Consider the following 72,089-nt stretch of genomic DNA (forward strand, 5'->3'; position numbering starts at 1 on the left):
TGTACTGTATAATTTTTTTAAAAAACAAAAACCAAAGGATTTGGAATGTTATCACCTAGGGATGCAGAATCTTTTTCCGCCGAGGACCATGTGGATATCTCTAATGTCATTCACGGGCCACATAAAATTACTACCTTAAAAATTAGTCTGTTAAAGATCTGTTGCCTGCCTGCAGTTGCCATGGCAAGACCAGACCAAATGATTTCACAGGGCTTATATGGCCCCTGGGCTGATGTTGCCTACCCTGATATGTTTGAAGATCATATATATATATAATTTCTCTGAGTTGAATGTTATACAGTGTATAGCCCTATTGAATCATCACATGGTCTTCTATAAGTATGTATGGGTTTTGTATATCAGTTAAAAATGAAATTAAAAAACCAAAACATACATAAGATGACTATTTACAGTAGTAAACATATAGAATCAACTTAGATGTCCATCAATGGATGAGTGGATAAAGCAAATGTTGTATAAATATACATGATGGAATATTGCACAGCCATAAAAAATGAAATCCTGAGTTTAGATGGAATTGGAGATCATTATGCTGAATGAAATGAACCAGACACAGAAAGACAAATGTTTTCTCTCAAATATGGAAGAATGTGTGGATGCCATATTATTTGGTATGGAAGTATTTATAAATGTCTCCACGGAGTTGTATTGCTCACGTAATATACCTTTCTTCATTTTGTGGTCTTTGCCATGAATCCTGCATTATGTGATATTAATATACTCATCCCTGCTTTAAAAATAGCATGAATGTGTCTGCGACGCTTATATAGGGAATGTGGCAAAATGTTAAAAATTGTTAAATCTATGTGTTCATTGAACTTTTGTTTGTACTTTCTGTATTATTTGAAATAGTTTAAAAAGGAAACAAAAATACTAACACACAAACCAAAACAAGCACATTTAAAAAACTTAAAAAGGAGGGGGTGTGGGGGTAGAAAATGGATGGCTTGAAGCCAATCTTTGCAACTTGAGCAGGAGATGGATAAAAGTTCCTTGGCTTGGATAGCAATACCAGAGATATTCCCAGGTGTTCATGTGGTACAATTGCATCAATTTCTAGAAAACGTTATCCAAACCCTTCATTTTCCAGAAAAAGCTCAGGTATGTTCTATTTTGTGTTTTAGTAATATACTTTTTTGTCCTGCAAGCAGATACTTCTCAGTATTATTAGGCAATAAAATACCTGGCAGTTCTGGTTAAGTATTTTGGTAAGATTATATTAGCCTACTCCTTCACAAACAAATAAATGGAAAAGAAGACATAATCACATTGGAGGAAGTTGCCCACAAATTTTGACTTAATTATGATGAAGTAGTGAGTATTGTTGGAAAACCTTCTTGGCATGGCACCGAAGGCAGAATTGACAACTTAAATGTTCATGTAACTTTTAAACAAAATGGGAAACAAGAGTGGAAAGCCACTATAAAGTGAAAAGGCATCCTAGAACTGGATAACATTTTTATTACATAGAAATATTGTTAACATGCAAATTATGAGACACATTCTTATAAACAAATGAGGAAAATTGAAAATCTGGATACATAATGATAGGGACTGATGATATAAATTATAAACATCCATAAAACAAAAAAAGGCTAGCAGGCATTAAAAAATAACTTCTACATGGGACATGGGTACATAATATTTCTATATGAGAGAAGCAGTTACACAGTGGACAAAACAATTTCATAAATCCATTTTTGTTTTAATAAAAGTTCAATGATGGACAACATTCTGGAAGGCTAAATAATAAAGTATATATAATATCTCTGCTGGTAATATTTTAGGTGATTTTAAGATGTTCCAGTTAATTTAAAATGAACATAAATACCTTAAATGAAAGAATATAAAAGTATATTAAGTGGGTGTTAGGCTGCTGCTTTTTAATCCACTTTTATTTTTGATGAGTTATTATTGAAAATATTTTCAAGTAGATCCTTTGGGAAGCCACCTTAAATCTTCCAGATTCCTGGGGCATAAGTTGATATTTAAAGTTTCTGTGGCAGGTTCCATGACAGTCTAAAACATGGAGTTCTGCCACCCTGGAATTGAGAGATGGAGGGGAAAGGGTACAGCTGCCACTAGTGTGTGTGTGTGCATCACAAATGATCACAGAAATGATGCTGGCCATGCACCATATTGCTCACCCTGGTAATAAAAAGTCTCTGGCTATAAACTCCCAGCTCCTGCCATGGCTGTGCTGATAGAGTTCAATGCCAGAGCAGTCAGGGAGATGATTAGCAGAAACAACTATAGAAAAAATGTGCTGCTGCTGCAGTTTGACTACTGTCTCTCTGCACTTCTTTGGGGTCTGCCACTGATGTTTTAAATAGACATCAAAAGTGCCAAGTCTTGTATTTACTTGGTTTTCTTCTCATAGAGGAGTAGGGTGTTATGTCTATTTATAGTATTATTGTGGACTCTTGAAGCTGTGTTCAAATCCTAGCACTGGCACCAGCTAAAGTGTAGCCTTGAGCAACTCATTTTCAATTTTTTAGTTTGCATATCTGTAAAATGGAATTGATGATATTATCTACTTCATAGGGCTGAGAAGATTAAATGGAATGATATGATGGTACTTTAAAAAGGTTGTAGAGAAATAGTTAAAAGATAAATTTATTTCAGTGCAAAAATGTGAAACTGATTTGTTAAAATATATTTCCATGAACATTTTGAAGGTCCAGTGTATACATGGACTTAAGAACATTTTGCATCAAAATAAACTTTTAATTGTACTTTTTCATGAATTTTTTGAAGTTCTCTCAAATGCTCAAAGAAGTTAAGACAATGATTGGCCCATCAGAAATACTAAATGCGTTTTGTTAACTAATACCCCATGTTCATAATGTATGCAAAGCTCTCAAGTTTAGACAATGTCTTTGATCCTTGTGAGGTTTGCATATGTAGCTGAAAGGGGTGATTCACTCACATCTTTGCAATTATAACTATGTGCTAGCCACTTGATATTCAATCTTTTCAACACCCCACTATGTTGATACTGTTTTCTAGTTTTCAGATGTAGATAATGAAGACAATCAAGACCTGTTTTTCTCCCCAATCCCCATACTCCTTTGCTCTACACACCTCTTTTGCCTCTGTTAAAGCAGTTTTCAGACTTCATATTTTTACACCTAGCCACTTCTCTTCCACCAGACCTCATTCTTTTCAAGCGGGATTTGACAATCTGTCAGTATCAGTAAATAGCACATAATTGCTGTTGGGAACAGGTACTGTGACTCAGTGAGCTAAGCCACTTGTATTGTCCATATGCCTTTTGGAGGAGTATAAGTTGTAGTCTTGTATACTCCGCTTCTGCTCCAGCTCCTTGCTAATGTACCTGGGGAGCAGAAGGTAATGGTGCAACTACTTGGATCCCTGTCACACATGTGGTTGATGTGAGTCGAGTTCTTGGCTCCTGCCTTTAGTCTTGCCATTTGGGGTATGAACTAGCAGGTAGAAGATGATATCCCTCCCACCCCATTCTTTTACATTCGTCCTTTGAGACAAGTTTGTTTGTTTTAAAGAAATGCTGCTGGTTCTTTTCTGGCCTTCTACTAAAGTTGTAGTAAGTAGATTTTGCTCAGTTTAGGTGAAAAAGCTCAGTATAGAACATTACTTCCTTTTGAATTTGGTTAACGTAATCTGTTTTTTCCTTTTTTTTAAGATTTATTTGAAAGAGTTACACAGAGAAGGAGAGGCAGAGAGAGGGGTCTTCTATCCACTGGTTCACTCCCTGACTGGCCGCAATGGCTGGAGCTGTGCCCATCCAAAGCCAGGAGCTTCTTCTGGGTTTCCAACAAGAACTTGGGCTATCTTATACTGCTTCCCCAGGCCCTAACAGAGCTGGATCAGAAGTGGATCAGCCGGGACTTGAACCGTTCCCATATGGGATGCCCACACTGCAGGCCATGGCTTTACCTACTATGCCACAGTGCCCACCCCAGTGTATTGCGTTGAATCAGAACAGAAGTCTTTGTGAGCCCTGTGCTTCCTGCTGCTATTCAGCATCCCTGTGAGTACTTCTAAAAGTTTATGGGACAAAAATGAAATTAAATTGTGCAAAATAATTTGAAATCCATGCATAGTTTTTCTTTTTTTGATGATAATTCCCATAAACTCATGAAGTCCCCTCATGTGTATTTAACAATTTTTACCTCAAAAATAAATTCATCTTTAATTCTGTTTTCTCTAATTCTTGGTAAGCACTTCAAAGACAGCCTACCTAAACTCTTACCTATTGTGTACCTACTGGCACCTTTTCCATGTCCTTACTCTGCTTTGTCTACTAGTAGGCCATCAATTGACATAAACTCACCTGCTTATTTGAGTCCTGGCCTAATGGCTGTTGGCTCCTTCAGTGTGCCACTGGCCAAAGCAGATTTTTTCCCTGCTGGAATATCATTGGATTAACAGCATGCTCACTGTATTAGTTCTGTCAGACCTATGAGTCTTTCCAAATCTGTCCTTGCCAAAATTCAAAGATCCTTTTCTGGGATCAGTAATTGTTCATGTTAGAACCTTCTTAATTCCTTTATTGGCTATTAACACTAGCCAGGAAACATATTTCTCATCCCTGTTCTGTGATAGATGAGGGACCTGTGGCTTTCATCTTGACTTGGCTTAACATTACCAAAGGAAGGTTTTCACATTTGTCCATGTGGGGGCCTGCAGATTTATCTACATGGGAGATGCTTCTTGCTTCTAAATAGAGGAAGAGATTCAAATGATGATTCCAATGCATGGTCAAAAAGCCAAACTGAGCACATTTCATTTTCAAATGATAAAATTATATTAAAATTGTATTGACTTTTCAAAGCTTTGATGTTTCAATTTTTCATCAGCTGTCAATAGATAAAGATGCTCACAGGAAGCCAAATGAACCAAATAGAAAAGTCACTTCCCCGACAAGAGTGCAAAACTGCATTTTTTTTAAAAAAAAATTCTCTTGGCTGTTGCCTATAAAACTGAAAACATGCAAAAATAACCTCTTATTTGCATATAAAATAGCACATAAAATTGGACTACAGCTTATCTTATGCTGTAAACACAAGGAAAGGAGAAAATAACATTTGTATGTACAGCTTATGTTGAAAAGTCTTATTAAACTGAAATTATGCATTTCCATTCAGGAAAAACTTTTCGACTAATATAGAACTACAGCCATTTTGCTTGTGAAAACATTCCAAAAGTTCACTTGGTAGAAAGCATTTGCTATGTTTATACAAGCTGTTAGTTACATCGCAAAGCAAAGTGTTTGATTAAAATACCATCTCTTAGAATCTTGGGAAATGTGGCTACTCTACTGAGAAACTGTCCTCTTTTTTGAAGGTTGTAAATGGGAATCTGGGGCAAAGCCTTCAAAGCAGGAACTATATATGCTGAATGATAATTTTAAAGAGCAATTAAATGATATTTCTTGTTTACCAACACGTACTTGAATTTTATAAAAATTAGCATTCAACTATCATACATATGGAAGATGGCACAAACTTGAGGGTTCTAGTATGAAGAATTTCACAATGCAAACAAAAAATTAACATTGCCATCACTCTAGAAGTAGCCACTTTCTCACTTGTTTCCAGGAACATCTATCTTCTCAGTACCCATAATAATTTTGTCCTCTGTGAGTAAATTTTTCTTGCTTTTTATACAAATAGAAGGGTATATAAAACAATGTACACTTTGGTTTCTGATTAAGCTTTTTTCTCAAAATTGTAATTCATTCTTAAAAAATTATTTTGAAAGTCCGAGTTACAGAAAGGGAGACGGAAAGTGCGATCCTCCATCTCCAGGCTCCCTCTCCAGATGCCCCAGATGGCTGCTGTGGGCAGTGCTGGAGTAGGCTGAAGCCAGGAGCCTAATCCAGGTCTCCCACGTGGGTAGCAGAGGTCCAAGTATTTACATCATGTTCTGCTTTTCCCAGGCCATTAGCAGGAAGTTGGATTGGAAATGGAGCAGGGGGACACAAATCATTGCCCATATGGGTTGCTGGCATTGCAGGCATTGGCTTTACCTGCTATGCCACAAGGCTGGCTCTCTGTTATTTTTAGCAGTAACTCATTTTTTTTGTTTGCTTTGATTTGTATTATTCCATGTTATGAATTTACCAGAACTGATTTTTCATTCTATTGTTGATGATATTTGAGGTATTTCTAACTTTTGCTATTTTCTTTTGGAATACATCTTTATGCATTTATTTTAGGTATTACACCTAAAGTGGAATTGTTGCATATAAGATCCACTTGTAGGTATGGTGAACTTTAATAAAATGCACAGATAGTTTTTCAAAGTGTTGGACAAGTTTAGGCTATGACAAGCAGTGCTATATTGCTCCAGATTCTTGCTCATAAGTTGTATTGCTGCATAAAATTTTAGCTATGGTGGTGGATATTTTGTTACTATAACAAATACTCAAGCTATTTATGAAGGAAGATGGCTTATTGTGGCTCTTGGATTTGGAGGTTCACAGTGCACAATTGAATGTACCTTTATTGGTCGATCCATCTGGTGAGGATAGAGAATGACAGTGGTAGAGTGTGTGCAGAGCAGGATCACATGGTGTTGGGTCGGGAAGCAGAGAGAGTAGCTGTATTGACTCCAACTTTGGTAATCAAGTCTCTTGTAAACACTACCTGCCAAGAGCATGCCTTCAATGGGTGAAGGATCTCTTACGAGGCCCTCTCCTGAATACTGTAATTGAATTGGCCTGCCATTTGCTACTTTACTATTAATCCATTACTTTGGAACTTGTTTGTTTGCATGAGCTCAGGAGCCATATGCTATCCGAACCATAACAACAGTGGTATATCTTTACTGATGATTAATGTGCACATTTTTCATGTGTTCTTTGGTCTTTTATAGTTTTGTGATGTACCTAAGCCCTTGCCCATTTTTTTCCAAAGATGTATTTTATTTATTTGGAGGAGTTACAGAGAGATGTAGAGCCAGAGAGAGAGAGAGAGAGAGAGAGAGGGAGGGAGGGAGGGAGGGAGGGAGGGAGGTTGGTTTTCCATTTCGCTGGTTTACTCCCGAAATGACAACAGCCAGAGCTGAGCTGATTCAAAGCCAGGAGCCAGGAGCTTCTTCAAGGTTTCCCACGCAGGTGCAGGGGCCAAGCACTTGGGCCATCATCTATTGCTTTCTCAGGCCATAGCAGAGAGCTGGATCAGGAGAGGAGCAGCCAGGACTTGAACCAGCACCCATATGGGATGCTGGCACTGCAGGCTGGGGCTTTACCCACTGCCCTACAGCTCCAGCCCTGAGTCTCTTGCCCATTTTTGTTGCTTTTTCTTTTCTTTCTTACTGGTTTTCAGAACTTCTGACTGTATGTCCTTTGTTGGATAGATCCAGTGTAAGTAGAAGTCTGAATTTTGTGGGTTGTGTTTAATGTCTTAGTTTTAATGCTGCCTAATATAGCATTAACAACTTTTAATTTGTGATTAGTGTTTTTAGAACTCTGTTTAAGAAATATTTACCTCCCTAAGGCCACTAAAGTATTCTGTTTTATTTTGAAAAATTTTTAATATAGTAGTTACCTTTATTAACTACAATGCAAATATTTTAACAAGCACATGATATAAACTGTTCAAATTAGGCAGTCAACATCTCTGCCTATCCATTCTTCCTCTGTGTTTGGTGTCTACTAGTTGCTCATTTCCAGTTCTTTGTGTAGTATGTAATACATCATTGTGAACCATAGTCACCTTTCAGGACTATAGAACAAAAGAACTTATTACCTCTAACTATATTTTTGCTATCCTTTCTCTATTCTCCCTTTCTACCTCCTCCCTCCACCCTTACAAGTCTCTAGTAATTACTCTTCTGAGTTCATGTGGGTTACTCTTTAATTTTCACATCTGAGAGACAACATCTGATATTTATCTTTCTGTGTCTGGCTTATTTCACTTAACATGTAATTTCTAGTTCTATTAATTTGCTGCAAATATTAGGGGTTCATTCTTTTTTTATGATTGGATAGCAGTCCACTGTGTATGTATACCACATTTTCTTTATCCACAGATGCAAAAAAAAAAAAAAAAAAAAAAGATGGCTGATGCCATATCTTGACTGTCATGAGTAGTACTTCATTGAACATGAAACTGCTCGTATCTCTTTTGTAACCTGATTTCATTTCTTTTGGATTTATAGCCTGAAGTGGGATAACTGGATCATGATAGACTAATTTTTAGATATTTGAGGAATTTCCAAGCTATTCTTAATAATGGTTATGCTAGTTTGCATTCCCATCAACAATGTATGAGGGTTCAATTTAAGCAGAATTTGTTATTTTTCGTCCTTTTGATAACAGTCATTCCAACTGCATTCAGGTGGTATCTCGTGAATTTAATTTTCATTCCCTGATTGCTAGTGATATTTCACACTTCTCATATATTTGGTAGCCATTTTCTGTTTCATCTTTGGAGAGGTATATTTATATCTTTTGCCTATTTCTTTTTTTTTAAGATTTATTTATCTGAAAGTTATCCACAGAGATAAGGAGAGGCAGAGAGAGACAGACAGGCAGACAGACTTCCATCTGCTGGTTCACTTCCCAGTTGGCTGCAATGGCCAGAGCTTTGCCGATCTGAAGCCAGGAGCCTCCTCTGGATCTCCCATATGAGTGCAGGGGCCCAACAGCTTGGGACATCTTCCACGGTTTTTCCAGGCCTTAGCAGAGAGTTGGATCAGAAATGGATCAACCAGGACTCCAAACGGTGCCCATAAGGGATCCTGTACTGCAGGCTGTGGCTTACCCATTATACTACAGCGCTTGCCCCTGGCCCATTTCTTAATTGGATTTTGTTGGTTTTTGAGTTCGTGTTCTGTGCGTATTCTGGATATTGATCGTTTGTCAAATGAATAGTTTGCAAATATTTTCTCCCCTCCTGTGGTGTTAACTGTTTTGTTTGCAGAAATGTCGATTTGATTTTAGCCCATTTGCCTATTTTGTTTTTGTCATCATATCTAAAATATTGCAGATTTTTAACTCAGTTCCCTCGAAATATTAATGGCATTTTTTGAAGAACTAGAAAAAAACTGTGAAATTTATCTGGAAGCATGAATGAATAGTCAAAGCTACCTTGAGCAAAAAGAACAAAGTTGGAGGCATCACAAAACCTAATTCTGAGACATTTTCAGAACCGTAGTTACCAAAACAGCATTGTACTGGTATAAAAACAGACACATAGATCAATACAACATAAGAGTTCCAAAAGTTAATCTGCACGTGTACAGCCAATTTTATTTTCAATAAATGCGTCCAAAAATAGACACTGGAGTGGTGGGCACTTAACCTAATGGCTAAGGCACTGGTTAAGATGACTACGTCGGCTGGAGCCGTGGCTCAATAGGCTAATCCTCCGCCTTGTGGCGCTGGCACACAGGGTTCTAGTCCCGGTCAGGGCGCCGGCTTCTGTCCCGGTTGCCCCTCTTTCAGGCCAGCTCTCTGCTGTGGCCAGGAGTGCAGTGGAGGATGGCCCAAGTGCTTGGGCCCTGCACCCCATGGGAAACCAGGAGAAATACCTGGCTCCTGCCATTGGATCAGCGTGGTGTGCCGGCTGCAGCACGCTGGCCGCGGTGGCCATTGGAGGGTGAACCAATGGCAAAGGAAGACCTTTCTCTCTCTCTCTCTCTCTCTCCATTCTGCCTGTTAAAAAAATAAAAAAATAAATAAAAATAAAAAGAAATTCTTAAAAAAAAAGATGACTACATACTCTATCAGACTTTCTGGGTATGATACTTGACATTGGCACCTGGTTGCACAACTTTATTAAAGCTGATTTTGGCATGAAGGTTAAGTGGCTCATGTAACTGCTTCCTGCCTCGCGTGTGGGAGACTTGGTCCAGTCCAGCCATGCCAGGTATTTGGGGAGTGAAGCAGTGGATAAGAGCTCTCTGTCTCTGTCACTTTGCTTCTCAAATTAAAAAAAAAAAGTAAACCCCAAATGTGTGCTATAGAATGAACAGTGTCTTCAATAAGTGGTGCTAAGAAGCCTGGATATTTATTTATAGAATACTGAAACTTGACCTTATTCCCCTCATTTCTCATGCTATACACCAATCATTTTGACATGGATCAAAAACCTAAACATCAGACTTGAAAATATAAAACTCATAAAAGAAAACAGAGGATGTAGAAAATGTACTTTTAAAAAAATCCATATGAACAGATGTGTAAATGACCACACTCTACCTCATAAATATGTCCAACTAAAATAATTAAAAAGATAAAATACAGAAATTGGTAGAAAATAATCCAGATCACTGAAACCAACTATTACAGAAGACATGAACACAACCTCAATGCTTTGCTTAACAACTTTAGAATAGTCAAATTTAAATCTATTTTAATAACATAGCTAAAGATACAGTGAAGCTGGTTTATTGCCTAAAAAGCAAATCATAGATTTCAGAAGATCAAATACTTTGTTATATCTTTCCAATGGACTGAGTTGACAGCTTTCAGAATTTACAAAGGAAAAGGCTGAAGGACAGAAGTTAAGCGATTTATTCCATCATAAAGCTAGTAGTTGGAAGTAAGGACAGAAATAGAATCGGGAGATGACTTCTGCGAAAGCCAAAACCTTTTCCACTAGTCTGCCACCATACATGTACAGTTCTACCCAGTACAGGGCAGGCTGTGCTTAACTGTTACACGTTCACTGTACTGGACTTCCATCTTCTGTAGACCTTAGGTTCTAAAGACATCCCATAATGTGAAAATCACATGTAGTCAAAATCACCTGTGGAAAGTCTTTAGGTTGTTTAAAGGGTGGTATGCACGATCTTAGGTGTGCATCTCTTGTCAGTAACATGTAACTGTACAGTTTATGGTGACGTATGTGATAAAGAATACACATGGACACAAAAGCTATGTGAAGGAAGTAGAGTTAAGATTAATTTTCTCTCCATGAGGATATCTGACCCAGTACTACTTATTATCATAGAAATCATTATTTCTCTAGTTGACTGCGGCATTACCCTTGTTACACATCAGGTCATTTGTATATGTGTGAATCTATTTACTGGTTCTCATAATCTCTCCCTTTATCTCTGTCATCTTCTTAATTAAAAGTTGAAAAAAGCTAAAACATAGTGGAGAAAGGATAATTTCTTAAATGGTGCCGAGAAACCTGAGTATTTGTATACAGAATATTGAAATTTGACTAATGTCCTCCTGTATCTCTCAACAATCTTTTTTTTTTTTTTTCATGAAAGTTGTGTTTATTTGAAAGGTGGGGGTAGAGGAGTAGAAGTCTTGGATCTGCTGGTTCATTCCCCAGATAGCTGCAATGGCTGGAACTGTGCCAATCAGGAGCCAGGAGCTTCCTCTGGGTCTCCCACATGGGTTAAGTGGCCCAAGGACTCGAGCCATCTTCTTCTGCCCTCCAAGGTCATAGCAGAGAGCTGGATCAGAAGTGGAGCAGCTGAGACTTGAACCGGTGCCTGTATGGGACGTCGGTACTGCAGGTGGCGGCTTTACCTGCTATGCCACAGCACCAGCCCCAATAATCAAATAGATCAAAACCTCAGTGTGAGACCTTAGGTTGTTGTATGAATTGTTATAGTTGTATAAGTATAGGGTGTAGTACGTCTACAACTTAGATCTTTTTGAGGAATGCCTTCACTACATCTAGTGTTCTGTATTTCTGTACTAACTTTAGCATTTCAGCTTGGCTTTCTATGTGTCACCTCTTTCTCCCGATTTCTTTTTTTTTTTTAATTTGACAGAATTAGACAGAGAGAAAGTTCTTCTTCCTTCCATTGGTTCACTCCCCAAATGGCCGCTACAGCCGGAGCTATGCCAATCTGAAGCCAGGAGTCAGGTGCTTCATCCCGGTCTCCCATGCGGGTGCAGGGGCCCAAGCACTTGGGCCATCTTCCACCGCCCTTCCGGGTCACAGCATAGAGCTGGACTGGAAGAGGAGCAACCAGGACCAGAACTCGGCGTCCATATGGGATGCTGGTGCTGCAGGCTGAGGATTAACCAAGTGAGCCATGGCGCCAGCCCTCTGCTGATTTCTTAGAGCCACTGTATCAGAGAATTTGCCTCAGCTCCTGGGATTCTTGCTAGGGTGTTAATCCTCTATCCCAAGAAAGTGTCTACAACTTAAATAATTCTTTAACAGGTCTTATATTCTAGCCCCTTTGATAAAATACCTTCGCTGTCCAATCCAGGGATACCTGGATGGCTCCTGCCAGTACCTGCTATCTGATTTTTCCAGCTTCTTACCTAATTTATTCTCTTTTTCTCCATTATCAGGTGCACCATTATCTCATGCTAGGTGATGCAGGTATTTAATCCTAAATAGATATTGGATTCTGAAGGGCCTGTTTCTGCCTTGCGGACAAGAAGAAATCTCTAGTGTTTTTCCATATGGGGAGACTTTTTGGCACTTAAAGGTTAGTGGTTGACTAGCTCTACATTCTCTAAGGATTTTCCAGGTTTTCCCCAATAGTTTCTTAAACTTAGTGTATCAGACTTCTCTTGACTGAAACCATAAACCGGTGTGGAGTACCTAGACCCTAAATGCAGGATTCTGAGTTTTGTTCTCAGTTGTTTGTACTGTGACTCTAGCCAACATCGACTCTATAAGCTATGACAATGACCTTGTCTAGCCTCAAACTTAGTCCTGTTTGTTCACTGTTAAACACTCAGAGTTCTTTATTATTTCTCTTTAGGGTATTAATGCAGTTGAGTAAGAAGACAACTTCCCTTTTCCCCAGATGTCTCACATCTCTTAAATGCTGAAACCATTATCACTGGATCTTCTCTCTAGCTTCCCATGGGTGAATTCTTCAGCAGTTGGACTATCTTGTGTCTGAGGATCACATTTCACATAGGGTGGGCTCCTCCTGGCCATCTAGGTGGTGCATGTGAAGTCCCATAACTACATTATACAATGAAGTTTATGCATTTGGCATAGCACTATCAGTACACTGTGTCAGTTTCAGTCTTTAGGAAAAGTGACTGCTAGATAGAATTAGAACCACAAGCAATTCATCAACAAAATGCTTGTGAGAGATGGGGGGTGAGAGCAGGAATGGTTAGAGACTGGTATAGGTGTGATGGTTGTGGGAGAAGGGAAGGAAAGACAGGGTAGGATTGGGTAAGAGAAAGCTCAGACTGGTTAAACTCCAAGAGAGGTTCATTTAGGCTGATAAGGAGCTGCAGAGTAAAGAGCACCCATAAGAATTATTCCACACTGGACAGGAGCAAGTTGGTATATGGTCTCTGCATGAGCACTTTACTGCATTCTGAAGTACAGCATTTTGAGGCTAGTGGTTAATTGCAATCCTTGCAGATAGCACTCTTTTGACAGGAGATTGTCGAGCATATTTTCATGGCTATTCTTGCTGTCATGGTAGCTATATGCTTATCCTTAAGCAGATGTTTTTATATTTTATCCAGTTTTTCTAGTTGGTCCTGTTGGGAAGATTATTGCACTATAACCTACCATAGTCGTAAACAGACTCCTGAATTTTAGTTTAATAAAAATCTTAACAGTTTAGTATTAAAGATAAGTAGTCATGAACCAGTTCTGTTTGAAGTTCTTTGTAAGATGGCAAGAACTTGGCCAAAGAAAAGGAATGAAGACAGTTCTTTTTTTTTAATAATTTTTTTTCTTGTTGTGACAGATCTTCTTTGCAGTCTCCTGCTCCAAGATGTCCAAGCAGTCTGCCAGATAGGAAACTCCTCTACATGCTAGCTCATCAGGTCTTTGGTCTTCAAATATCTCTTCACTTAGTCTTTCCTAGTTCTGTTCTCTCCATCCCAGTTTCATTTCCTCATTTTTGAGGCCATAAATGCCTTTGTAATGACTTGTCAAGGAGGTGGGTTATAGGAGAACATGGGGCATGGAAGTAATTTCTACCTGTAGTAGATCAAGTCATTTGAGGTCGAGATTATTTTTTAAAAAGATATTTGCTTACAGGTTGAGATAAATAATATGTGCTCAATTTGTGAATGATTCAATGAAGAATGATGTGATTGATAGGAGCTGAGCACAGTTGACTTAAGATGAATCTGTACTGATCGAAGGAGCTTATAGTACTCCAGTAGTTCTCTGTCACTCATGAGCCTTCAAGCAAGCACATTTTATTACGGTAGATAGTTCCTATCTAAAATATGCAGGAAGCCTAATTTTAAATAATGGGGCAAGCTCTGAATATGGGAGAGCATAATTTTGAGGATTCAGTGGACATTGCGAAAGACAACAATACATTGAGTGATGAAGCAATGGTTAATGGGCAGGTTACATGGATCAATACTATATCAATAATATAGCAAGACTGGAACATTATGGTTGATTGAACAAATCTTATTAATTGCCTATTTATGTGAAAAAAAACAAAAACTTTCATCGGTACAGTCATATGTATTTGATGCTACATGGTGCATGATTGTTTTTATGCCCCAACAACAGAGAACAATAGTTGTGAAACATGAGAACACTTCCTGTCAGGCTCTTGAAAAAAGAGAATGCAGCATCCCATAATGGGTGCCAGTTCAAGTCCTGGCTGCTCCACTTATGATCCAGCTTCCTGCTAATGGCCTGGGTAAAGCACTAGAAGATGGCCCAAATGTATGGGCTCTTGTCATTCATGTGGGAGACCCAGATGAAGCTCCTGGCTTTGGCCTGGCCTAGTACTGGCCATTGTGACATCTGGAGAGTGAACCAGCAGATGAAAGATCTTTCTCCTCCTTCCCTCCCCTCCTTCCCTCCCCCCTTCCCTCCCCCCTTCCCTCTCCTCTTCGCTCTCCCCTCCCCTCTCCCCTTCCCTCTCCCCTTCCCTTTTTTCTCTCCCTCTTTCTCTCCCAGTAACTCTTTCAAGATAAATGAATAAGTAAATCATAAAAAAGTTGAGAATTTAAAAGACCCTAGTATCAGAAACTACAGTGGCCAATGACAGTGGAAAATGGATCTCGCCACTCGAGAGAGAGAGAGAGAGAGAGAGAGAGGGCGATCACCCTTTTTATACTTTTTTGTCTATTCAGGTGAGCTCTATACAGATTGTGTGATGGCTGCCCACCTTGGAGAAGGGAGATCTTTACTGGGTATACTGATTCAAATGCTAATCTCTATCAGAAACATTTTCAGACAGGAATTCTGAAATGTTTCACCAACTAGTTGGGTATCCATCAGCTGAGTCACGCTGAGACACATGTGAAATAAGCCATCCTGTAAATTAACTCATTGTGAGTGCAAGGTGGTCTGTGCTGAGGTCTGAAGGAGTCATAGCAACATTTAACTTAGCTCTAGAGTGAGCTCTTGGATGTGAGTAGTCAGGGATCTTCTCTGAGAGGATTTTCGGTATTTATACAGATGGTGGTCGTAACACTGTTATTCTGAAGTTATCATGTATATAAGGTGGGATAAAGCAAAGGATAACTATACTAATTCTGGGGTCCTTAAGAACCAAGGTTATTGGCAAGGCAGAAAGAGGTAAAGATGTTCTATAGATGAGATTAGGTAAAAACGTTACAGTCCTAAAATTGAATTGGAGGTGTAAGTATGAAATAATGAGACATCTATGCATGTATGTTCAGTTTTGCTAGAATATGACATGTATTCCTAAAAATTGCAGTACAAAATTGTACAATAATCACTAGACTTATGGTAAAAATAGGGGTAAGTCCATAACACCAACAAACTTCATCAGTGGCCAGTTCTGAAAAGCATGGGAGTCTAACAAAAATTGTAGTTCTCTACAAGTTAAATGGCTCTGAAATACATAAGCACTACAGCAGACATGTTACTTCACCTTGAAAGAGACAGGAAGTCAGCTTGTGGAAGTGGGCATGGCTTTTGTGTTGGTTATGGTGAAATGATGGTAGGAGGTGTGCCTGAAATTGGACACAGCATTGTCAAGGCAACTGTCGATGGTGTGGCTACTCATCCCCCTGGGCACTTATGCCAGAGTTCCTCAAACTTATGTAGCTGCCAGTTTGGATCATGTTTTCCTGCCCTGAGACGGAGGCCCTTTGAGGCAGGCATTTGTAACAGGTACTGGTCTCATTAAAATTGAAAACTCTGCCTCAAAAAAATTTCTAACTCCTGAGACACAAGACTTGGAGTGGACACAAAGAAGACAACTGTCACCAATGTCCAGTATCTCTTGGAGGCAGGACTTGTTTGGACTGGTTCTTTTGTCTTTTCCCCAAGTCCTAGATATCTTTCCTCTATGTAGTCTTTATTTTTTTCCTGCTACTTTTTTTCCTTTGTCATCTCCTCCTCCTATGTGCACTTTTTTCTTAGTGTCTTCTTTCTCTTTTGCTTGCCATCTTTTTCTTCTGTTTCTGAATTAAGAATCTGAATTACTGACATTTTCTGCTACATTGCTAATAACCGGAAACAGAGTTAGAATTACAGAACCAAACTACTTAACTTTTAATTTGTCTTCTTTCAAGGTTAAGATTTCCAGTGCCATGTGTCCCTAAGGCAGAACACACCTCTGCCTTTCCCTGCTTTCCCTGAAGCACAAAATGCCAGAGTGGGGTTCAAACTACATCGCCTCACATCACTTGCTTTGGCTGTGTCTTGCTACACTAGTTTATGTTAGTGTCAGATGCCACCTGCAGTTTAAATAATCACCAATTTCACTGGCTCAGCATAACTTCTGGCTTTCGTGTTGTATTTCTTCTTGGCCTCCTATAAGAAATGCCTATTTTTCCTCCCTCATGTTATTACAGATATAGTCACTATTAAAGAAGCACAATTTTATGGTTGCTTCAGTTGGTTTCTAGCTCTATTTTATTTACATTGCTTTATAAGTCATGTGTGGGCATTTTTGTTCATACAGGTGCCTGGGTGAAAGGACATTGTGCTCTTCATACTCAATGAGCATTTTCTGTTCTCATTTGAGATTCCTATTTTTAATTAAGTACTCAAGTACTTAAGTTTTTAATTAAGTACTTGGACTTAAGTATTAAGGGATTAATGTAAGACATTTTATTATTGCATGACCTCCACTATGATTACTATCCTTTGCTATGAGCAACCAAAATGAGGAGGATCTGATCTGTGGATAGTCAATTAAATGAATCTAGATTCAGTCATACACGACTCTATTCCCTTATACCTTGGATCTGTAATCTACTCAGTATTTATCTATTTTCTTTTTAGAAGATTGGAAAGAAGTCACACAGTATCACAAAGAAATTTTTCTTGAATCATTTTTGGAAAAATTATGAATAAAGGAAAAAAGATAACAAAAACCAATAACAATTTTAACAAATAACGTAGTTGTTATTTGTAGTATGCTCCTTTTGAAATTGCAAGATGGGCGCATTAAAATGCTACAGGGGATCTCAGCTACCTTGGTAACAGGTAAGATTTCTGAACGGTTCCGTTGGAATCTAATTTTGGAGATTTTCCTGGAAAGTTTTCACTGATTATGGCTCAAGGAAGTAAGAAGGAGGTATTAGTTTGAAGTTGCTGCTATTGGAAGATTGAGCATGTTGTAAATCTTTCAGAGAAAATTTTTTGGCAAAAAATTTGAAAAAAAAAAGTGATATTGCATCCACTTTTTGTAGTTCTTCCCCTATCATTCTTTTTTTTAAAAGATTTATTTATTTATTTATTTGAAAATCATAGTTACACAGAGAGAGGAGAGGCAGAGAGAGGAGAGAGAGATAGAAAGAGAGAAGTCTTCCATCCGATGGTACACTCCCCAATTGGCTGCAATGGCTGGAGCTGTGCTGAACTGAAGCCAGGAGCCAGGAGCCAGGAACTTCTTCTAGGTCTCCTATGTAGGTGCAGGGGCCCAAGGACTTGGGTCATCTTCCACTGCTTCCCCAGGCAACAGCAGAGAGCTTGATTGGAAGAGGAGCAACTGGGACTTGAACCGGTGCCCATATGGGATGTCAGGTCTTCAGGCCATGGCATTCACCTGCTGTGCCACAGCGCCGGCTACTCCCCTATCATTCTTATTTTCTTTGAGTTCATGTAGTATGCTGGCTTAGCAAGATGAATCATTTTATAAGCCAAGACAATAAAAAAGGGAAATAATGGATGAAATGTACACAAGGTGAAAACAAAAGCCTATCTTTACCTATCTATCTCATTATATATGAAGATACCTTCCGATTATATTTTTGTATTTTAAATGTATATTTTTGAAAGAGTTGCATGGAGGGAGAGGACAGATAAAGAGATCATCCATCCTTTGACTCACCAACTGAATGACTGCTGGGGGGGCTAGGCTAGGTCACACCAAAGCCTGGAGTCTGGAATTCCATCTGAGTCCCACAATGGTAGCGGGGGCCCTGCAGTTGGGTCATCTTCCACTTGCTTCCCAGGCATTAGCAGGGAGCTGGATCAAAGATGGAGCATCTGGGATTCTAATGGTCATTCACATGGGATGTTAGCATCACAGGTGCATCTTAACCTGCTGTACCTCAACACCAGCCCCACCAACTATATTAAAAAATTATTTGAGGCATGTTTTCAGTTGGCTCTTGTATAAACATCATCATCATCATCATCATCTTGCATCAATTTTGTCAAACCTCGTGTAAGTTCTTATTGGATAAAATATTTTAGCGTGATTGTATTTTGGAACTCACAGTTTGTTGCTGATTCCAGTGGTGGTAATAAATATTAGAAGTGTTAGGTTATACAATTTAATTCTTTAAACAATCCAATGAAGTTCAAACTGTTACTGATATATTTATTTTTAATAAATTTTAAATGTGGAAATGGAGGCTGTGATAAGTTGAATGATTTGGTCAAGGTTGTCTACCTAATAAGAAACAGAACTGGGATATGGTCTGAATTTTGAACATAGAGCCTATATATTACCTCACTACCAACTGTCCCAAAGAGAAGATTTTGAAAAATGACAGACATAAGTGTAACATGGAAAACTTAAACTGGGTATGCACTTACACAGTAGATGCCTGGTGTTTAGGCATCCAATATAGCTATGCTAGTGGGATCAAAGTACTGATGATCTGTTACATATAGTAAGAGTCACCACCAGCGTACTTCTAAGTGGATCTAGTTTCAGTTTGGAATTCTCTGATTTTTCCTATCAGTTCTTCTTGTTTTATTTTTTCTGTTTTTCTGCATTTCTTTCCTCAGTAATATGCCCACTAGAATCCATATTTTTTTAAATTTCTAAAATTTTTTAAAGTAAACAATTTTATCTATTTCATTTATAACAGATTTAGGAGCATAGTGATACATCCCACCCATTCTGCTTCCCACCCACACTCTAACCTTCCCTCCTCTTTCCTTTCTTGGTCTTTACTTTTTTATAATGATCTACCCTCAGTTTATTTTAACTCAAAAGATTTACCCTACCCTAAAGGAATCATTAAATTGTAAGAAGAAAAATACACTGTCTTAAAGTGGAGGCAAGAGCTATAAACAATCCAGTCTCAAAATGTGAGTTTCACTTATAAACATTAACCTTTTGTATTGTTACCACAGATCAGAAAAAGCATATGGTATTTATCCTTTTGGTACTGGCTTATTTCATTAAGTATAATGGCTTCCAGTTGCATCCATTTTGTTGCAAAAAGCAGGATTTAATTTTTAATAGCTGAATAGTATTCCATTCTTGTATGTATGTCTACCAAAATTTCTTTATCCAGCCATCAGTTGATATCTGGATTGATTGCTTATTTTAGCTATTGTAATTGAGCTGAAATAAACATGGGGGTACAAAGAACTCTGAGGTGCTGACTTCATTTTGTTTGGGTAATTTTCCAGAAGTGGGATGGCAGAGTTATACAATGAATCTATTTTCACATTTCTGAAGTTCTCTATATTGTCTTCCACAATAGCTGTACTAGTTTACATTCTCATCATCAATGGTTTAGGGTAACTTTTCCCCAACATCCTCACCAGCATTTGTTGATTTCTCTGTGAGAGTTACTCTAACTGGGGTGAGGTAAAACTTTATTTTGGTTAGTGTTTCCATTTCCCTGATGCCTAGGGATCATGAGCATTTTTTCATGTGTCATCCATTTGAATTTCTTCTTTTGAAAAATGCCTGTTCAAGTCCTTTCCCTGTTTCATAACTGGATTGTTTTGTTGTTGAGTTTGTTGAACTTGTTTTAGATTCTGGATATTAATCCTTTATCAGTTTCATAGTTGGAAAATAATTTATCCCATTGTATTGGTTGCCTCTTCACTTTGCTGAGTGGTTCCTTTATAGTGCAGAACCTTCTTAGCTTTATGGAATCCTGTTTGTCCTTTTTGGCTTTGATTGCCTGTGCTTCTGTGGTGTTTTCTCAAAAGTCTTTGCCTATGCCAATATCTTGCAGAATTTCCCCAGTATTCTGCTGAAGTAATTTGTTGATATCAGGTCATAGAATCAGATACTTGATCTATTTTGAGTGAATTTTTGTATAAGGTATAAGGTAGGGGTATAGTTTCCTACTTCTGCATGCAGAGATCCAGTTTTCACAGCAGTGTTTGTTGAAGAGACTATTGTTGCTCCAGATTGATTTTAGCTCCTTTGTCAAAGACAAATTGGTTGTAGATGCAGAGATTGATTTCTGGAGTTTATATTTTGTTCCATTGCTCTACATGTATATTTTTGTGCCAGTATCAAGCTGTTTTGATTATAACTTCCTTGTAGTATGTCTTGAAATATGGTATTATAATGCTTCTGTCTTTGTTTTTGTGGTATAAGATTGCTTTTGATTTTCAGGTTTTCTTGAGGATTTTAGCATTCTTTTGATAAGAATTCTTTGGATAGAATTTGTTTGATAAGAATTGGAATTAGTTCTTCTTTAAATGTCTCATAGAATTAAGCAGTGAATCCACCTAGTTCTGGGCTTTATTTGTTGGGAGGGTCTTCATTACTGATTGAATCACCACCTTGGTTATTGTCCTATTTAGATTTTCTATGTCTTTATGACTCCGTTTTGATAAACTGTATGTGTCTAGAAATCTATTAATTTCTTCTAAATATTCCAATTGTTGGCATATAGCTGTTTGTAGTAATTCCTAATGATTGTTTTTATTTCTGTGTTATCCATCATAACATCTCCTCTTTCATCTCTGATTTTATTTATTTGAGTCTTTTCCCTTTTATCTTTTTTGGTTAGTTTTAACAGTAGTATATCAATTTTGCTTTTAAAAAAAATCCAACTCTTCATTTCATTGATTTTTTGTCTCATTTTTAATCTTAATTTTTATACAATTTTAATTATTTCCTTCATCCTAATTTTGGGTTTGGTGTGTTCTTTTTCTAGATTTTTGAGATGCATTGCTATAGCTTATTTGATGCTTTTCCAATATTTGACATAAGAACTTACTGTTATAAGCTTTCCTTTTAACACTGGTTTTTTCTATACCCATAAGTTTTTATTTTCCAAAGAAACCTTTTATTTAATGAGTACAAATTTCATAAGTACAACTTTAGTAAAATAGTGGTTCTTCCCCATGTACCCGACCTCTCACCTCACCTCATCCCCCACCTCCTCCTTCCTCTGACATTCCCAGTCCCATTCTCCATTAAGATTCATTTTAATTAACTTTATGTACAGAAGACCAACTCTATACTGAGTAAAGATTTCAGAAACTTGTGCACACACACACACACAATATAAAAATCTCTTTGAGAACAAGTTTTAGAATTAATTCTCATAGTACAACTCATTAAAGACAGAGGTCCTGCATGAGGAATAAGTGCACAGTGACTCCTGTTCTCTGTAAGTTTTTATTTTTTTAAATATTTATTTATTTGAAAGAGTTACACAGAGGAACAGAGGCAGAGAGAGAGAGTGTTAGATGTTCCATCTGCTGGTTCACTCCCCAGTTGGCTGCAACGGCCATTGCCGTGCCAATCCTAAGCCAGGAGCCAGAAATTTCTTCCAGGTCTCCCACACAGATGCAGGGGCCCAAGGACTTGGGCCACCTTCTGTTGCTTTCCCAGGCCATAGCAGAGAGCTGGGTCAGAAGTGTGGAGCAGCAGGGACTCTAACTGGCGCTCATACAGGATGCTGGCACTGCAGGTGGCAGCTTTACCTGGTATTTCACAGCGCTATTCCCCCACCCCAGTTTTTATGTGTTGTGTTTTCATTTTTATTAATTTAAAGGAGTTTTTGATTTCCCCTTTTGATTTCTTCTAAGATCCACTGTTCTTTCAGGAGCATTTTGTTCAGTCTCCATGTGTTTGCAGCAATTATATGGGTCTTTTTTTTAAAATCCATTAGCCAGTATGTTTTTAACTGTAGAATTTAGGTTATTTATATTCAAGGTTATTGTTAATAATTAATGACTTGGTTCTGCCATATTTCCAGAAATATTCCTGTTGCTTGCTTTGGATCTACTTTGTACTTTTACTAGAAGATTTCCTGCCTTCACTTGTTTCATAATGGTGACTATCTTTGTTTCTGTGAGTAGTATATCCTTAAGTATCACCTGTAGGCTGGACTACTGGTGAGAAATTGTTTGTTTCTGTTTCTTATGAAAGGTCTTTATTTAACATTCATTGGTAAATGAGAGCTTTTCTGGGTATAGTATTCTAGATTGGCAGTCTTTTTCTTTTAGAACTTGGAATATCTCTTCATTATCTGCTAGCCTATAGGGTGTCTGATGAGAAGTCAACTGTCAGTCTAATTGGGCATTCTCCAGAGGCAATCTGGTGTTTGTCTTGTGCACATTTTAGAATGTTTTCTTAATGTTTTACTTTTTAAAGTTTAACTATAATGTGTTGTGGTGAAGGTCTTTTCTGATCATATCTATTCTATATGCTTCCTGTACTCAGATGTCCCTTTGTCCTAATTATAGAAGTTTGCTTCTGTTATTTCACTGAATAGCCCTTCTAATCCATTCTCTCTCTTTTCATGCCTTTGGTGGGGGAGGGTTGGGGAAGAGGAGAAGAAGAAAGAACAGAGTAGAGTGGAGAGAACAGAGAAAAAGGGGATAGGGAAAGGGTTTGGCCAAGGGCAGGAGGCAGGAACTCCATCATGATCTCCCATATAGTTGGTAGGAACAGAAGTGCTTAGTCTATGTTACTTCCCAAGCATTTTAGCAGGATGCTGGATCAGAAGTAGAATAGCTAAGACTTGAATAGGTACTCCAATATGAAATGCTAGCATCCCAAGTTGGGGTTTTACTTGCTGCACCACATTGTACTTTTAGGATAGCTTCTCAGAAATATTCTCCTTAAAACATTTTACAGTTATTTTAAAACTAAACCTGTGATTCAGTTAAGCTAATTTTTTAATCAGCTGTGAGGTTTGGGTTGAGGTTAATAATTGGCTTACGGATTTCTAATTGCATCAGCACTATTTGTTGGAGAGACTCTCCTTCCTCCATTGGATTGACTTTGCATGTGTGTTGAGTCAGTTAGACATATTTATATGAATTTATTTCATGAACTCTATAGGTTTCTCCATTTATTCAGTGCATTGACTTCATCAGTGTGTTGCAATTTTTAGCACAGGGCTTTGGTATATATTGTGCTTGAAATATCTGTGTGTTCTTTGTTTCTATTAAAGCAAGTCTGAAAAGGATGGTGATTTTAATTTTGGTTACTGAATGTTCATTGCTAATATGGAGAGATAGGGTTGGTTCAGGGGTTTTGATGAAATATGCTTCAACTTGCTGAACTCATTTGCTAGTTCTAGGATAATTTTTGTAGATTTTTTTGAATATTATATGTAGATAACCATGTTATTTGCTGATAGAGACAGTTTTATTTCTTTGTTTTCAACTTGTATGAGATTTATTTTTAAAAGATTTCTTGACTTGAAAGGCCACCTTGGTGAAGGAGGGAGAGGAAGAGTGACTAGGAATCTTCCATCTACTGGTGCTTCTTAAATGCCCACAGTACACTCCCTAAATACCCACAATATCCAAAGCTGGATCAGGGCAAATCCAGGAGCCAGAAATTCCATTTGGCTCTCCAATTGGATCACTAGAATTTAAGTACTTGAGCCATCATTTGCTGCTTCCCACTTGCTGTAGTAGAGAACTGGATTGAATGCAGAGTAGCCCCAGCACTCCAACTTGAGATAAGCACATTCCAAGCAATGACTTAACCAAATGTACCAAAGGCTAACCTAAACTTTAATTTATTCTTTGCATTATTACAGAGGCTGGAAGTTTGAGTACTATCTTGAATAAGAGTAGTGAGATAAGACATTGGACATCCTTACCTTGTTCCTGATATGACAGGTAAAGCATTTGGTCTTATACCACTAAGTAGGATGTTAGCTGTAGCTTTCTTTTGTTTTGTAGGTGCTTTTTTTTTCAAGTTGATATTACCACCTCTTTGTCCCTAGCTTGCTGAAAGTTTCTAATATGGACACTTCTGGATTTTGCGATGACCATATAATTTGAATAGATATTTTAATAAAATCTTTTAAACTTTTTTATTAATATAAAGAGGGTAGCTTTCATGCATTCCATAGTTACAGTTACAAAGTTTAGAATATTTTAATTAGGAGAGAAAGCGAGAACACATGAATACAAGTGAGTTCATACCTGCTCATTCACTTCAGAATGCTCACACTAGGTGGAGCACACTGCAGGTTTCTCACGTGGATGATGACTTCATTCACTGATCCTTCTAGGATCAGTATCCTCCCAGGTCTGTTCTTAGTAGGGAGGTGGAGCTGGAGGCTGGAACTCAGGTATGGGATGTGGGCATGTTAATCAAGAGACCACATATCTTCCATAGCATTTTTTTTGTTTTTGTCATAAGAGATTATTTGCAATTTTCAGGTCATAAGGATATTATGTTTTTCAAAAGTTAGAATTTTGACTTTTTTGTTTATTTATTCCATTGGGAATTGTTTTATCTATGGTGTGAGAAAGTATCTAGTGTAATTTTTAATAAGAATAGTTGTTCCAACTGTTTTTTGAATAGTTTATTTTTTGGCCTTGTCTCTTATATGCCTGGGTCTGTTTCTGTTCTATTGCACTGATTTCTTTCTGGCTTTAATTACCTTCATTCTAGAATGAGCCTTGAGATCATGTTGGGCAACTCTCTACTCTGTATTCTTTATCAGAAGTTTCTTGTCTCTTCTTGGATATTAATTTTTCCATATAAATTTTAGAATAAGTTATCAAGTTTTTCAACAAGCTTGTAAGAGTTTCAGTTGAACTTGTAATCCAGTTTTTAGAGAATTGACATCTTTTTGATATCTTCTATGAAAACAGTTTCCATTTTGTTATTAAATATCCCTCATAAAATAAAAAAAAAAACACTTTTCCATAAATGTCTTGTGTTTCTTGGTATCTTAAAGGTCTTTTAAATTTTTTAAATACCTTTAGAAAATCGTATCCCATTACATATTATATTTTTATTTGTTGTTGATGTATAAAATTGTAATTATTTTTTACATATTAAATGTGCATTCAAGCATTTTGGTAAACACTTTGTTAGTTCTAATAATTTCTGTGGATTATTTTGGGTCTTTTATGCGGAAATCATGTCAAATTTGACAACAGTTTTGTTACTTTGTTTCCAATCCTTTGCATCTCTTTTTGCTCTAATGTTTATTTCACTATCTAGAACCTCCTGTATAATGTTAAACAGAAGGCATGTTAATAGACAATCTTATTTTAATGGTTTGTTTTTAATGCTTCACCATTAAAGTTTATATTTACTATAAATTTTTGGTAGACAGATTTTTGTGAGGGTAAGATTTATTTAAAAACATAAATGGGTATTAAATTTATCAAAGTTTTTATATATTGGGAGATTAAAGTAACATTGCTTCTTTGATCTGGTGGTAGTTCACATTTATAGATTTGTTAATGTAAGCCAACTTTGCTTTCTTTGAATTAATTTACCATGGTCATGATACCACATCTTCCAAATGCAGTGCTCTGAGTGTTTACCAGCTACCTATTGGAATTCTCATGTAAGTGAGAAAGGATTTACAAAAAATTCTTTTTAAATTTTTATTTGTTATTTATTTGAAGGCAGAGAGAGAAAGGGAAAGAGCAAACACAGGCACAAGCTCTGTCAGCTGTTTTACTCCCCAAATGCTCACAACAACCGGGACAGTCAGGCCAAAACCAAAGCCAGCATCTCAATCCAGGTCTCCCCCATGGGTGACAGAAATTCAGTCACTTTAGCCATCACATACTGTCTCCAAGGGTACCATTATCAGGAAGCGAGAATCAGGAGTGGAGCTAGAACTTGAACTCAGGAACTCCTTCTGATATGGGATGTGAGTTTTCCAAGCAGCTCCTTAACTGCTGCACCAAACACCTGCCCTGTTAATAGATTTTCAAGTCCCCAAAAAGTTACACATCATGAAATATGTTCTATCTATTTAAACACAGGTAAAGAAGAGATTTGCAGAAGAGGCTGGTTTCACTGGATCTCTCTCAAATCATTCTGTGTAGGTAACAGAGTGTTTGTCTTCAGATCTGCTCAGAAACATTCAGTCTGGTTAAAAGTTGAAGGGAGCCTTCTGTTTGTGACTAAGAGGACAGGGAAAGAAAATGTCCATTAGAATAATACAATGGGTGGCTCTTTTAACACTACAAAGAGACCGGTAGACTGTTTGAGTTTCTAATGCGAGAGGATCTCATTCTTCTCTGTCTGGCATGGTGTAGAAAACTTTTTCTCTAATCCTGTCCTTGACTTACTGGGAGCAGGCTCTATCTTCTTGGCTTGCCCGATTCCCTGTCTCTGTGTTATTCTTCAAAAATCAGGGAAGGAAAGAGCAGTTGTAGGCTAAGGACCCAGGAGTCTTAAAGGTATACAACCAAACTCTAAGCCAGTGGTACCCTAGATCAATTAAATCAGAAACACTGAAGTTCACCCAATCCTTAATATTTTTAAAGCTCCCAAAATGCAGAAAAGGTTGTAAACCAGTTCTTTCAGCTACCAGAATCAACTGCCTATTACTACATATTCAAGAGTATAACAGAGCTCATAAATGTATACATTTGCTTAGTCTTGAGCATCTTTAAATGTGACTGGAAAGAGAATTGCTTTAATGGTCTGCTCTCTAATACTTTCACTGTCTGGTAACTTTTCCTTGTTCCCGGGTAGCAATAAGAAAGCCTTGGAGGTGGCAGGGACCAGACATAGTCATAAGATGTTAATAAACAGAGCCACAGACAAATGCCCTCTCAAATTTTGCAAGTAAAGGATGAGAGTTGGAGGATCCAAAATTGTCACTGAACTTTGGTGGAACATGGCCCACAAAAGCTTTTTTTCTACTGAATGATTCTACAGTATGATTTTCTTTATGGCTTGATTATGATACTCAAAGTTCATTAGTTGGAGGTTTGAACAGTTTCACTAACAGTAACACTCTATTCCCACTCAGATGGGTAATGCCCTTGACCTAAGTGGCTGACCCTATAGAACACACCAACTCTAACCCCCTGCACCTTCCCTGAAGGAGGAGACAGGAGGAGAAACAAGTTGCACATGCTGCTGGGATTTTCAGGTGACAATAGCAATAGTTTATTACAGTTTCTGAACACGTTAGAAAGTAAATCTCTATTGTAGATAGCCCTGGAAGTCTGAAACTGTAGGAGGTTTAGAAAAATATGGGTTTTAGCAGCAGGTGAAACAGTGATGACAGGACTATAAGTCTAATGTTGAATTTTTCTAAGTTTCTTAAACATGACATTGGCCATGGGTCAATCATATGTTTCAGTCTTCAAAGAGATGGAAAAAATTTTGCCCTCTGGTGTTATTCCATTCCTGTGTTGGTACCTTGGAATCACATAGTTGGTAGACTGAGTAGAAAATAATATAGACTTTTGTTGATATTATCCATCTATAATTTAAGTTCAAGTTCTTAGGATGAAACCATACAAAGTAAATGGTTAGCAAAAATTCTCTGCAGCCTGAAATAATAGATTGTTGGAGTCTCTCTCTGCTGGAACTAGACAGTGTACATCAAAGCAATGTCTTACACATCAACATCAAGCCATGAATAAGTTATACACAAAGAGATTTATTTACACTTTCTCTATGCTATTTATTACCAGGCATTCAGATGGTATTGCTGGTCTGTGTTCTTGCCAGGCTTTGGGCCGGGAAATGGAGAAAATACAAAGAGAAATGTTCAACTTTCCCTAATATTAAGTAGGAAATGAGATTCAAATAGCCCTGAGGTTGTAGTTACAGTGCAGCTAAGACAAGGATGAAAAGTGACAAAAGCATTCAAATGCTTCATTTCTATGACAACACAAACCCATATGTTTGAAATAATCGGCGTGACAATCAGAGTCCTTCAGTTCCCATCTGGATATTTGTTGTGTTGTCAGCACTGCCCATTTCTGAAGATAAAGTCTTCATTTGGTTTTGTAGCATGATAGGATCTTTCAAGTTCATTCAGTTCTTTCCTGTAACATGTGTTGTTAGAGTTCAAATAACACACTTTGGATGACATTACATAGGATTCATCCTAAAGCCTTGTATCACTCAGCACACTGGGCTACACTGGCACTGATTCTTCCTGCATTTATGCTACCTAATTTGAAAACCACTGTCAAATACTTCAAGAAGAAGAAAGAAACCCATGGAGAATTAGGTGATAATATTATTCAGTGATATCTATTGAGAGCATTTATCTAATCAAAATAAAAGATGTAACACCTGGTATGTATCTATCGCTCTCTCCAGCTGGTGCAGATGGAGGCAGCCTGTTTGAGCCCTGAAATATGTTCCATTGCTGTGTATTGTGCGGGGCGGTTTGAGCCAGGAGATGAGGGCAAAAGGAGGCCAGGCCAGCTCAGCTCAGCAAGATCTCAGGGCTTCCTGGCAGGCCACTTTGATGTACTGTGCCTTTGAAGTAAATCCTTTCCTGTTGGGCACTCTTCTTCACCAATCTCTCATCAGAGAGAGGCATCCTCTGATAATTACTTCTTTGGGGGAGTCTGAGGGAAGTGAGATCTGGAAGGAAGAAAACAAAGACGGGGAGAGAGTGAGAGAATGAAAACAGTAGAGTTGGGAACTGAATATTAAAGTCATCTGGCATTTTCAATCTACCTGCCCTATATTTTAGTTGAAATACATTCTGTTAAAACAATCAGGATTAGCTTCATAGAAGCTTATTTTTGGAGAGAAGAGGGCTTTCATACGCTTATCTCCAGGTTTTTGGGCCTGTTTGATACTGATAAGGATGTTGTGTGCTAGTTTGTGTTATAAATGTCATTTTCTAGAGAAATGTAGAATTGCTGAGTATCTTTATTTTGCTAATTTTAGGAACTCTTAGCTGTAGGCTCACCACTTCCAATATCTTCATCTCTAAAATGGGGTTTAATAATGATACCTATTTCATGAGGTGATTATGAGGAGAAAATGAACTAATCTTTATACAGTGTTTAAAAGTATGTCTTGGAAAATAAAGTCTCTGTGCTCATTAAATAGAACAATATAAGTGATAGAAAATGAAAATATAAAAACAAGAATAAAAAATACACCATAGCTGGGTGGTGTTGTGGTGTAGCAGGTACAGCTGCCCCCTGTGATACCTGCATCACTTATCTGCACTGGTTTGAGTCGCGTCTGCTCCACTTCCAATCTAGGTCGCTGCTAATGTACCTGGGAAGGCAGTGGAAGATGGCCCAAGTGCTTGGTTCCCTGCCACCGACTTGGGAGATCCAGGAGAGACTCACTCAGCCTGGCCCAGCCCCAGCCAATGTGGCCATTTGGGGAGTGAACTGTGCATGGAAGGTCTCTCCCTTTCTCTCTTCCTCTCTCTGAGTAACTCTGACTTTCAGACAATTTTTTAAAAAACTACATCATCGTAAATTAGATTGTATAGGATTGTTTAGTCTTGTTGTTTGTAGAATTGTTTCTAAAATTAGGTTGGGCATTTTACAGAAGTGTTTTTGCTCCTCCCTCTTGGCATAGTTGGGTAATGATTAAATTGTGTGAGTGCCATCTCTTATAAATAACTCAGGAAACACTACTTTTACTTCTAACCTACAGGCTTTTGACTTCGATGCTGCTAAGGAGGACACTTTTCCTTAGCCACTTAGTTTTGACAGTAAGATTATTGCATTGTTTCAATATCATCCAGCAGCCAGATAGTGACAGCCCTATATTTCATTAAGATTCTCTGGTTTGAAATCTGATAAGCAGCATCATTTGGACCCTTTTTCCAGAATAAAATTCAAAGCGTTTTCAGACTCCATGTATTTTTTTTCCATATTTCCTTTGAGTCTCCTGGCATGTATTTCGGAGGCAATGTCAGAACAAAACGCTTACCTTCTTTGACACACGTAAACGCACACACACACACACACACACAAAGTAATCTTTACTCTTTTGGCAGTACCTCTCTTAGAATGCCCAATGACAGATGTCTTGCTGCTGCATTTTGGAGCAGGCTCAGAATATTAAGGTGGGAATTCTATTGAGGGCTGGGGCTGTTGTTCACATCACTGTTGGTCGTAGGTTATTGACTCACATTTCAGTTTATTGCTTATCTTCAGGTATTTGGAATTGCTGTGCTAACTATTGGCTGTTGTAGATGTACATTGGCTGGAAACCTGGCCTAGAGTTTGAAAATAATTATCGTTTCCTGGTTATTGACCCAGGAAATTATTGAAGCTTCCAAATAAAATACGTGCAGAATAAATTAGGGCCTCAATACAGACAAATCATGTGTATGTGAATTCAAAATCCTAAGAGTACATTCACTATATTGGGTAAAATAACTGTGGCCATTTACATTCTTCAGACTGGTACCTTAGAAGCAAGGACAATACTTGTTCTTGTAATATTGGATGGTTAGCATAAAAGGTAAATGTAATTGACAGACTTACATGCTCTTCTATGTACACATCTGTGTACATGTTAATAACATTTGATATAAATTATATTACACCTTTATGGTCTAGCTACTATTTCAGTGTCTGGATATTTGAAAATTACCATAAAATGGGATTTTAGGTTTCAGATTTGGCTTGATGGCGGACTCTCTACTCATTATTCTGCCTTCTAGGAACATTTATCATAGCAACTACAGTGCTCATTAACCCTCTCACTAACTCCCTGTGGTAGCTATATTTATTTTAGTGATGAAGAAATTATAACTCTGGTGGATGTGTCTGTCACACAGATGAAGAGATAAACTGAGATTTGATCTGGGCCTATATTAACACTGAGAACACACTTTGAATCATTAAGGCTAGGGGTCAGCGCTGTGGTATAGTGGGTAAAGCCTGCAGTGCTGGCATCCTGAATGGGTGCCAGTTTGAGTCCCAGCTGCTCCACTTACGGCCTAGCTCTCTGCTATGGCCTGGGAAAGCACTAGAAGATGGCCCAAGTCCTTGGGCCCCTGCACCCTCATGGGAAACTCGGAAGAAGCTCCTGGCTTCGGGTTGGCACAGCTCTGGCCACTGCAGCCACTTCAGGAGTGAACCAGCGGATGGAAGACCTCTGCCACTCCTTCTCTCTTTGTATCTCTGACTTTCAAATATATAAATATTTTAAAAAATCATTAAGGCTAAATTTGCTTCCTCAATGACAAAAATGTTTTCTGTATAGGAAATGTATCTATTTCTGTAATGACAAGTAGTATCGGCCATAAAGGTGCAAAGGGATCTAAGTTCCATCAATCTCAAACTCTTTAATTTTATTTAAGGAATACAAACTTCATGCCTTCAGTATATACAAATTTGGGAACATGGTGATTCTTTCCCCCTACCTTCCTCCTACCTATACTACCACCTTCTTCCTTCACCCTCTCCCTTTCCCATGTTTATTTTTTAGAAAGGTCAGTTTTCAGTTAATTTTATACTATAAGATTAACCATACACTAAGCAGTTTACCAAATGGTATGAAGAAAAAAAGAACAGATAAAAAAAACAAGAAAAACACTGTTCCTCAACAGTTAAGCCATGAGCTGTTCAAAATCATCGCATCTCAAGGGGTCAGTTATGCTCTCATAGATTATGTTTTAGGTACTATAATAGTTACCACAGATCAGGGAGATCATATGGTATTTGTCTTTTGGTGACTGGCTTATTTCACCAAGTATAATTGTTTCTAGTCACATTCATTTTGTTGCAAATGACAGGACTTCATCTTTTTTACTGATGTGTAGTGTTCCATAGTGTATACAAATCATAATTTCTTTATCTAGTCTTCAGTTGATGAGCATCTGGGTTTATCCATATCTTAGCTATTGTAAATTGAGCTGAAATGAACATAGGGGTACAGATCACTCTTCCATATGCTGATTTTACTCCCGTTGGATAAATTCCTAGATGTGTGATGGCTGGATCATATAGTAGGTCTATATTCAGCTTTCTGAGATATCTCCATACTGTACTCCACGGTGGCTGTACCAGTTTACATTCTCACCAATACTGAGTTAGGATACCCTTCTCCTCACATCCATGCAAATGTTTGTTGTTTGTTGATTTCTGTAGGAGAGCCATTCTAATGGGAGTGAGGTTAAACCTCATTGTGGTTTTGATTTGCATTTTCCTGGTCGCTAGCGATCCTGAGCTGTTTTTCATGTATCTATTGGCCATTTTAATTTCCTCTCTTGAAAAATGTCTATTCAGGTCCTTTGCCCATTTCTTAACAAGGTTGTTTGTTTTGTAGCTGTTGAGTTTATTGTGCTCTTTTTAGTTTCTGAAAATTCTTTCTAAGTTGCATAGTTTGCAAATATTTTCTCCCATTCTGTCAGTTTCCTTTTCACTTTGCTGAATGTTTTTTTTAACAGTGCAAAAGCTTCTCAGATTAATGTAATCCCATTTGTTAATTTTGGCTTTGATTGCCTGTACTTCTGGGGTCTTTTCCAAGAAGTGTTTGCCTCTGCCAATGCCTTGCAGAGTTTCTCCAATGTTCTATAGTGATTGGATGGTATCATGTCATAGATTCAGGGCTCGGATCTATTTTGAGTGAATTTTTGTGTAAGGTATAAGGTAGGGATCTTGTTTCATATTTCTGCACATGAAGATACAGTTTTCCCAACACCATTTGTTGAAGAAACTGTCTTGGCTCCGGCGATTTATTTCTGCTCCTTTGTCAAAGATAAATTGGGTGTATAATTGTGGAATGATTTCTGGAGTTTCTATTCTGCTCCATTGGTCTTTGGGTCTGCTTTTGTGCCACTACCAGGCAGTTTTGATAATAACTGCCCTGTAATATATCTTAAGACTTGATACTGTGATGCCTCCAGCTTAGTTTTTGTTGTTTAATATGCTTTAGCTATTCGGGAGTCTCTTGTGTTTCTGTATGAATTTTCACATCATTTTCTCTGTATCTGATAATAATGTTAGTGATATTTTGATAGAGATCATGTTGAATCTATGAATTGCTTTCAGTAGTATGAACATTTTGATGATAATGATTCTTCTGATTCATGAACATGAAAGATTTTTCTACTTTTTTGTCTTCTGTTTCTTTCTTTAATGGTTGGTAATTCTTTGACATCCTTGGTTAAATTTATTCCAAATTATGTAATTTTTTTCTAGCTATTGTTCATGGGATTGATCTTAAAAGTTCTGTCTTAGCTATGGCATTGTCTGTGTATACAAAGTCTACTGGTTTTTGTGTGTTGATTTTATGTGTTACTTTACCAAACTCTTTCATGAGTTCCAATAGCCTCTTTGTGGAGTTTTTTGGGTCCCCTATATATAGAATCATGTTATCAGCAAATGGAGATATTTTGACTTTCTCTTTCACAATTTCTATCCCTTTAATTTCTCTTTTTTGCTTGATGTCTGTCTCAAACTTCCAGGACTATATTAAATAGCAAGGATGAGAATGGGTATCCTTGTCTAGTTCTGGATCTTAATAGGAATTCCTCCAGTTTTTCCCCATTCAGTAGGATGCTGGCTGTGGGTTTGTCATAAATTGCTTTGATTATGTTGAGGAAATTTCCTTCTATACCCAATTTGCTTAAGGTTTTCACCATAAAAGGATGTGGATTTTTTTAATTTGACTCATAGAGTTTGACAGTGAGAGAGAGAAACAGAGAGAAAGGTCTTCCTTTTCCGTTGGTTCACCCCCAATGGCCGCTGCAGCCGGCGCACTGTGGCCGGTGCACTGCGCTGATCCGAAGCCAGGAGCCAGGTGCTTATCCTGGTCTCCCATGTGGGTGCAGGGCCCAAGCACTTGGGCCATCCTACATGGCACTCCCAGGCAATAGCAGAGAGCTGGACTGGAAGGGGAGCAACCGGGACAGAATTCGGTGCCCTGACCAGGACTAGAACCCAGTGTGCTGGTGCCGCAGGCGGAGGATTAGCCTAGTGAGCCACGGCGCTGGCCGAAGCCAAAAATTTTCAATGTTTATGAGTAAGTTTCCAAGTGAAGAGAATTTATTCCAATGACATAATATGGATCCACAGCATTAAATTTAAACAAGATTGAGAACAAAGTCTATATGTGAACTCCTTGTGGTATTCTTCCATTAGCCAAGTCTTAGTCAAGCATCTTCTCCCACCTGCATTCTGCAAAGACCCTCGTATTCCCCATCTTCTGTTCTCTAGAAGAGCAGCAGATTACCAGTCGTGAATGCATCATTGTAATGGACAAGGTAAACTTCATTAGGGGAATGAAGAATTAAGGAAAGCTGAGAAATTTTCTCTGTATAGACTATTTATGAATGTGTATGGGAGAGTCAATGATCATTTAGAGCAAGCAGGTCTATTAGAAAACATGGGAGAGGCTGGCACTGTGGCATAGCAGGTAAAGCTGCCACCTGCAGTGCCGGCATCCCATATGGGCACTGGTTTGAGTCCCAGCTGCTCCACTTCTGATCCAGCTCTCTGCTGTGGTCTGGGAAAGCAGTGGAAGATGGCCCAAGTCCTTGGGCCCCTGAGCCCATGTGGGAGATCTGGAAGAAGCTCATGGCTTCAGATCAGCCCAGCTCCAGCTGTTGTGGCCATTTGGGGAGTGAACCAGTAGATGGAAAACCTCTGTCTTTCTCTGTCTCAGACTCTACCTCTGCATCTTTGTAACTCTGCCTTTCAAATAAATAAATAAATCTTTAAAAATGGGAAGAGATTAATAATACTAATGCAACTATTAAATCTGTTTTTGCAGTGGAAGAAAATAATAGTAACTTTTCCCCTAGAAACCATTTATTTATGGATTGCAAACTTCTTCATAAATACAACTTTAAGAACATAGTGATTCTTCCCGCCATAACCACCCTACCATTCACACTGCCACCCCTTTCTCCTCCCTCTCCTATTCCCATTCTTCTTTTTTACTGAGATATATTTTCAATTAATTTTATAGACATACAAGACACACTTAGAGTTCAACAAATAGTATGAAAAAGAAACTGTTCCTCAATAGTCAAAACAAGTGCTGTTCAAAGTCAATAGTAATTATTTTAAATTAAAACTTTACATATACGTTTTTCCCCTACTGATATTTCATTTAATCTTAAAGATAACAGCTGGAGTAGAGCATTACTTTGGTCATTTTTCCAGGAGAGGAAATGGAAATTGAGAATTAAAAAAAATGTTTTATTGAAGGATTACAAATGATGCATTTCATATATACAAATTTAGGAACATAGTGATTCCACCCACCCTACTCTTCCTCCTGCCCTTCTTCCTTCTTTCTCTCATATAGGCATTTTACCCAATGTTACAGAGCAGAGCCAGGAATCTGGCCCTGGCAATCTCAAGCTTAGATTATTTCAGCTAAACTCCACTCAGTCATGTTTACTTGAATCTATTACTGTTGTGTTATAGGGTAACTCTTGGTTTTATACAAATCATCATGGTCAATCAATATGCAAAAATTTTGAAGAAAGAGCTTTTATCTGAATTTTAAGAATGATTAAGGTATTTAAATTTTTTCTCCATGAGGAACAAACATTTTGCAAGAAAGAGATGAAGAATGCTGTTAACTTTGATAAGAAATGAATTCTAAAAAATACCTTGCCCAAAAATATTTTTCAGGATGAAAGAACACAAACAAAATTCAATACGCAAGAGGAGAATGCGGTAGAGAGTGGAATTTAATAATCAATGAAATTAAGCTATAAACCCTTCAGTATGAGCATAGATTATTGTGTTAATAAGTACTTTAATGGATATTTCTTTATTCTACATAACCACAGTATAATTACTAAAACAAGCCAAAACCGGTAGAATATATAATGCTCAGACCTCATCCGTGTTTCTTGTCAATTGTGCCAATGATGTATTTATTGAAAAAAAATCCTGTTAGGAATTATATCCTACATATCTGGTTTCCTTAGTTGTGTCTTTTGGACTCTTTTATTTGGAATAATTTTTTCCATAATTTTTCTCTTTGCCTTTTGTGACCTTGACACTTTAGAGAATTATAGACCAGTTATTTTGTCAAATACCATTTACTTTTGGATTCTTGGATATTTCGTTCTAAGCAGATTCTATGCAGGCATCTTTTGGCTGTGATAGCACAGGATGATCCTGTGTTCTGCATACCTTGGTTACTTTAGTGAGATGCTGTCTCCCAAGCTGCTTTTTTCTCAAGTTACTTCCCAACCCCCCCCCCCCCCCCCCGCCCCAACTTGTAATTAATCAGTATTTTGAAATAATGTAAGTATCCCATTGGTTAAACTTTCAGTTTTCTCATTTATGAATATATCTCTTTTCTCATGGATTCCTACTTTATTTAATGTTTACAATCCAGTACTACCATTATTTATTTTGATAATGAAGTATTTATAGATTATCCATTGGCTTCTGTATCCTTTAGACATATCTCCATCATTCTTTGGGCATTTACTTGCACTCTGGATCAGTTGTTGCTGATTCATCCTTAATATTTCTAGATCAGTTATCTGGTGGTATTCCGTGGATTCTCAGTTCCTTGCAGTGGAGAATAGTATTGAGAATAGTATTGAGAAGCCAAACTCTGGCTTCAGTTGGGCTCACTGATATTGGGTCTCACTGCTTCCAGGCCCTCTCAGTGGACATACACACTCACACATTTTCATTTCTAATTGTTTTAAAACTATATTGCAGACTAGCTAATTAATAAGCTATTGCAAACCATGACCTCACAGTGATACTACCAGGTTTGTGTGTGTGTGTGTGTGTGTGTGTGTTCAGGTGTGCACTTTTATTGAACTGGTCTCGTCAGTGTACAGGGAAGCCCTGCTGCCTCCACACCTCAACCCACTCCCAGGGAGACCAAAAGCCTTCATACATCTCAAGTTGGGGAACAAAAAATGGGGGCCATGATGGCTGACCATTCAAAATAAAAAGAAAATTAAAAAAAGTATTAAGGCGAAGATTTAAAAAATTTGCATTACATAACTTACACAAAAGCGATGCTGCCGCCTCCCCTGGGTGGCCCAGGGCGAGGACTGCACCGTTTCTCCTTGGCAGGAGTAGGGCGGGGGCTCCCTGTCACATGGCATCTCACGATATTTGGAATGACTATCAAAAGAAAAAAAAATGTACAATCAAAGTCCTCGGCCACATTGCAGAACTTTGGGGACTTTGGGGATGCTCGCTCCAATGACTGCTGTCACCTTCACCGTTCCAGTTTTATAATCCTGAGACAAAAGTGCCCAAACAAAAAACAAACAAACCAAAAAAAGAAAAAACAAAAACGAATAAAGCCATGCCAATTTTGTCTCTTTTTCTGCGCGTTAGGTTTCGTCGAGAGAGGGTGTCCCGCCACTGCGGCTAACAGTCCGCCTAGAAACACTTGCGGTGCACTATGGAGGGGCCCGACTCATCGTGCTCCTGCTTGCTGATCCACATCTGCTGGAACATGGACAGCGAGGCCAGGATGGAGCCGCCGATCCACACCGAGTACTTGCGCTGGGGGGGGAGCGATGATCTTTATCTTCATGGTGCTGGGCGCCAGGGCGGTGATCTCCTTCTGCATGCGGTCCGCGATGCCAGGGTACATGGTGGTGCCGCCCGACAGCACCGTGTTGGCGTACAGGTCCTTGCGGATGTCCACGTCGCACTTCATGATCGAATTGAAGGTGGTCTCGTGGATGCCGCACGACTCCATGCCCAGGAAGGAGGGCTGGAACAGCGCCTGGGGCAGCGGAAGCGCTCGTTGCAGATGGTGATTACCTGGCCGTTGGGCGGCTCGTAGCTCTTCTCCAGGGAGGAGGAGTTCGCGGCCGTGGCCATCTCTTGCTCGAAGTCCAGCGCCAAATAGCACAGCTTCTCCTTGATGTCCCGCACGATCTCGCGCTCGGCCATGGTGGTGAAGCTGTAGCCGCGCTCCGTGAGGATCTTCATGAGGTAGTCAGTCAGGTCCCGGCCGGCCAGGTCCAGACGCAGGATGGTGTGCGGCAGCGCGTAGCCCTCGTAGATGGGCACCGTGTGGGTGACCCTGTCGCCAGAGTCCATCACGATGCCCGTGGTGCGGCCAGAGGCGTACAGGGACAGCACAGCCTGGATGGCCACGTACATGGCCAGCGTGTTGAACGTCTCGAACATGATCTGGGTCATCTTCTCGCGGTTGGCCTTGGGGTTCAGGGGGGCCTCGGTCAGCAGCACCGGGTGCTCCTCGGGCGCCACGCGCAGCTCGTGGTAGAAGGTGTGGTGCCAGATCTTCTCCATGGCGTCCTAGTTGGTCACGATGCCGTGCTCGATGGGGTACTTGAGCGTCAGGATGCCACGCTTGCTCTGGGCCTCGTCGCCCACGTACGAGTCCTTATGGTCCATGCCCACCATCACGCCCTGGTGCCGCGGACGCCCCACTATGGAGAGGAAGACAGCCCGGGGGGCATCGTCGCCCGCGAAGCCGGCCTTGCACATGCCGGAGCCATTGTCGACCACAAGCGCGGTGATATCGTCATCCATGGTGAGCTGAGTGGGAGCGTGGAGCGGCGGCGGAGCGGCTGGGCGAGGTGCGGTGGTCGCGAGCTGGACGCGGTCTCGGCGATACTACCAGTTTTTAATTAGGCTCCCTGAGCTCGTTCTAGTTTTTCTCACATTTTGAATTTGTAACTCTTATCCAGTTGGTCCTTTGTGTCCACAGTTTCCATATTCATGGATTTAATCAGTGATGGATTAAAAATAATCAGAAAAATTTGTATAAGTACTGAGTACTTAGATTTTTTCTAACATTACTCTCTAGTGCTCCTATAACTATTCACACATCATTTGCATTGTTTTAGCTATTATAAATAATCTACAGATGATTTCAAGTATAAGTCACATATAATCAAGTATAATCAAGAATATACATATAGATTTTAAGGCATTTTACATAAGTGCCTTGAGCATCTGTAGATTCTGTGATTGGCCAAAGGTCCTGGAACTAGTTCCCCTTGGAGATGATTGGACATGGAGAGACAGCTGTACTCAAAAACTTGGCTCTTCTTATCTTAAATGTATTTATTTATTCTCTTGAATGTGTCATATTTCCAAATGAATGTGCCATGTCTCTCCTCTGTCTCCATGTCCTTTCTTTCCACCTGGGCTCTGACTCCATGTGCTTGGGTGTTGACTCCCGATGCCTGTCTGCCACTAACCCCATGTGGCTGCTGTCCTCTTGTCACCTGGACTCAGTCACAGTGTGCTGGACAGCCCTCCTGTCCCATGCTCTGCTCACTCAGCTCAGCGTCTGACTCGCCTCCCTGGGTCTCTCACTGGTGATCATCATTGTCTCTGCTCCCTGCTTGTGCCCTGCTGCCTGTTGATGGACATACTCTTCACCTTGCTTGGCTTCTGATGGTCCAGTCCTTCCCTTGGATAACATCCTGGTACCTGGACTCTGTGACCCCTTCCCTGGACGTAGAGGTCTGCTTTGACAAACCCCATTAAATGTCTTTGGGACTGATCTGTTCAGGAAGGCAAAAGGGAATGTAGAAGGGAAGAAGCAGATGAGAAAGGAAAACAAATGATACTTTTGAATGAATATCTCTAACTATGTGACCTTTTAGTTACGTTTTTCCCATGTGAGATATTTTACTAGAGTGATAGAAGGTTTTTTTTTTTTTTTTTTTTTTTTTTTTCTGAGTTGGGTTTACTACTTGTAATTCTAAAGGATCAGAGAGGAACTTCTTCTATAATAAACACAGGGAGAGTCACTCCAACTGTGAACTGTTAAAAGCCTTAGATTGACAGTAGAATTAAACAATGTATCATAGTTCTATTTCCTTATGTATATAATAATGTTGTTAAAGAGTTTAAGAGAAAGGGACCTTGTAATGAATATCATATCATTAAGCTGATTGGGGTTTTAACTGGAATCCTGTTAAATTCTAGGCAAGACCTACGGTGACAACTAAATTGGTTTTTAATTTTTGGATGCTTTTATTTGAAAAAAAAAAAATCTTCAGAGGCTTAGAAAAATTTATCTCCCAGCTGCAAATGAATGAACTTACTCACTTTAAACACAAGGTTCTTCTTGCCCATTATAGACAGTGATTTTGTCTGTTTGTGAGGGATGATAAAGGTTGTCTCAGGTCAAATCCAGCTTTGAAATTGTAGTGCTTTTCACTCAGATGAGCATGTCCTTGGCTTTTCATTTCCATTTTCTCTTTAACGTGTTTTATGATAACTGAGAAACCAAACATAGAAATGCTTATTTAATTTTCTTCAGAAAAAATGTAAAAGCATATTTCCAAATATAGGACAGGCACACATGATGTGCATTGAAAAGAGTAAGAAAACTGTCATTTCAGTTATAAAATTACTTTTTTTTCACCTGCTTAGGGAGTTGTTCATCTCTGGCTTGTTGAACACACTCTTGACTGTAAAATTGGAGACTGCTAGATCAAAAATGCTGCTTTAAGCATGTTATTTCTGAGCTCTTATTTCACACTTGGAAGAAAAACATTGGAATACATGCTTAAGCATAATGGAATCATGTTGAAAAGTAGAAATGATTTTATGAAGAGATAAGTTGTAGAAATACCTTTGTCAATAAAGATTAATTTATGTAATGCTATTTAATGTCCAGATTTAGTGGAATTGAACAGTCTAAAACAAATTAAAATATTGAATCTTTTAGAATGCAGGTCACTAGAACCCTGAAAATATTTTTATATTTGAAAAGAAAGTCCTTCATTCAAATATTGTAGGTTATGCCATTTAATTTACCACCTGTTTGGGAAAAAAATCTTTGCTAAAAGGCAATTTGCCTTTGTCTCTAGACTTCTGGTTTATTTATTGTTACACTAAATTAATTGATCAAATAGTTGTTTTTTAAATTGACAAATTGTGTTCCATATCTATATAAAAAAGTGATTCTAAATTTTTAGAGGCTAAAATATTTCAAGAAGTGAAAATGATTGTCAAGTAAAGCAAGCTGTTGGTCTGTGTGCCTATCTTGTGTGTGTTTTCTCAAGTGAATTATCACCTCCACCGTAAGATGAAGAAATTATATCATCCCTATCTTTCAGATAAGGAAAGTGATGCCTGCAGAGGCTCCAGGGTTTACCAAAGGTTACACCATTGGTAATGATATGGTAGGGACTTGAACTCCACAGTCTGGATTCTATGGTCACCACTCTTAGCTTTTAGGCAGCAGCGGAATATGGGAACAAAAGAAAGTAGAACCGAGATTTGATCATTATGCAATATATACATGTATTGAAATATCACATCATACTCCATGAATTTGTATATTTTTATGCCTCAAATTAATATGGAAGTTAAACTAAGAATCTTTAGTTTTATTGCTTCTATGAAATTGATTATACTCTATTAGAGTAAAATGGTAAGTAAAGAAGGAGCGTTTTTCCAAGTTTACTGTTCTCTGGGGTTCTAGAGAGCAATTGAAGTTAAGGTAGCTGAGATTCGAGTCTAACCATTCCTAGAAATAGGGGAGCATTCCAGAGTTCGGAAGCCCTTGCTCCAATCCTGGCTCCACTGCTGCATTTCTAACCTGCCCTTTGGAGGCGGGCAGACTTAGAAGAAAGGGCACATTCTGGAGCCGGACACATCTCAGTTCCAATCCCAGGTGAATCATGTATCATTAGATTGTGGACAAGCAACACCTCACCAAATCCCATTTTTTTTTTTCATTTGTGAAAAAATAGGTACATAGTGAAACAATGCCTTATGTTGTTGATGTTAGGGTAAATGAGCTAATATTGGCACATAATGCCATCAGTCTTTATTTTGGCCTTCCAACTTGTGTTCTCATTACCCTGTTGCTGACCACTAGCTATCCAGAGCCCTAGTAAACACTGAACAGTGAGGTCTTGCTTGTTTCAAGATCCAGCCGCTTAAGGAAAAAAGTGACAAATGAACCGCCTGGGAGTGTTGACATCTAAAAAGCCAGTGTTGCCCAAATAAATCTAACTTGTGGACTACCAAGATGTGTTACAGTATGAATGGAATTTCATACTGGGCAGAACAGACATTTTTGATTGACTTCCTCAAGCTAAAGTATATTAGCAATGTTGTGTTCTGTTAGAGGTTGGTCTGGCCTCCCCTTTTTATTCCTCTGACTCACTTGTGGACCCTCCTGAAAGCCTGAACATTGCTTCTCCAAAGCTAGAACATGAGGGCCTGAAGATTGGCCGGAATGGTAACTGTTAAAAGTTAGTGTCCTCCACACAGAGATAAGCTAGGGGATTTTATAGTTTGCTAGAATGCACAGATGACTTGATTGAAATCAAGTGCTTTGCTTGTTGATTTAAGTAGAATGAAACAGATATGTGTAGAATGATCTATGTATGATCTATGCATCTACTGTATGCATAGACTACACATCAATACAAACACATATATGTGTGGGTAATGATCTTTGTATTTAGAGGAATCTATTTATGTTGGTCTACATAGAATGAAACAAAAGGAGCCAAATAGACAATGAATGGAGAAATATTTTTATGAGAAGATAGGCAGAGATTCTTTTCTCAAGATAAGAAAGGTCAAGAGAGGATAAGAGTCCTTAAAAATAAGAATCACTTAGCTCAAGTTGTGGAATTGACATGAGATGGAATAGATGCGGTAGTGTGTGTTGTTAGACTCTGATTGGTAGCCACACTCTGAAGTATATGATACTCACCCTTCCTGACAACTCAACTCTGGAGCACCACTCAGAGACACACATTGTTTCCAGGGGCTGACATCATTAACAGGTGGAAAGTAGAAGGAAAGAGAGGATCTGTCAGTTTCCCGCCCCCACCATCATCCTTCATAAACAAAAGTTAGAGCTGAGGCAGGAACAAGGCAGGAACATCCTTGATCATGGGTTTTTTTGTTTGTTTGTTTGTTGTTGTTTTTTTTTTTTTTTTTTTTTTTTTTGGCTTGGACTTTTTCTGTACAGCTTGCTTCCTTATATTGTTTCTCTCTTGTTCTGTAAGAAGTAATTTAAATGATTCTTTTCTTAGTGTTCAGACCAAAGAGAACTTCCTAAAAGCATTGAGTGATCTTTGACACTGCCCGTCTCATAAATTCCACGTGAGCCCTTTCGCAGGGGAGATTTCCTTGAGGTTTGTAGTTGACTGGGGATGAGCAGCTCCTCCATAGGCCAGGGCTGTCAAGGCTGTGACTTGAACCAGAAGGAAGCAGCTGATTAGGTCCTGGAGGAGAAGGAGATTTTGGAAACCTAAATCCCTGGCAAGGAAAGTAGCGCTTCTTATCAGCATAACTGGTGTAGAATAGGGGAAGAAAAATGTATATACCAAAAAAAATTATGTGAAATTTTGCCCTTTTAAAAACATCTGAAGTCTGCAATTTTCTACTAATGGATGATGAAACTGAATCTAAGGCCATAGCTTCAGCAGCAAAAATAATCACTGAGAAGCAGAAATGAGGAAGAGCCTGTGCAGTGTTGATTGCCTTGAGAAAATATAGGTACCCATACCTGATGAGCTTGTCTGCTGGGAAAGACTGTTGTGAACATAAATTCTGAATTTCTTCCATCGGATCCTTCTTATTTTAAAGCCTTCATTACTTTACATGTGGTTTCAGATTCTGCTTCTCTTAATCCCAGTTTGGTCTCTGCATTCTGTGGTCAGCAATTTCATTGTTTAGGATAAGGTGTGTTGGTTGGTAGATTTATCTGTCTAATACCCACATCAATATACACTGCTTAGTATTCTTGGCCTTCCTTGCTGTGTTCTGTGAGTTGTTATCTGATTCTGTTTTTGACACCATCATCTGTACTTCGTGATTATATTTGTGACCTTGGTTATATCACTCTCTGTCTCAGTACTCTCTTTTGATAAAGAAGAATGACAGTTACTTTTAAGCTCTTTAGAGAAAGATGTATGCCTTAAGTTATTTGTGAAATATTTATCTGATTCCAAGGAACTGTATTACTGAGAAAGTACTTAAAAATATGGCATTGGAAATTCTACTTTTTTATTACTGTATATTTTTTCAAAGATGAGGCAATTAACCCATGTGTGACACAATGGAAACAGTTGCTATGTATTTTAACATGGTACTGTATATATTCTATATGCTGAAAATAGTTTCTAATTCTTTCCCAGCTGAACACATGAGAATCATGTACCCAGGATATTTGAGATATATATTCAATATGAACAAACCAGATAAGGTGTTGATCACATCCTAATTGGTCCAGTTCAGGGAAATTAAAATACCATTGAATAAAACATATAGTTATTCCCCAGGATCCAAGCAACATTCAGACATGTCCAACCAATACATATCAGGTTTTTGGGGTACCAGGCTCTTTGATGTCTACCTCAGCTGTAAGGTATAAGACAAATACCCTATTTTTTTTTATGAGCTTAGAATCTAAAGGGGGAAAGACAGACTTCATCCTGAAGGGAAAGTGGAACCATTGAATGTTTTAAAGCAGGGAATGCTGTTCATTAGTCTTGAATTTTGGAAATCTTACTTAGTTGCTTATGAAGAATATTTTGGGGGATGAGATCACAAGAAAAGATAATAGTTTGGACAGGCTATAGCAATATAAAATGCAATCCTCTGTTTAAGCACTGAAAGTTGTAGAATGATAAGTGAGGCAAGTTGACTCCAAGGTGATCAGAGATTCTTGCCGTACAACCACATGAGGGTGGATACCCTTAGAGGCATGAGGTATTTTTTATTTATGTTTGCATTTCCTATCTGGAACAGAATTGTTTCTCAGTAAATATTTAAAAGAATCTAGGGGCTTTCAAAGACTACATAATAAATAATATATAGATATGTTTAAAGGAATGATAGTTTCCCATAAGCAAATAATTGTGGCTTGCCATGACTTCAGAGACAAAATAGAGACAAGCAGCAAAGAAGAAATGATTTGCTCCCTTCATGTTAGAGTAGATGTCTCATCTGAAATAATGTTGGAGGCAAAATATTTGTTTTCCAGGTGGACACAAAGACTGATACTTTATAAACACTTGAGAAAATATTTGCAGTTCTTTCTGGCTGTCCTGTGTGTTAGCATAGTTAAGGTGTACATAGGTAGGGGTTAGGGCAAAAGGAGGAGTTAGGTAAAGAGAGACCCCATCACCTTGAGGATCTTAAGAAGTCATTCATGAAGAAATTGAGATCATACCAGGTATTGCTCTAAGAGATTTTGAGCAGGGAAAGGAAATGTTCAGTTGTGCTGTTAGTCTCTCCTCCACCCCCAAGCAGTAACATTGAAGGTACAACATAGGATGAGGCAAAACTAGGAAAGTAACTTAAATGGTTAGTGGAAAGTGGCTGTTGCAATGGAATTAAGATTATGCTTTTTCTTTCTCCTTCCAAAAGTTACCCAAAATAGCATATCACTGAGAATGTAGATTCCCTTATGGACAAAACCAAAATCCAATGAGAACTGCAACTGCCATTTTGAGGTTTTTGAGGGAGGATTGAAGAAGATAATAGGGAAGACATCAAGAATGGATCTGGTTGACTGAGTGTTTCAGAGGTCAGAGCAGAGTACTGGAAACACAGAGGAACATCCTGGGTCAAGGTTAGAAATCATTATGCTATAGAATGTAAGTGCCTAGGTAAGGAAGGGAGAGAGTGGAGGATTAGCCTATTGAGCTGCGGCACCGGCCCTCATTATGCTCTTAAATCTATGAAATGCATGAACTTTGTTCACCTTATATTAAAAAAACTTTAAGATTCCTGTTACAGAATTGTAAAAATCTCCATCATGAGGAACACTTACCACTTTTTAGTATGTTCACAAGCTTGTGCAATCATCACTGTCATTTAACTTCAAACCATTTTATTAACTCCAATAGAAATTCTGTACACAGTAGCAGTCATTCTTCATTCTCCTCCTTCTTCCAGCTCCTTGTTAACACTAGCCCAGTTTCTGTCTATATCGATTTGCCTTTTACAGATGTTTATAAAAATTGAATATATAACTCCAGGATTAGAACTACTACATCGTATGGTAACTCTATGTTTAATTTTTGAGAAACTTCAAAACTTTTTTCAAAGCAGCAATTACATTTTAAATATTTCATGAATGTATGATGAGGGTTCAATTTCACCAGATCCTCACAGATACTTGTTCTGTTTTTTTTCTTCATTATAGCTGTCATAGCGGGTATGAAGTGGTACCTCATTATGGTTTGGTTTTTATTTTCCTAATTGTTGAATATATGTTCATTATCTCATCGTCCGTTGTATGTCTTACTTGGAGAAATGTTTATTCAGATTCCTTGGCCATTGTGTAATTGTGGTATTTGTCTTAGATCTTTATATATTCTGGATATTAGTTCTTTATCTGATGCGTGATTTACAAATATTTTCTTCATTTCTGTGAATTGTCTTTTGATTTTCTTGACTTTATATTTTGGAGCATGAAAGTTTTTAGTTTTAGGAGTCTGTGTTGTTGCACAGCAAATTACATAGTCTCTGGTAATACAAACATCCTATGCTGAAGTGTGGTTTGAGTCCTTGCCACTCTGCTTCTGCTCCAGATTCCTGGTAATAGTTCCGGAAAGGCAGTAGGTGATGACCCAAGTGATGGGCCCTGCCATCCACAGGAAACCTGGGTGGAATTCATGATTCCTGCCTTTGGTCTGGCCCAACCCTGACTGTTGAGGGCATTTGAAAAGTGAACCAGTAGATAGAAGATCTCTCCATGCCTGTCTGTGTCTATCCCTCTCCCTCTAAAACAAAATTAGTAAATCTTTAAAAAAAAAAACAAATTTTATTTTTAACATACTGTAATTTGTTATTTTGGTCCTTATATTTAGCTATTTGATCTATTTTAAGTTAGTTTTTGTTTATAGTAATAGGTAGAGGTCCAAGCTCATTACTTTGCACATGGAAATCTGTTGCCCCAGCCTAATTGTTGAGATCACTGTTCTTTCTGTTGAAATGTCTTGTCATACATGCAAGGTTTAATTCTGGAATTTGTAGTGTATTCTGTCCATCCACATTTTTGTCTTTATCCCTAGTATTCCATTGTCTCATTATTTTGACTTATAGTAGTTTTGATGTTAGAATGTGCAAAACATTCAATTGTTCTAAAAAACATTTTGATTAGGTTGTGTCCTTTGCACTTTCATATAAATTTTAAAATCAGCTTGCAAATTTCTGCAAAGATTCTAGCTTTGAATTTGATAGTGATGCTGTTGATTCTGTAGATTTTGGGGGATATTGCTATCTTAACTCTATTATATCTTCATATCCATGAACATGGGATATATTTTATTTTTAAAATATTTATTTATTTGAAAGTCAAAATTACAGAGAGGAGGAGAGGTAGAAAGAGAGAGAGGTCTTCCTTCCTCTGGTTCACTGCCCAGTTGGCCACAATGGCCAGAGCTGCACCAATGCAAAGCAAGGAGCCAAGAGCTTCCTCCGGGTCTCCCACATGCGTGCAGGGGCCCAAGAACTTGGACCATCTTCCAACTGCCTTTCTAGGACACAGCAGAGAGCTGGATCAAAAGTGGAGCAGCCGGGACTCGAATCAGCACCCATTTGGGATGCTGTCACTGCATATGGCAGCCTTACCTACTATGCCACAGCACTGACCCCCAGGGGTTTATTTTAAATTTATTTTGATCTTTAATTTCTTTTAACAATTTTTTGTATATTTTGGAGTGCAAGTTTTGTACTTTTGTTAAATTCTTTTTGATGCTATGTGAATGTAACTGATTTCTTAATTTTTAGTTTTTTCATTGCCTTTATGTACAAATACCATCAACCATTTTAATTTGAGAGGCTTAGAGACAGATAGAGGGAGAGACAGGAAGACAGGGAGAGCTTCCCTCCACCATTTCACACCCCAGATGTCCACAATGGCTATGATTGGGCCTGTCAAGAGCTCGGAGCTGGGAACTCAATGCAGACCTCCTGGATGGGAGACAAGAACCAATTTACTTGAACCATCACCTCCTGCCTTCTAGGATCTGCATTAACAAGAAGCTGCAACTGAGAGCCAGAATTGCAACTCTAACCCAAGTACTCCAGTATGGAACACATACATCTTTATTGGCATCTTAACTGTTAGGCTAAGCATCTTCTCCTGCAATTGACTTTTTCTATTGTTCTTTTATCTTAAAACAACTCAGGACTTATTGATTAGCTAATTGGTTGTGTGCTTCTGTTTTCCTTAGGAATTTATGTATGCAAAACCATGTCACCTACAAATAAAATTTTACTCTTTTCGAATTTGCATATTGTTTATTTCCTTTCCTTAACTAATTGCCTTAGACAGAAATAACTGTGCAATGTTGAATAGAGGAGGCCAAAGCAGATACCTTGTCTGTTCCTGATTTTAGGGGAACAACTGTCAGTTTTCATCATGTTTGCTGTATTTTTGTGGATTCTTTTTATTGGCACAAAATTAATTTCTATTTATTAAAAAAGCTTTGCAGCACTGCATTTCTGTGGGAAATCTCAGGTCATGGACAGGATGATTATATGTATCTGGGTTTGGCTTGCTAATATTTTATCAAAGACTTTGAGTAATGATTCATAAGGAACATTGGTTTGTAGTTTTCTTGTGATATCTTGGAATGATTTTGGTATCAGAACAATACTGGCCTTGTAGAAGGAATTAATGTTCTTTTCCATTTTTGGGAGAAATACTTTGAGAGGTTAGTGTGTGTGTTTGAAATATTTGGAATATTACACCAATGAATCCTTGGTTCCCAGTGTTTTTCATTTTTGAGACATTATTGATTATATATTTAATCTCCTTGCTAGTTCCAAGGCTTTTCAGATTTTCTAGTTCTTTATGATTTAGCCATAGTGGCTTTTGTGATTCCAGGAATTTATCTGTTCAATTTGGCGGGGTATAGTTTTCATGGTATTCTTTTCTAATACTTTCTTACTTGTGGAAAATCATTGTAATGTTCCCATTTTCATGTCTGATTTTAGTTATTTGAGTCTTTCTTTCTTCTTGGTTTGTCTCACTTAAGATGTATTTTCTTGAGCTTCCCCAAACTAACTTTTGGTTTCATTGATGTTCCTTATCTACTTCCTTCTAGCCTTGATTAGTTAATTTCCACTTTAATCTCTATTATTTCCTGACTTTTCCCTGCTTTGGGTTTAGTTTGCTCTTTTTTTCTATTATCTGAAAATGGGAGCTAAGGTTGTTGATTTGCAAACTTTGTTTTTCAAAAAAATATATGTGGATATTTACAGCTATAAGTTGCAGTCAAAGCACTGATTTTCCTCATGCCATGTATTATTGAATGCTGTGTTTTTGGTTTTATCTGTCTCAGCATTTTACAATTTTCCATGTGACTTTTCTTAGACCCAGTCATCATTTTATCTAATTGTCATACATGTTGTGAATTTTCTTCTATTACTGACTTCTAGTTTTATTCCATTATGTAGAAATAAGGTATTTTGTTTGATTTTAATATTTTAAAATACACTGAGATTGTTTTAAGAGTGCCATTTGAGTCCTGGCTGCTCAGCTTCCAAAAATAATTTCCTGCTAATCAACCTGGGAAAGCAGCAATTGGTTGCAAATAACAGCAAAAATGACCTTAGTTTAGTGGGAATATACCTAATGGCTATAAACAATAATTGAGTGGAAAAATGAGCATTTAACCTAGGTAGTGTTTGTTTCAATCACTCATAATTCCTTTCCATGAAACAGAACCAATGACAATGTGTTTTCTGTGTTGTTACAAGGTAATCAGTTTGTTTAGAGATGAAGTAGTTTCTTAACTATGCTCAGGAATAATTTTATGCAGATTGCAATGCAAAATGCAAATTGCAAATACATTACATTTTTTGTACTCTATTAGTTACCATAGATCAGGGAAAACATGCTCTTGGTATTTTTGGGACTGGGTTATTTCACTAAGTATAGTGGTTTTCAGTTGCATTCATTTTGTTGCAGAAGAGAGGATTTCATTGTTTCTATGGCTGAGTAATATTCCATGTATAGATAATATATTTTCTTTATCCAGTCATTGGTTTATGGGCATCTGGGTTGATTCAATATCTAAGCTATTGTGAATTGAGCTGCAATGAACATGTGGTACAGATAACTCTTCTATAGCTGATTTCATTTTGTTTGGGTAAATTTCCAGGAGTTGGATAGCAGGGTTATGTGGTAGATCTATTTTCAGATTTCTGAGGAATCTCCATACTGTTTTCCACAATGGCTGTACTAGTTTACAGTCCCACCAACAGTGTCAATCTTTTTTTTTAAAGGATTTTTGAATGGCTGGACAAATGTAAGTTCAAGAAGAGATTTGGTTTTAGTTTGTTTCTTGGCTCAATATTAAACAACAGCTTGCATACCCATAATAAATTAAACACTGAAATGAAAATAACCAAAATTTGTGATATAACTATATAAGAAGACAGAGTGTAGAGAGCAATATAAAGTCTCACAATAGCTATTTAACAATAACTATCTGAAATTGATGAAGTGATAGTTATATTCACATTATTTAGAAGTAAATTCTGGAAGTGAAATATGAAGATGGTTTATAGAAGATGTAGGGGCAGAAGATACACATGTGTATAAAACATTTATAACACTATTTGAGTTTTCAATTATGTCTCTGTGTTACTGGATGAAAGTAAATATTGACCACAGTCAGCTGAGGTGTGGTGAACTGTTTTAAGTCTGAAGCCTTGTGTTACAGGGCTGGAAAATAAAGGAGAGTAAGTCAGTGTAGCCAGTTTTTCAAATAATTCAAAGGCTGATATTTTTACAAAGTTGCCTGGGAATAGGAGAAAGAGTGTGAGGGTAAAGGGTGGATTAATGATTGGATGAATTCATTTGTCCAATGTTTGTTTTACAGACTTTTAAAATGTGTGTAGACTGAGGAAAAATGGATGGTATGAAAATCTTAGAGATAAACTTGTAAATCTTTGAACAGATGCCTCTTTCTCTGAGACAGGGCGAGAAGACTGTAGAATAAATGTAGATAGATCTATTTGAAGAGAAATGAGAAGTTGAGGATATTTTTTTCTGGAAAACCTCTAGGCTAAAAATGAAACAGGGTCATTTACTATGAAGTGAGTTGATTGGCTCTTAAGGAGAAAGATGAGGATTTGAAATAGCTGCTTGGGGGACTTGAAATTACACTGACATGTATAAAATGAACAAGTGGTGCTGAGAAGCCAAATGATATTTAAGTCACTATGAATTCATTATCAATCAATATGCATGTAATTATGTCTACCACCCCTGTTTTGGAAAAACCCAGGATGCAAGATCTGACTTCCAAGGGAGAAAGGTACAGAGAGAATAAAGAAACAGAAAAATCCATGATTACACAAAGGATAATTGATTGGGTGGCCTCATGGACAGAAGAATGGTTTTGGGACGCCATAAGACGTGAATTTCTGTGCCTCAGTCATTTGTAAGAAGTTTTTATGTTAAGCTAGACAAAGATGGTCCCCAACCTAGCCTAAGTACCTGTGGACTTTAACAAATATTAACATGTTCCATGGTCTCCCTTTGTAAGGCAAGCCTGGCAGGTTATCTTTATGCATTTGTTTATGTCGTAAGTTTTGGATGATTGTTGGGGTTACATTATAGGCAGGATATTTGCTATGACAAAAATGGCTGCAGTCATGTCAAGCTAAATCCCCATAGCACGTCATTCATTATTAGGTGATCTGAACAAAACAGTGGAGCTCAAAGGTATGACTGTGAGAGTGCAGAAGAAGAACTTGTGCATCAGGGTCAGAACTGAGGTAGTTAAACCTGACTTTGATGAAAGTACTCTATTGAAGGTGTTAGGGAAAAAAAAAGTAGGATGTGTGGTTAGTGTGGCCATGGAAATGAAGAGTTTAATAGACTATTACCATCCGTGAGGTCAAAGAAAAGTTTTAATGGGGAAAATGGATTTTGAAAATTTAGAAAAAAATGAAGCATTACTTTTTAGTTAACCAAATATCTTGCCTTATTCAATGCCTTGAGGTTTTTGCTAAGCATATTTAAGTCCTATTTGCATGATGCTCTTGTCTATAAAGACAAGATATATGCATATTTAGGAGGGGAAGATGGATTAAAAGTAGACTATTGTGAAAAATGACTTTTATGATTCAAAGTTGAGAGAAAATTAAGGACATGTTATTCCACAAAATTATAAAGGATAATAAAAGAAGAGTTTCGCAAAGGTAGAGTGAAGAGGGGTGTTTGATTATTGTACAGGGGAAAGCTGATTTAAAATTAGATGAAGAGAATTGTGAGTTTCAATTCTTAGCATCTAGCAGTGTATTTCCTCAGAAAAACATACAGTTGGGTATTCACCAGTTAGCCAGTATGTTCCTAATTTCCCCTTGGGTTAAATCTCTTCCGTGTCACCTCCCCAGTCACATCTTTATGGTTCGAAGTTCCAGCTAACAAGCTCTCCTTGAATGAGGACAGATTGAAGCAGCTCATCAGCTTCATTTCACTCTACCCCTTCTGGCTCAGCTTGCTCAGCTGCAGCTGCAGCTTTCTCTGGCCTCCATTCCCAAAGCAGGAGCTAGAGGTTAGGTTGGGGCAGGAAGCAGGAAGCGTAACAAGAAGAGAAGAACAGAAATGGATGGAAGGAAAAACTTTAAAATAAAGAGCTCAAAATGGAATGAAGGGATTTAGATAGAAGTGGAGTTTGTGAGAAGATAAAATCAGGGTTTGTGAAAGGAATAAAAATGACACCAGGAGAAGAAAAAAGAATGAAGAAAACAATCTAGAAGGGATAAGAATGCCAGACAGTGTCACAGTTAAGGATGTGGAGATTGCATTTTTTTGCTGATTTATTACTAGAACTAGAAAATGTGGAGCTTTTATTAGACTCTCAACTCTTAACTTCATGTTGGAATAGATATCGCATGCAAGGCACACTCTTATGGTTGTATCTAGGGTTTATGGGCAATTTTCAGTCCACTCATTTCAATTTCTCTTTTAGTTAAAAACGCATATATCATAAGCAAATAGGTAAAAATGATCTTTTATAGAAATAGCTAATTTACATTAAAAATTATAAAACCTTTGCTGAGATAGTGGTTATTGTAAATTACTTTTCAGGGCCCTCACCACCAATTATAGCACATAAAGACAACTATGGTATGTTATTTGTGAAACTGTGAGTGCCAGTTTATTGTGCAATAGTTTCCATAAGTAAAAAGGGGAGTTGTAGCCAATTCACCAAATAATTTTTGAGCATCTCTAATATGCAAGGCATATTGATCTATATCATTTATCAGGAACTCTCTGAAAGTTATATCCATGTTGTCTCTGTCCACCCTTCTCTTCTGCTTTTTTGTATATCTGTTCTGATGTATACTGCATGTTCTACAAAGCAATGCATGGATAATGAGCATTTGGTGCTACAAGGAAGCAACTTAGGAAGAATATCTCTATAAGTAGCATTTTAAACCAAGGAGAAGAAAACATACACAGTTAATATTGCAATGGTTGTAATTTCTTGATATGTGAGTAGTACTACTTTCTCCCTTTCCTAGACTTGTATTATCCATGTCCATTTCCATCTAAAGAGAGTTCAACATTCTGTATGAGGAAGAAAAAGAGAAAGAGATAAACAAAACAAAAACATTAAAAAACAAAAACTGTTGCCCAACAGTCCAGACAAGGGCTGTTCAAAGTGAAAGCATCCTGAAGGTAATTTCCCTTTTTTCAAAGAACCCAAGAATGATACAGCTTTTATGGGCACTTAGAGACATAATTAAGAAACATAATACCCTCTACTTAATACACTAAAATGAAGTAATTCTTTGACAACAAGTTCTATTTTTTTAACTTTTATTTAATAAATATAAATTTCCAAGGTACAGCTTATGGATTACAATGGCTCCCCCTCCCCCAGAATAATTTCCCTCCCACCCACAACCCTCCCATCTCCTGCTCCCTCTCCCATTCCATTCGCATCAAGATTCATTTTCAATTATCCTTATATAAGGAATATCAATTTAGTATATGTTAAGTAAAGATTTCAACAGTTTGCACCCACACAGAAACATAAAATGTAAAATACTGTTGAGTACTAGTTATAGCATTAATTCACATTAAAGAACACATTAAGGGCAGAGATTCTACATGAGGAGTAAGTGCACAGTGATTCCTGTTGTTGACTTAACAAATTGACACTCTTGTTTATGGTGTCAGAAATCTCCCTAGGTTCTAGTCATGAGTTGCCAAGGCTATGGAAGCCTTTTGAGTTCGCTGATTCGATCTTATTTAGACAAGGTCATAGTCAAAGTGGAAGTTCTCTCCTCCCTTCAGAGAAAGGGATGGCCCATTCTTTCTACTGGGATCTCACTTGCAGAGATCTTTCATTTATTAATTCTCATAATACAACTCTTTGAGGACAGAGGTCCTGCATGGGAAGTTAGCACACAGTGACACTTGTTTATTTAACAATTAACACTCTTATGTATGACATTAGTGGATGACTTGATCATCCTTCTTTGGTGGCTGTTTCTTTCCACTGGAGTCTCACCCACAGAGGTCCTTTATGTAGAAATTTTTTGCCACAGTATCTTGGCTTTCCATGTATGAAAAGTTCCCCTGGGCTTTTCAGCCAGACCAGATTGCCTTAAGGGCTGATTGTGAGGTCAGAGTGCTACTTAAGGCGATTGTCATTCTATGAATCTGCTGTATAGACTGCTTCCATGTTGAAGCATTCACTCTTTTTTTTAATTCTATCTGTTGTTATTACCGAACACTTAGTCCTATTTATATGATCACTTTAACTCTTGATCCTATCTATAGGATCACTTTAACACTTAATCCTATGCATTTGATCTGTGTAACACTTGAAATGCTGTTTTTACCACTAGCTTGTGGGGATTTACAGTCCCATGGCAAGTTTTTGAGCTGTACCTTTAGAATAAAGTCCATAGGGATATATGCAGAACTATACTGCTTTACAGTTACAAACTTCATTTCACGGGCCAACGCCATGGCTCACTTGGCTAATCCTCTGCCTGCAACACTGGCACCCTGGGTTGTAGTCCTGGTTAGGGTGCTGGGTACTATTCCTGGTTGCTCCTCTTCCAGTCCAGCTCTCTGCTGTGGCCCGGGAAGCAGTGGAGGATGGCCCAAGTGCTTGTGCCCCTACACCTGCATGGGAGACCAGAAGGCAGCACCTGGCTCCTGGCTTTGGATGGGCACAACTATGGCCATAGCGGCCATTAGGGGAGTGATCCAATGGAAGGAAGACCTTTCTCTCTGTCTCTCTCTCTCTCTCTGTCTACAACTCTCTCCTTGTCTCTCTCTCTCTCACTGTAACTCTGCCTGGCAAAAAGTAAAAAAAAAAAAAAAACAAAACAAAACAAAAAAAAACAAAAAAACTTCATTTCACAATTACAACTTTAGGATCATGGTGATTCTTCCCTCCATGCCCACTCTCCCACCTAAACTCTCATCCCCATTCCTCTTCTCTCTCTTATCCTCTTATTTTTAACTAAGATCTATTTTCAATTAACTTAATACACATAAAGTTAATTCTATGTTAAGTAAAGAGTTCAATGATTAGTATGAAAGAAAAAAGATAAAGGTAAAAAAATAAAAAAAAAAACCTGTTTCTCAACAGTCAAGGCAAGGGCTGTGTAGAGTCATTGCTTCTCAGAGTGTCAATTTCATTTCTACAGGTTTCCTTTTAGGTGCTCTATCAGTTATCACAGGTCAGGGAGGACATATGGTATTTGTCCCTTTGGGACTGGCTTATTTCACTAAGTATGATTGTTTTCCAGTTTCATCCATATTGTTGCACATGACCAGATTTCTTTTCTTGCCTTCCTTCCTCCTTTCCTCCCTTCCTTCTTTCCTCTCCTCCTCCTCTTTCCCTTCCCTTCCTTTCCCTTCCCTCTTCTTTCATTTTGTTTTCCCTTCCCTTCCTTTCCCTTCCCTTTTTCTTTTTCCCCTCTCCTCCCCTCCCCTCCCTTCCCCTCCCCTCTCCTCCCTTCCCTTTCCCCCCCTTCTCCTCTCTCCTCTCCTCTCCTTTCTACTATGTAGTATTTATAGTGTACCTATCCCACAATTACTTTTTTTAAAAAGATTTATTTATGTGAAAGGCCAAGTTACAGCGAAGAAGAGGCAGAGAGACGTCTTCCATCTGCTGATTCACTCCCCAGATGGCTATAACAACTGGAGCTGTGCCAAAACAAAGCCAGGAACTTCTTCCGGGTCTGCCATGTAGGTGCAGGGGAGCAAGGACTTGGGCTATCTTCTACTGCTTTCCCAGGCCATAGAAGAGAACTGTATTGGAAGTGGAGCAGCTGGGGCTCAAACCAGCAGCAATATGGGATGCCAGCACTGCATCTCAGGAGTGGGATGACTGGGTCAATTATAGATCTAAAGTCAGGTTTCTGAGGTAACTTTATACTTTCTTGCATATTGGCTTCATCAGTATACATTCTAAGCAAAAGTGGATAAAGGGTATCTTTTTCCTCACATCCGCACCAGCATTTGTTATTTGTTGATTTCTGTATGAAAACCATTTTAACAGGGGTGAGGTGAAATCTCATTGTGGATTTGATTTCTATTTTTCTGATGGCTAGTGATCCTGAACATTTTTTCATGTGTCTGTTGGCCATTTGGATTTCCTCTTTTGAAAAATGTCTGTTTAAGTCCTTTGCCCATTCCTTAACTGGGTTGGTTGTTTTGCTGTTGAGTTTCTTGATCTCTTTATAGATTCTGGTTATTAATCTTTTATCAGTTGTATAGTTTGCAAATATTTTCTCCCATTCTGTCCGTTTGTCTCTTCACTTTGTTGATTGTTTCTTTTGCAGTGTAGAAGCTTCTCAGGTTGATGTAATCCCATTTGTGAATTTCAGCTTTGATTGTCTGTGCCTTTGGGGTCCTTTCCAAGATCTCTTCTTGTATGCTGAAGTCTTGTAGGGTTTCCCCAATGTTTAATAATGTGATTGTATCAGGTCATAGATTCAGGTCTTTAGTCCATTTTGAGTGGATTTTAGTGAAAGGTGTAAGATGGGTTTCCTACCTCTGCATTTGGTGATCCAGTTTTCCCAGCACCATTTGTTGAAGGACTGCCCTTGCTCCAGGGATTGATTTTAGCTCATTTGTCAAAAATAAGTTCCTTAGTTTGATTTCTGGCGTTTTTATTTCTCTTCCATCAATCTGTTTTGATTATAACTTTGCTGTAGTATGCTTGAAATTGGTATTGGGATGCCTACGGCTTTGTTTTTGTGGTATAATTTTTGCTTTATCTATTCAGGGTCTTCTGTGTTTCCATATGAATTTCAGCATAATTTTTTCTATATCTGAGAAGAGTGTCTTTGGTATTTTGATTGGTATCACATTGAATCAGTAAATTGCTTTTTGTAGTATGGACCTTTTAATGATACTGATCCTACAAATTCATGAACATAGAAGTTTTTTCCATTTGTAATTCTCATTGTAGAGATTTTGACTCCTTTGGTTAAATTTGTTCCAAGGTATTTGATTTTTTTTGGTAGCTATCATGAATTGGATTGATCTTAGAAACTCTTTCTCAGCTGTGGCATTGTCTGTGTATACAAAGGCTGTCGATATTTGTGTTGATTTTATATCCTGCTGCTTTTCCAAATTCTTCCATGAGTTCCAATAGTCTCTTAGTGGAGTCTTTTGGATACCCTGCATATGTAATCATGCCATCTGAAAATAAGGGTAACTTGACTTCTTCCTTCCCAGATTGTATCCCATTGATTTTTTTTTTTCTTGCCTAATGGCTATGGCTAAAACTTTCAGGGCAATATTGATTAGCAATGGTGAGAGTGGGCATTCTTGTCTGGTTCTGGATCTCAGTGGGAATGCTTCCAACTATTCCCCATTCAATAGGACACTGGCTGTGGGTTTGTCATAGACTGCTTTGACTCTGTTGAGAATTATTCTTTCTGTTTCCAAGTTGCTTACAGTTTTTAATCATGAAAGGGTATTGTATTTTGTCAAATGATTTTTCTGCATCTATTGAGATCATCATATAGTTTTTGTTCTTCAGTTTGTTAATTTGATATGTCATTGTTTGATTTTTGATTGTTGAACCATCCTTGCATACCAGGGATTAATACCACTTGGTCTGAGTTAATGACCTTTCTGATGTGTTGTTGGATTTGATTGGCTGGCATTTTGTTGAGGATTTTTTGTGTCTATTTCATCAGAGAAATTGGTCTGTAGTTCTCTTTCTCTCATGTAAATTTTTCATGTACAGGAATTAAGGTGATGCTGGCTTCATAGAAGTGATTTGGGAGGATTCCCACCCTTTCAATTTCAATCTTTCCATTTCTTCTAGGTGTCCTAGTTTTTTGCCATATAGCTCTTGGTAGTAATTCCTGATGATGCATTTTGTTTCTGTTGTATCTGTTACATTTCCTTTTTCATTTCTAATTTTATTAATTGAGGTCTTCTCCCTCCTTTTTTGTTTAGTTGACCCAATGGTATGTCAATTTTGTTTATTTTTTCAAAAAAAGCTTCATCTGGCTGAGCTTTTGTATCATCTTACTGGTTTAAATTTTGTATATTCTCTAATTTTAATGATTTCTTTTCTCCTAATTGTTTTGGGTTTGGTTTGCTGTTTTTCTAGGTCCTTGAGATGCATTGAACATGTTTATTTGGTGCCTTTCTAATTTCTTGATGGAGATGCTAGTAGCTATAAACTTTCCACTTAACACTGCTTTTGCTGTATCTCATACATTTTGATATGTGGTATTGTTGTCTTCATTTGTTTCCAGACATGTTTTTGATTTCTCTTTTGTTTTCTTCAATGATCCACTGTTCATTCAAGAGCATGTTGTTCAGTCCTAATGCATTTGCATATGTTCTGGATATTCCTGAGTTGTTGATTACCAACTTCATTCCATTGTGGTTCAACAACATGCGTGGTATAATTTTGATTTTTTGAATTTGCTGAGACTTGCTTGGCCTATCAAGTGGTCAATCCTAGAGGAAGTACTATGCAATGGTGAGAACGGTATGTATTCTGTATTCTGTATGGTAGATGGCTATATAGATATCTGTTGGGTCCATTTGGTCTATAGTGCTGATTACTTCTGTTGTTTCCTTACTGATTTTCTGTCTGGTTGATCTGTCCATTGCTGAAAGTGGGGTATTGAAGTTCTCCATTACTACTGTATTTGTGTATGTCTTCTTTTAAAGCATTAACATTTCTTTTAAATAACTGGTGCCTTGTAATTTGGTGCATATATGTTTAAAATAGTCACTTCTTCCTGTTGAATTGTTCCCTTAATCATTACATAGTACCCTTATTTGTCTCTTTTGATAGCTTTTTTTTTGTTGTTGTTGACAGGCAGAGTGGACAGTGAGAGAGAGAGACAGAGAGAAAGGTCTTCCTTTGCCATTGGTTCACCCTCCAATGGCTGCTGCGGCCGGTGCACTGCAGCCGGCGCACCACTCTGATCCGAAGGCAGGAGCCAGGTGCTTCTCCTGGTCTCCCAAGGGGTGCAGGGCCCAAGCACTTGGGCCATCCTCCACTGCACTCCCTGGCCACGGCCACAGCAGAGAGCTGGCCTGGAAGAGGGGCAACCGGGACAGAATCCAGTGCCCTGACCGGGACTAGAAGCCGGTGTGCCGGTGCCACAAGGCGGAGGATTAGCCTAGTGAGCTGTGGCGCCGGCAATAGCTATTGTTTTAAAGTCTATTTTGTCTGATATTAGCATGACTACGGTCTCTCTTTTTTGGTTTCTGTTAACATGGATTATCTTTTTCCATCCTTTCCCTTTCAGTCTGAGAGTACCCTTGTTAGTGGGGTGTGTTTCTTGTAGGCAGCAAATAGATGGGTTTTCTTTTTTAATCCATTTAGCCAGTTTTGTTTCTTTCAACTAGAGAGATGAGGCCATTTACATTTAAGGTGATTATTGATAAATAATAACTTGGCCTTCCCATTTTTCATTTAATATTCCTAGTTTTTACTTTGGATTTCCTTTTTACTTGGAGTTTTTCTGCCTTCACCTTCTTTTGTAGTGATGACCCTGTTTCTTTGTGTAGCACATTTGTAAGCATCTTTTTAAAGGCTGGGTGGATGGTGATAAATTCAATTTCTATTTGTTATGGAATGTCTTTATTTCACATTAATTTATAAATGAGAGCTTTGCAGGGTACAGTATTCTGGGTTGACAGTTTTTTTCTCTTAAGACTTGGAATGTATTTCGCCAATTCTCTCCTAGTTTGTGGGGTTTCTTATGAGAAGTCCTATATGAGACTATTTGGAATTCTTAAAGTAATCTGGCATTTCTCTTGTGCACATTTTAGAATCTTTATGTTATACTGTGGAGAATTTTACTACAATTTGATGTGGTGAAGATGTTTTCTGGTCATGTCTGTTGGAAATTCTATGTGCTTCCTATACTTGGATATTAGTTTTTTTCTCTAGATTAGGAAAGTTTTCTATTCTTATCTCACTGGAAAGGACTTCTAATCCTTTCTCTATTTCCACATCTTCAGGGATTCCTAAGACCTGCATATGTTGGGTCATTTGATAGTATCATGTAGATATCCAATAGTGTGTTTTAGTTTTCTAATTTCTTCTTCTTGTTTTTGGTCTGACTATAAAATTTCCAGAGATTTGCCTTTTAGATTGGATATTCTTTCTTCTGCCTTGTCAATTTCTACCATTTTTAAATATTAATTTTGCCCTCTGTAAGTTGGACTGTCTTGTTGCTATTCTGCCATCTTGGAACTCCCCAATGGCTACCCAAAAGATAGTATTTTTATACATTTTGAAAGCTATGTCAATTCCGTCTTAGGAGAGAGTGCAAGACATTCCTTCAAGACAGTGTTTGAATCATCCAAGTTGTTTGAAAGCATAAAAGCTGTGTATTGGAACATGAATTTTATGACTATGTATTATAGGAAATGAAGTTGAAAAGATTTATAAAAATTTCTGCTTAATTAATGCCTGGTGAATGCTAGGCATTATACAAACATCTAAACTGTAGCAGTGAAATTGTAACTAAACTTATCCTTATAGTCAAAGATGAATAATTAGAGAACTGAGAAGAATCTGGTTGGATACTGAATCTAAAAGACTATGCATAGAAACAGAAGTAAAATACACATTCTCATGGGTGTTGGAGAGTCACCAACAATCAGTATTTCAAAGCAAAGGAGAAACACTTCAGGAAATTAGGTGTCGGCAATATTGCCAGATTGCAATGGTGCAAGAGCTGAGAAGGGGGTATAAAAGCTGACCTGTAGGAGGTCATTGTTGGCAGCTTGGGAAGAATATTTTCAGATGAATATTGGAAATAGAAATGCTAGCTTGGGAGTCTGCAGTGAATGTATGAGGTGGAGGCAGAATAAGCAGAGAGCCAGCTGCTCTTTGTGATTAATGGCCCCTAAAGGAAGGAAATGGGGGACTGACGCAAAGTGTCAACAAGAGCTGGGAATTTTACAGATGAAGGGGGAGGAAGAATAAAGACAACAGGACTGATCCAAGAACAATAACAGATGACTGATGCAGACAGGTGGGTGGGGAGGGTTGGGATCTGTAAGCCAGGTAAAACACTTGGGGTTTGCAGAGAAGGAAACCACAAGGCGGAACTAGAGGGAGGTCTTAAATATTGATGTGTCTCTGATGTGGTTTTTAAAAACTGTTTCATAATCACAGCTCCTTTTGTCTGTAGGCCAAACCTGAGAACTGCATCATTGTTAGAATTTTAATGCACACCTGTAAGGTCCTGGGTGTGCTCCCTGTGTTTTGCTAGGATCAATAGATGACAGAGCTGCCAGACTTCTCCATAAAGTAGTGGTGACTTCCCTGCTTTCCCTGCCATCATCACCAAAATGTGGCCTGTGGATCGGGTCAGTTTATTTGTGTCTAGGCCTTGCATGGACAAGATAGCGCATCAAACAAAACTCATGCTGTGTTAGGCCTTACATGTGTCTTAATACTCTGACCTACTCTCAGAGCAAAACTTCCACAGTGAGTCCCACAATTTTATCAGCAACCACCTCCAATAAGATATTTAGACATGGGCTGGTGCTGTGACACAGCGGGTAAAGCCACCGCCTGCAGTGCCGGCATCCCATTTGGGCACCAGTTCGAGTCCTGGCTGCTCCACTTCCTATCCAGCTCTCTTCTATGGCCTGGGAAAGCAGTAGAGATGGTCCAAGCCCTTGGGCCCCTGCACCCGCATAGGAGACCCAGAAGAAGCTCCCGGATTCAGATAAGATTGGTGCAGCTCAGGTCATTTGCGACCAATTGAGGATTGAACCAGCAGATGGAAGACCTCTCTCTCTTTCTCTCTACCTCTCCTTCTCTCTCTGCATAACTCTGACTTTGAAGTAAATTAAATAAATCTTTAAAAAAAGATACTTAGACATTTGACTATCCCATATTATTCCTGGGGTGTGAGGTGTTCAAAAGCATAGAGTTTTGTCAAATGTACTCATGTTGTAGTCAGTGATGACTTCATACAAGTTTTTTTTTAAAAGATTTGTTGGGGCTGGTGCGGTGGCTTACTTGGCTAATCCTTCACCTGCAGTGCCAGCATCCCATATGGGGACCGGGTTCTAGTCCCGGTTGCTGCTCTTCTAGTCCAGCTCTCTGCTGTGGCCCTGCAAGGCAGTGGAGGATGGCCCAGGTGTTTGGGCCCTGCACCTGCATGGGAGACCAGGAGGAAGCACCTGGCTCCTGGCTTCGGATGGGTGCAGCTCCAGCTGTAGCGGCCATTAGGGGAGTGAACCAGCAGAAGGAAGACCTTTCTCTCTGTTTCTCTCTCTCACTGTCTAACTCTATCCGTCAAAAAAAAAAAAAAAAAAAAAAAAAAAAAAAAAAAAAAAAGATTTGTTGATTTATTTGAAAGGCAGAGTTACACAGAGGCAGAGGGTTGGTGGGGGTTGGGGGAGTCTTCGTTCTGCTCATTAATTCCCCAGATGGCTGCAACAGCCAGAGCTGTGCCAATCCAAAGCTAGGAGCCAGGAGCTTCTTCCGAGTCTCGCCATGTGGGTGCAGATGCAGGGATCCAAGGCCTTGGGCTGCTTTCCACTGATTTCCCAGGCTGAAGCAGAGAGCTGGATTGGAAGTGGAGAAACTAGGACTAGAGCTGGTGCCATATGGGATGCCTGCACTGCAGGTGATGGCTTTACCTGCTGTGCCACAGCACAGGCCTCAACTTTATACAATTTTTGTTGGACCTCATTTTTTGGCGTGCTGTAGTTAATATTGTTTCATAGGGGGGCAGGTTTCTTTTTTTTTTTTTTCCTTTTGGAATTGAAACCTAAGGCATAGAGAAATACCCACTAATTTTAGGAACACAGGAGCAGATGTTCAGTTAAGGCTGGCTTTGTGAATTGGAAAGCAAATATAAATTACATGATGTTATTTGAATGCCTTGCCAAACAGTAAACTATCTTATCTCACCTGTGTGTAGTTCTGGAAGTAATTAAAAGAAAAAAAAAGTGAGATTGTCTTGGTGAAGGAGCCCTAATCAGTTGACACTAAAAAGGGATTTCTTTTACATGCAGCATTTATCAAAATGTTCTATTTTACTTAAACCCTCAGAAACTCCAAGGAGTTAGGAAAGCAGGATCACTCCTTTACATTTTGTGAATGAAGAAGCCGATTCAGAGGTTAAGTGACAAGCCTGTATTAGGAAAATGGCTATGATAAAAGAAGCCAGGTTTTTTGCAGTTTATGGAGTCGTCTTGTTCAAACTACCCCCCACCCCCCCGACATGCTTTAATTAGGTAAGGCATCAGGAGCCTAAGAACGTGTGCTTTGTGACCTGGCTTGAACCCTTTTGTCGCTGCTATATGTTAAGAGTTGCCATTTATTGAGCACGTGCTATGTGTCACTATGCTGTTTGCTCTGCAAATGTTTTCACTTATCTAACATACACACTGATTCACTGACAGTGATGTCTACCTTTTAATAAATGCAAAGTTGTGGCTCAAAATGATTTTTTTGTGGAGATGGGCCAGCTAACAAGTGTTAGATTCAGGATCTCAATCCTAGCCTGCCTGGTTTGTTACACGAGGGGCCACAGCTCACACGCCAGGTGACTCTTGGAAATTCACTTCAGTTTCAGCTGCTTCCTCTCTTCAATGCATTTGTTAGTACAGATCTTTGCAGATTTTTATGACAACTGAATCAGAATGTGGAAGAAGCATCTATTTTGTCTCTGGCTGTTTCCATAGCAGGGAAAGATCTGTTTGTAGCTCTGAGTGACTTGATTACTGTTGGTGCTGGAGCTATTCCCTAGGTTTTCTGATTCCCAGTCCCCCTTCTCGCTCCCATGTGAGGCTGAGAGAAGGGTCTTGGGAAGCAGACAAAGAAACACAAGGAAGAAGCACAAACAGAACAGAGTACGCTGTGGAGTTGGCAGTGACAGTCACAAATGGAATGATGGACGCGTGGCTAACCAAGAAGGCACCCTCGGGGAGGATTCAGTCATGTGTGCAGGGCAATGGCTGTGAAGCAGAAATAGCCCCAGTGGGAAGGGAGGCACTGATGGATGTGAAAACATGTAGAGCCATCTTTTGGCTTAATTTACCCTATATTTGCCTTGAGGTAAACTAGAAGAAAAGATCTACTGAAAATGGATTTCAAATTATGATATTAAAAAAGTTACAAATTACAGATGAGCTGACCATATCCAACAACAGAAAGATCAAGCAAATATGATTAAAGTGCGGTCGGAATTTAACGTGGGAATAGTGGTTGTAAGAAAGGATGGGGCCATTCTGGATGAGCTCTCATCCAATTACTGTTCATTAAGTACTACTCAGCCCTGGCCATGTGGGAGACACCATGATAGCAGTTAGCCATACAAAGCTGGGTAAAGAATGGCCCTTTCCGGGGCCGGCACTGTGGCTCACTTGGTTAATCCTCTGCCTGCAGCACCAGCATCCCATATGGGCGTCAGGTTCTAGTCCAGCTCCCTGCTGTGGCATCGGAAAGCAGTAGAAGAAGGCCCAAGTCCTTGGGCCCCTGCACCCGCATGGGAGACCAGGATTCTCCTGGCTCCTGGCTTCTGATCGACATAGTGCCAGTCGTGGCAGCCATTTGGGGAGTGAACCAATGAAAGGAAGAGAGCCCTTCTAGAAAGAAGAAACAAATGCAGACACAGGAAAGCACTGTACTCCAGAATATGAGGGTGTTACGGTCTGGGTGTTGAGTCTACAGGGAGAAGCAATAGAAGGTAGCATTGAGAGTGTGCGTCAGGAAGTTTGGAATCCTACCAGTGGACCACAAACAATCATAGGAGGACTGGAAGCATTGCCAAGGGTTTTCTTGGGACGATGGGTAGATTCACAGTTCTCTGTACTCAGTGAGCTGAGGGATGAAGGCCTGAAATGAGGAGGCAGAGAGGAGAAAGAAGGCCAGCATGACAACATCTTCAGCTACTTCAACATTTTATTTCTTTTTTTTTTCAAAAGTTACTGAAAAGCCCATGAGAGTATTTCAGGCATGGAAAGCCAAGACACTCTGGCAAAAGATCTCTGCGAGTGAGATCCCAGTGGAAAAAACAGGTCTTCAAAGAAGGAGGTACCTTTCTCTGAAGGGAGGAGAGAACCTCCACTTTGACTATGACCTTGTCTAAACAAGATAAGAATCGGAGAACTCAGAGGGCTTCCATAGCCTTGGAAACTCATGACTGGAGCATAGAGAGATTACTGATGCCATAGACAGGAGTGTCAATTGGTAAAGTCAACAACAGGAGTCACTGTGCACTTACTCCTCATGTAGGATCTCTGTCCTTAATGTGCTGTGTATTGAGATTTAATGCTATAACGAGTACTCAAACAATATATTTCACTTTGTGTTTTTATGGGGGTGCAAACTGTTGAAATCTTTACCTAATGTATACTAAACTGATCCTCTGTAAAAAAAAAAAAAAATTGTCAACTCCCAACTTGACTCTCACTGGGATTAAACATGACAATAGGTCTGATCTGATTTCATCATCATTTAAAAAAATCATCTATTATTTTTCACTTTTTGTTTTTGTGTGAGCAAACTGTTGAAATCCTTACTTAATGTATACTAAGCTGATCTTCTGTATATTAAGATAATCGAAAATGAATCTTGATGTGAATGGAAGGGGAGAGGGAGTGGGAAAGGGGAGGTAGTGGGTGGGAGGGACGGTATGTGGGGGAAGCCATTGTAATCCATAAATCGTACTTTGGAAATTTATATTCATTAAATAAAAGTTAAAAAAAAAGTTACTATACAATTCACTGTTTTAAAGTGTCTGTGTCCTATAACTTGTTATTTTTAAGTTCCCAAATAAGTGAACTTTACTGGATGGAATCTTATTTTTCAGTTTACGGATCAGCAGCTTCCTTTTTACTCTTCGACTTCGTGGTCTGGGGTTCGTCTGCTTTTCCCGCCCTGGCACACTGTCCTGGGCTTCCTCTCAGATTCAGCAACAACCCCCTGCAGTTTAACAACTTCTAAGTTAAAAGTGTTATATAGTGGATTGAAATAAATTTGGAATAATGTCTCTAGTGGCATGCTGTAGGATCCCATCTGTGACAATGCTTTTTTCAAAAATGTTAACAATGTTGATGAGAAACAAAACAAGTTAATGATATTTGTGGGTAATAAACACTGATGAGGAATAGCTAACCTTTTAGAAGACAATCAGTGTTCAGAATGGTTTGATGGATGATCAAAAGTGAGAAAGATGAAATTTAGTAAGCTAAATATCAAGATGTACATTCAAGTTGAAATGGAACTTTAGAAGTACAGAGGGAAACTTTGCCTGACAATGAGTACATGATGTGAAAATGCTTTAGGTAACTGACTAAATTGCCAGAGTGCTGAGGTACTTCAGGCTGCATTGACAGAGCCCATTTTCCAAGGCAGACAAAGTCATTATTCCACTAGATTTGGTGTGGCTCAGCATCACTGGCAGGCGTGATTAAGTTCTAGCTGTTACATCTTAAAAAATTTCCAAAGTGAATATCCCTAGAAGAGTTATATACATTTTAATATATGTATAATAAGTGGAAAGATATTTAGGTTTCTTTAAATTTCTGGAAACTCCTCCTTTTGGGAATTGTCATCAGTTTCTGCCTTTTGAGAAGGAATTGGATACCATTGCTTTGTTCTTGTAGGAAACATTGGCTAACCACTTTTACTTATTTGAGACCTAATTTAGTTTCGGAAATACCTGATTGATAAATTAATTTAAATGAAAATATTTTAGACTGAGATTCTAAGCATATGGTTTAGGAAAGTACACATAAATACATAATAACTCTGCCCTATAAAAAGTGAATTTTGCCCAAACCTGGGTTGTGACTTCCCCCTATTTCAAAAATGTCCCCACCCTTCCCCAGCCTTGGAAGCCACATTTGTGTGTATGTGTATGCTTATGTGTATTCTTATCTATTGTGAATTGAGCTGCAGTAAACTTAGGGGTACAGATAACTCTTTGGTATGCTGATTTAATTGCCTTTAGGTAAATCCCCAGGAGTGGGATGGCTGGGTTATACAGCAGATCAGTTTTCAGTTTCTGGAGTTTCTATTCTGTTCCATAGGTCTAACCATCTGTTTTTCTGCCTTTAACAGGCTGTTTTGTTTATGACTGCCCTATATTATGTCTTGAAATCTAGCATTGTGATGCCTCTGGCTTTGATTTTGTTGTATAGGATTGGTTTAGCTATTTGGGCTCTCTTGTGTTTCCATAAGAATTTCAGCATCTTTTTTTCTAGGTCTGAGAAGAATGTTCTTAGTATTTTGATTGGAAAGCAATTTTCAGATTCAATGCAATCCAAAGTATGGACATTTTGATGATGATTCTTTCAATTCATGAACATGGAAGATTTTCCCATTTTTTGTGTCTTCTATTTCTTTCTTCAATGTTTTGTAACGTTCATCGTAGAGATCTTTGACAACCTTGGTTAAATTTATTCCAAAGCATTTAATTTTTTGGTAATTACTGTTAATGGCATTAATATTAAAAGTAGTTTCTAAGCCATAGCATTGTCTGTGTATACAAAGGCTATTGGGTTTTGTGTGCTGATTTTATATCCAGCCACTGTAGTTAGAGGAGAGAGAGAAAGGTCTTCCTTTCTGTTGATTCACCCCCAAAATGGCCGCTATGGCCGGTGCGCCGTGCCAATCCGAAGCCAGGAGCCAGGTGCTTCTCCTGGTCTCCCATGCGGGTACAGGGCCTAAGCACTTGGACCATCATCCACTGCCCTCCCGGGCCACAGCAGAGAGCTGGATTGGAAGAGGAGCAACCGGGGCAGAATCTGGCGCCCTGACCAGGACTAGAACCCGGGGTGCCAGCGCCACAGGCGGAGGATTAGTGGGGCACGGCGCTGGCCATCACCGAAGTCTTTTATGAGTTCAAATAGCCTTTTAGTGGAGTGTTTTGGACCCTTAAATATAGAACAATGTCATCTTCAAATAGGGATATTTTTACTTCTTCCTTCCCAATTTGTATCCCTTTGAATTCCTTTTCTTGTCTAATGGCCCTAGCTAAAACATTCAGAAATATATTGAATAGTAATGGACAGAGTGGGCATCCTTGTCTGGTTCTGGATCTTAGTGGGAATGTTTCCAACTTTTCCCCATTCTATAAGATTCTGGCTGTGGGTTTGTCATTAACTGCATAGATTTTGTTGAGGAATGTTCCTTTTATACCCAACTTGCTTAAAGTTTTCATCATGAAAGGATGTTGTATTTTATCACATGCTTTTTCTGCATCTATTTAGATAATATGATTTTTGTTCTCCAGTTTGTTAATGTGATGTGTCACATTTATTCATTTGTAAATTTTGAACCATCCCTGCATACCAGGGCTAAATCTCACCTGGTCTGGGGGAGTGATCTTTCTGATGTGTTGTTGGATTTGATTAACGAGTATGTTGAAGATTTTTTGTCTGTGTTTTGGTCTATAATTCTCTGCTGTATCTTTTTATGGTTTTGAAATTAAGATGATGCTGGGTTCATAGAGGATTTTGGGAGGATTCCTTCCCTTTTAATTGTTTTGAATAGCTTCAGAAGAATTAGTTAGTCCTCCTTTAAATGACTAGTAGGATTCAGCAGTTAAGGTGTCCAGTGTTGGGCATTTTTCTTGGGAATGTTTTTATTCCTGATTTGGTTTCTGTCTTGGTTATTTGTCTTTTAAGTTTTCTGTGTCTTTATGGCTGAATTTTTTTAAAACTTTTAATTAGCAAATATAAATTTCCAAAGTACAGCTTATGGATTACAATGGACCCCCCCCCCCCCACCATAACTTCCCTCCCGCCTGCAACCCTCCCATCTCCCTCTCCCTCTCCCATTCTATTCACATCAAGATTCATTTTCAATTCTCTTTATATACAGAAGATCAATTTACTATATATTAAGTAAAGATTTCAACAGTTTGCACACACATAGAAACACAACGGCAAAATGAAGACCTTTCTCTCTGTCTCTCTCTCTCTCACTATCCACTCTGCCTGTCAAAAAAAAAAAATACTGTTTGAGTACTAGCTATAGCATTAATTCACATTGAACAACACATTAAGGACAGAGATCCTACATGAGGAGTAAGTGCACAGTGACTCCTGTTGTTGGCTTAACAATTTGACACTCTTGTTTATGGCGTCAGAAATCTCCCTAGGCTCATGTCATGAGGTGCCAAGGCTATGGAAACCTTTTGAGTTTGCTGACTTCGATATTATTTAGACAAGGTCATAGTCAAAGTGGAAGTTCTCTCCTCCCTTCAGAGAAAGGTACCTCTTTCTTTGATGACCCGTTCTTTCTGCTGGGATCTCACTCGCGGAGATCTTTCATTTTGGTTTGGTTGTTGTTGTTGTTGTTGTTTTTTTTTTTTTTTTTTTTTTTTTTTTTTTGCCAGAGTGTCTTGGCTTTCCATGCCTAAGATACTCTCATGGGCTTTTCAGCCAGATCCAAATGTCTTAAGGGCTGATTCTGAGGCCAGAGTGCTGTTTAGGACATCTGCCATTCTATGAGTCTGCTGTGTATCCCGCTTCCCATATTGGATCATTCTCTCCCTTTTTTATTCTATCAGTTAGTATTAGCAGACACTAGTCTTGTTTATGTGATCCCTTTGACTCTTAGACCTATCATTATGATCAATTGTGAACTGAAATTGATCACTTGGACTAGTGAGATGGCATTGGTACATGCCATCTTCATGGAATTGAATTGGAATCCCCTGGCACATTTCTAACTCTACCATTTGGGGCAAGTCAGCTTGAGCATGTCCCAAATTGAACATCAATTTAGGTATGTTCTATGTGTCTAGGAATCAGTCTATTTCTTCTAGGTTTCCTGATTTGTTGACATACAGAATTTTGTAGTAATTCCTGATGATTCATTTTATTTCTGTGTTATCTGTTGTCAGATTCCTCCCCTTTTAAAAAAAGATTTATTGATTTATTTGAAAGTCAGAGTTACACAGAGAGAGAAGGAGAGGCAGAGAGAGGAAGAGAGAGGTCTTCCATTTGCTGGTTCACTCCCCACATGGCCGCAATAGCTGGAGCTGTGCAGATCCAAAGCCAGGAACATCTTTGAGGTCTCCCACGCAGGTGCAGGGGCCCAAGGGCTTGGACCATACTCCACTGATTCCCTAGGCCATAGCTGTATCAGAAGTGGAACAGCCAGGACTTGAACTGGTACCCAGGCAGGCAGTAGATTTACCTGCTATGCCACAGCACCATACCCCTCAATTCTCTTTTTCATCTCTGATTTTACTGATTTTGGTCTTCTCCTTCCTTTTTTTTTCTTTTGGTTAGTTGGGCCACTGGTGTATCAATTTTGTTTATTTTTTCAAAAAATCAACTCTTCTTTAGTATTTTTTGGTTTTACTTTTTTTCTCTAATTTCTTTTCTTTTCTTTTCTTTTTTTTTTTTTTTTTGACAGGCAGAGTGGACAGTGAGAGAGAGAGACAGAGAGAAAGGTCTTCCTTTGCCGTTGGTTCACCCTCCAATGGCCGCCACGGCCAGCGTGCTGCAGCCGGCGCACTGTGCTGATCCGATGGCAGGAGCCAGGTACTTCTCCTGGTCTCCCATGGGGTGCAGAGCCCAAGCACCTGGGCCATCCTCCACTGCACTCCCTGGCCATAGCAGAGAGCTGGCCTGGAAGAGGGGCAACCGGGACAGAATCCAGTGCCCTGACCGGTACTAGAACCCGGTGTGCTGGCGCTGCTAGGCGGAGGATTAGCCTAGTGAGCCACAGTGCCGGCCTTTTTTCTCTAATTTTAATAATTTGTTTTCTCTGACTAATTTGCTAATGGTTTGTTGTTTTTCTAGGTCCTAGATATGCATTGACAGCTCATTTATTTTGTACCTTTACGGTTTCTTTATGTAGGTACCAGTTGCTATAAACTTTCCAATTCACACTGTTTTTGCTGTATCCCATAGGTTTTGACATGCTGTATTGTTTTTAATTCATTTCCAGAAATATTTTGATTTTCTTTGGATTTCTTCTATGACCCACCATTCATCAAGAACATGTTGTTCAGTCTCCATGTGTTTGCATGCATTCTAGAGATTCTTGAGTTGTTGATTTCCAGCTTCATTCCATTGTGGTCAGGGAAGATTTATGGTATGTTTCCTATTTTTTTTAAACTGCTGAGAGTTGCTTTATGGCCTAGCATATGGTTAATCCTAGAGAAAGTCCCATGTACTGGTGAGAAGAATGTGTATTCTGCAATTGTAAATGAAAAGTTCTGTAGATATCCGTTAGATACATTTGGTCTATAGTGTTAGTTAACTCTGTTGTTTCTTTGCTGATTTTCTGCCTTGTTGATCTGTCCATTGCTGAAAGTGGAGTGTTGACATTCTCCATACAATACTCCTTGTATTGGAGTCTGTGTCTCCCTTTAAATCAGTTAACATTATTTTTAAATAGCCAGGTTCTCTGTAATAGGGTACATATACATTTATTCTAGTCACATCTTCTTGTTGAATTCATCCCTTATTCATTATATAGT

At 38.6% G+C, this 72,089-nt stretch overlaps 1 pseudogene; it reads right to left on the reverse strand.

The window, feature by feature from the left end:
• Positions 1-37,532: 37,532 nt before the first annotated feature.
• Positions 37,533-38,789, reverse strand: LOC100348739 (actin, cytoplasmic 1 pseudogene; annotated as a pseudogene).
• Between the last annotated feature and the right edge of the window lie 33,300 nt (positions 38,790-72,089).

The sequence above is a fragment of the Oryctolagus cuniculus genome, chromosome 9 (assembly GCF_964237555.1).
Source record: "Oryctolagus cuniculus chromosome 9, mOryCun1.1, whole genome shotgun sequence".
Lineage (NCBI taxonomy): Eukaryota > Metazoa > Chordata > Mammalia > Lagomorpha > Leporidae > Oryctolagus > Oryctolagus cuniculus.